Consider the following 72,089-nt stretch of genomic DNA (forward strand, 5'->3'; position numbering starts at 1 on the left):
ATTCATTAAGTCCATTTTTCCCTTTTGAAATCCATAATTTGTGATGGTTTCAAGCAAGCAGAAGCCCTGAATATTCGCCCAACCATGAATGGATACACCACCCCCAATATCATAAATTAAGCTGGAGTATTAAAACTCCTACAAGGATTGGATCAACACAAAGCATGTGGACCTGGAATATCTGTGTACATAATGAAAGAACATGAAGAACTAGTACCAGCACTTGCTGAACCACAAAATCTGTCACTAAAGGAAAGTGGGGGACAGGAGGAGGGTTACCAGATTGGTTAACTGCTAAATTCTGCCCTGTCTTTAAAGGAGCAATCCCATCACTCCCCACTAAGCATACACTGATCACACACACTTCAGTTTCCTGTCAAATACTAGAGCATATAGTTGCCCACCAAATCTTGGCACATGTAGACAAACATAACATCCTGAAAATGTATCAGCATGAGTTCTTGAAAGCACACTCTTGTGAGATGCAATTTTGTTAATATTGCAGATGAAATCATGTGTTACCTTGACCAAGAACTTGGAGCACAAATTAATATGCAGATACTAGACTTTAGTAAAGCATTTAATTCTGTAGCTCACCAAAAGCTCCAGCATAAAATCAACCCTTACAGAATAAGAGGTGAAACCTTATAGTGGATATAAATTTGGCTAACCAACAGGTGCCAACATGTTGCTGTCAATGGGGAAAGGTCAAATTTGTACCAGTTACATTAGGTGTTCCCTGATGTTCCTGCTGTACATAAGGGACCTAAGAGTCTTAGAATCAGCCCTGAACCAAAATCAAGCTCTTTGCAAACAACTGCCTCAAGAACTGATCCATTCATAAGCAGGAAGACCAAGTACAATTGCAGAAGGACTTAGATGCACTGTCAACGGCCCCATAGATGGAAAATGACTTTCAAGCCATTAAAATGCTACATCTTGCATGCAAAAGATGCAGACTGCCATGGACCTTCACATTTAGATTGATGGAAGTCAACCGTACATCTTTCAACAGCTTGTATCTTGGTGTTTTCTCACCACATAAACTATGCTGCAAATGGCACAAACAAAATCCTAGGATTTGTAAGGAGAAATCTAACCAAATGTGACAAACAGTAAAGATTGTTGCACACAAGGCTTTGATATATCTAAACTGGAGTATGCAGAAATGACCTGGGACCCCTACTAAGCCTACCTTGTAAACAAACGGCAATTTTTTTTCTAGTATGGTCTTTAACGACTATGCGACAACATCCAACGTTACGTTTACGCTGAACTCCCTGGATTGGCCTATATTCAAACAGCGAAAACAGCTGAATAGGCTTATGCCGTTCTACAAAGCAGTAACGCCATGTACCTGCTAATCCCACCGTATATTAAACGAGCAGTCCGCTGCAGACCAACCGGTCTCAGCCTCTCCAATATCGCACACAAGCACGTGTGAACGGCTTCATACGAAATACCATAAGAAACTGGAATAACCTCCCTACAGAAATAACTAACCAAAACCACTGGGCTCTGAAAGAGCCATTCGACCTGAAATGTTAACCCTGCTTCTCTCTCCACAGATGCTACCAGACCTGCTGAATCTTTCCAGCTCTTTTCTGTTTTTAACCAAATCGTTTCACGGCCATTTAGAGTGTGAACGGGAAAAGGGGAAACAAGAGCAGATTGTGTGGGGGGGGGGGGGCACACAGAGAGAGAGACCACCTCGGGTGCAGCAATGGCCAGATAAAATCTGAGATTCTCCCGTCCCTCTCTCTATCCCTCCCCCTTTCCCTCCATCTCCATCCCCCTCTCCTCCACCTCCGCTTCCCTTTGATTTTCTGATCTTGTTATTATTCTGTGGAACCGGAAGTTATCCCGGCGGAAGTGCGGACCGGAAATGCCGTCACTATCGGTGTTACACTGATATTCTTCCCTGGGTGTAGGTCCGTTTTCCCTTCCACCCCCCACCCCCCTCCGGAGGCCGTCGCCGAAGCGACCCGTTAAGCAGCCGCTCGCAGAGAGAGAGTGAGAGACCGCCCGAACGCAATAAAACATGTCGGAAGCTGACCTCAAAGTAATCTGGGCCATCAAGAACGGAGATGTGGAGGAAGTGAAGAACTTCGTGGAACAGGTGCGAGTTTGAGGCTGAGGGCGGCGGCGGGACCGAGAGGCCTGGGTGGCGGGAGGAGGGAAACTAACGGCTCTGGCCCGGGCCGACTGGATCAGACTGAGGGTCAGTGGCGGAGGGGAAAGAAACACCGGCTAATTCCTTCATAAAGACTGTTCATAACAGCCCTTCGATAAGTAGATGTAACTGAGGTGCTCGTTGATGTTTAACTGACAATATTTGTACATCACGATGGCTGTAATCTCAGCTAGTTGTACATTGGGTATTAAATCTCAACTATAAATTTATGCATTGGTTATTAAAATAATTAGCCTATTTTCTGTGAGATTAAACACAATATAGTTCATCTCGTCAAGCTGGTGGATTAATGACCTGAAATTGGTATTGAGCAAGCTTTTGGCTTTTGCCTTATTGAGTGAGTGACACAGGTTTGCATATGTCACATTGTCATATGTAAAGCTTCAATCCACGCACTCATTGATTAATTTTAGTAGCATGCACAGTCACTTTTGAGTATTTGCCCTGTTATGCAGGAACTGAGATGGTAGGGATGTGGAAATAAATTTGGAACTGCAAGAATGGTTGGTTGTTTACAGAGGTATGGGGGAAGAACAGGAGTGGGATTAATTGGATAACTTGACCAATGAATACAGATGTGATGACAACATTCCTTCTATTCCATCATGTTCATGTTTTACAATTGAGCATTTGTACAATCTGTATAATGCTGGGATATTTGTGTATGCACTTTTTTTGTTCATTCTTGGGATGTGGGCATCACTGGCCAGTATTTATTGCCCATCCCTAATTCAGAGGGCATTTAAGAGCTGACCACATGGCTGTGGATCTGGAGTCACATGTAGGTAAGGACAGATTTCCTTTAGTGAACCAGATGGGGTCATCCAGATTCCACCATCTGCCATGGTGGGATTCGAAAGCATTACCCTGGGTCTCTGGATTACCAGTCCAGTGACAATACTACTATGCCACTGCCTCCCCTCATATCACAGGAAATGGAAAGATGACCGTGACCCTGATAGTGCAAGAAGCCTGATGCACTGGGCTAGAATTTCCACTTGGGTGTAAACATCAATAGAATAACAGTGAGTGTTATTGCATCTACCCAGAGTTACTCCTCTACAGTTTTTGGAGTCAGTCAAATTTTAGTAACTGATGAACTCCTGATTATGTCTTACTGGAAGCTTGTGGGGATTTGTGTGCTACTGCAAAATTATAGGCCTGCAGCACCTTAAAGGGGGGTCAACACAGGAGGAATTAGAAAGTGAGCAGTGAGTGCCAGATCTGCGTGAAGTGTTTCAAACTGAAGTCCTGTTCACCCATCAACTCTGTGCTCACTGACCGACATTGGCCCCCCCAGTCAAGCAGTGTCTTGATTTTAAAATTCTCTATCTCGGTTTCAAATCCCTCCCAGTAGCCTTCCCAATCTCTGTAACCTCCTCCAGCCCCATAACCCTCTGAGATACCTAAGGCCATTTAATTCTGGACTCGTGAGTATCTCCAATTCATCACTGGCGGTGGTGACTTCAGTTGTCTAGGTCCTAGGCTCTGGAATTTCCTCTTAGCTTTCCTTCTTTACGAGACTCCTTAAAACATACCTCTTTGAATGTGCTTTTGGCCATCTGACTTGATATCTCCTTATGAGGCTTGGTGCCATATTTTGTTTTATAATACTCCTGTAAGTGTTTAAGGATGTTTTATTATGTTAAAAGTGCTTCGTAAATATAAGTTTTTAGATTAAAGGGGGGTGCTTTGTTTGGTTGAGTGGTGTAGCCATTAAAAGAAAGCAGTGAGAAGAGCTTGCCAGGCCAGAGTGTGCTCATGGAACAATGCCATGCATAACAACTTGCTTCTAGAATTATTTTGATTTTTACCAAGGCAGGGAATGTAAGAGGAGTCAGCAGCATCTTTTAAAATGCACTGCATTATTTCAGCAGCATATAGTCATCACCTCTCACACTCAAAGACCTTGAATTGCTTGCCTTCAATAACCAGGAAGCCACATGTTATTCACACCCAGTCTTCAGCTGGCTGTTTTTAATTCGCAGTCTTGCCTGCATTCATGCTGACCCACCTGCAAGCCTTACATCACATATAATCATTGATTGCATGCACCTGACATCACTTCTGTTATGTTCACTTTGCTGACACCTGTGTTTTGCTGTGTCACAAGGTGCATAAACAGTATTTGCCACTTTTTTTCAAGCAGAATATTGCCCACAATAAGAGAGAGCAATTAGACTACCAAACTAAATCTCATCTTCCAGATAATAAGAATGCTCTTCAGATCCTGATGGGAGGCCATAGAGAAAGTGAAGACAGACAAGTAGGAAAGCATGTGGGAGCTGCAGGTTTCAGTGGCAATGTGGGGAGATGGATGATATTTCAATGGTGGAAGTCAACAGTCTTGCTGATGGATGGGTTATGAGGCTTGAAGCCTAGTGTAGGATAATTACTGTTGTGTTGAGCTGAAACGGGCATCTGGGAAGGAGATGGAATAAGGAACCTAGAGGCTGGATTTCTGATGGGTGTGAATATAGTCGCTTTTATTTTGTCATTAAGTGCAACTAATCCAGGCTCATCAACAATTTTGTCAGACAGGCATCCTAACAGCATGCCAACAATCAGAGGAACAGAAGTAGGCTAGCTATTCAGCCCCTTGAGCCTATTCCACCAATTTGATAATGGGAATCTCTACCATATACACTGCTTTGTTCCATTTCCCTCATGCCCTTCCTAACCAAAAATATGTCAATCTTGGCCTTAAAATGTAATTGACCCAGCATTCATACCTTTTCGGAACTGGGAATTCCAAATTTGGACCATTTTTTTTAAAAAAGAAAGTGCTTCCTGATTTGCGATTACCTCTGTTCTGCAAGATGATCCTGGAGTAATAAGATATTTCTAATTATATTCTTTCAATTGTCATGCCAGATATGATGGTGGTCAATTGGGCTAGGGCCTAAGGTAATACTTATAATAAAAAAGGTTCCTGTGTTTGTTTTACATGTTTGCATAGAAAATGTTAGGTTTAAAATGTACATAACTTGCACAAAAGCCCTTATTTTTTTTATTAGGGTAATAAAAGCAACCTTGGCCCATTGGTAATACTGAAAGGATGGTGTTGCTTGCCAGCATTATTGTGGTAGCAGGTTAAGAAAGTGGTAGGTTTTGGGATGACATGCAGAAATTGTTGGGGAATAAACAGCAAGTCAGGTGGGATTAATTTTGTACAATGGCTAATATATTTGTAAAATAATTGGTCACTGCAGTGCAATTCCTTAACAAATGTAAATGGGTTGAAATAGCAATTACAGCCCTGAAAGGGGAAAGGGTTCGAATATGGTTTAGGTCAAATTGAAATATCTCAGAAAAAGCGAGCTTGATTGGCCTGATCTTTGCTATTTAAAGTTCTCAAATGTAGATTTAGGAGTGATTACTTAACATTATTGAGGTGTTAACTCCAAAGTGCACATTATTACCATGTTATTTTTATTCCCCTGTTTATTTGTTTGAATAGCATGAAGGGAATGAAGGAAGCAGAGACAGTTGCCATGAGTGTTTTGCCTTAATTAATAAATAATGAAATACAAATTGGATTGAGTTTCATACTTCTTACAGACGCAAAGAGGCCTAATTTCTGGCACCAAAGTACTGCAACCCAAAGACACCTGATAGACCAAGTTAGATATTGGACCATTTCTTCAGGTGATAGCTGAAGGCTGCTTTAAATGGGTGTTGGGCTTTTTACATGTGTAAACAAGGGGTTTTAGGCTCCTTGCTGCTGCCAAAATTGCTCCAAGATGTGTGGGCCAGGCTCTGGCTGCCGTTAAGTGTGCAATCAAAGTCATATTTTTCAGTTGGAAAAGCTGCATCTGGAAGCACAATTATTTATAGCAGTATCAGTTTCTCAGATCATTTAGTTTCCTGCTTCAAACAGATTGTTTCCTGCTCCTACTTGATGCCTAAACAAATTTCTAAACCAATGACTCTAGGTATGCAGCATAATTGCTGTCCAGGTTTCGAATGATGTAATATTCACATGGTGTGACAGCAGTTTCCAGGTTGAATATTGGATCCATACAGATTTCATTTGAATTGCTGCATTGAAATTGATTATATTCCATTTTCTTGTTGCATTTAGGTTTTGGGGCCTGGTTAATCAGCATTGCAGATTGTTGTAGGTGATTCTTGGCACAAATTGTTTCCCCTGGTTGGGGAATCTAAAACAAAGGGTCACAGTTTCAGGATAAAAGGGTCAGTCATTTAGGAATGAGATGCAGAGAAATTTCTTTACTCAAAGGGTTATGAATCTTTGGATCCTCTATTCCAGAGGGTTGTGGATGCACTATCATTGAATATCTTTAAGGCTGAGATAGACAGATTTTTGATCTCACAAGAAATTAAGGGATAGGTCAAGCAGATGGGAAAGTGGAGTCAAAGCCCAAGATTAGCCATGATCATATTGAATGGTGGAAAGTGCTCGCATGGCCTTCTCCTATTTCTTATGTTCTTATGTTGGTGCTTGGGTGAAGGAGAGGTTTGGTTGACTGTAGATGAAGCTCTCTTTAGCCTTATACAAAGTAGCCGAATATTGGTGGGTTGGTTTTTGGATGATTAAACCTTCCTAACGATTCCACAATTTAAAAGACTAGTTAACTAACTGGTGGTGTATTCTAGTTACTGCTATTCTGTCCCATTGCTAGGGAGGTAAGCAAAAGTACTGAAGATCAACTTTGCACCCTTGCCCACCAGATGGTTCAAGTCTGGCAATGTCAGATTGAACGTTACTTATTATTCCAATGTGGAAGTGGCTTTGATACAGCTACTTGAATGAGAGTGAAAAATAAGATTCAGTGTCGTATCTATATATGTTTTCTCTACTGCATGATGGCGCTTCTTCATTGGGTTATAGTTTATTGGAGACTTATTATACCCTGCAGACATGTCAGTACTTTTTTCTATTGGGCTTTTATCCAGCACAAATATAACTCAAAAGATTTTGAAAATAAGCAGAATGTAAAGAGAGGTATATTTAAAAGCCTGTCACTAATCCTGCTGCTCTTTCATGTTTTATGTTGAAAGCAGTAGCAACAGTTTCTCCAGTCATTTTACATTGTGAAAAGAGAATTTTTTTAAAAATTCCTTGTTAGATTAAAGTTCAAGATTTAAAACAAAACAGAATCCACACAGTCACATAAGAGGCTCTTCTGTTACTGACTCACTAAGCGATATGCTCCTAGCTCCATTAGAACCTTGATATCTGTCTGTCTAGGAGCAGGGCCGTTATCATCAAGCCAAATAATGGAAGGGACCCCTCAAGTTCAAAGTTATAGCAAATGAGAACAGTCAGCACTCCAGTTCCGTCTTTGTTGAGAAGGCCCTGTTACTGTTCCCAGTGTTACATGAATGACACCCAGATCAAGTGGAGAAAACGTAGAGAAACCTGGACCCTAAAGAGGCAAGCAGGATCTTCCAAAGAGAGCTTGACATGCTAAGCACTGGTGGGAAAAGAAATTCAGCACAGGCAAATGCGGAGTGTTGTATATAAGTAAATAGGAGTCTCATGTTTGGAGTGGAATAATTTATCAGGAGAATAGTTAGTTTATTTGGTGCTTGCCTATGTCCAAACAGTTAAATAGGCAATAAAAACAATCAGAATATTATGCTACAATGCCAGAGTTCAAATTTGCAGACATCATGTTGTTTTGAGTAGACTGAACCTAGAGTACTGCAAACAGCTGTGGCTGCTGCATCATAAGGGACCATCCAAACCCTAAAGGTATTGCAGAGGAAAGAATTTATTTGATCCCTGTTATGGGGATCATTTGAGGAAAAAGATAATAGTTTTCCAAAAGATAAGTTGAAAGTATAACTTAACGTCATACAAAATACAAAGCAATACTTCCAGATATGCCACAACAATAGTTTAGAAGGACATAACTTCAGAATTGAGGCTAAAGTTTAGGATAGATGCCAGAACCAACAACTGGAACCGAATGCAAGGAAGGATGTTGAAGCCAGAACTTTGGCTTCATTTAAACAGAGATACAGTTATGGTTAGGTAGTCAGGATAGTATTCTGGGAACAAAGTGAAATGGGCTGACCCTGTCTTATGAACTACCCCTAAGCCAACTTCTTTAATGTATTGTTTGGTGCTGGTGGGTGCTACTGGGTATTGTACAGCAACTTTTGGAAACTGTACAGGGTATTTTCTAATGAGAATCATTCACTGGCTTATTGTCCAGACTTGTGACCAATCAACCACCCTTGTCATTTTTTGTTGATGGTAAACTTTTGGGGCAGTTATTGATCAAGATTTGAAACAGCTGATCCATGTTCATATGCTTAGTATGGCATTGCAGGAGCTTCCATGTCTCGCCTTCACTAAGACCTGTCTGAAAACAGTCCCTTTTTCATTATGCTGAATTTCCTAATTAGCATCATTTAAATTATGCTAAATTTAATGAAGTCTGTAACCAGTCAGAATAGTACACTTGCATTCTTATCGTTTTTGCTTTTCCCAGTGTAGCTTAACACTCTTTATTCAATACCTGTGTCATGAAGGCTACTGAGAGTTCAGGTATATTAACGATGTCTCTGTCTCAGTATTCAGTCTAATAATTTATCTGCATTTTTTGTTCCTTTCTTCATTACTCATTTCAAATCATTTATCAGCATTTGTGTTTTCTTCCTGTACATTACTGCCTGCACTTCCACAGGATTTAAAAAGGATTTACAATAGTAATGGAGTCTTTATTTTTGTATTGTATTGAATTCTCCATTGGATCTGTTAAAACATCACTCGGGATGGTGGCTAACCTTGTGATCACATTCATAGTACAGCTGTTTGACAGCTCTACAGACTCATTTTACACACCTCAGCCACATCACAAGACATTGAGTTAGTAACCTACTGGGATCCAAATTGTCCTTTTGTAGGATTAGAAAGCCTTGCATTTAAACTCCACTGCCAAGGTTTTGTTTTTGAATATTGTACTTCCCCCCACAGTTGCACAATACAACTTATCCCTCTCAAGCCAAAATGTTTAGCTATTATGTTTAATACAGCCCACAATGAAACTCCCCTAATCCACGGGCCCCTATCTCCACCCACAAGGAATTGAAAGAGAATGGTGATATTCAAAAGAAAAGGTTTTTTTTTGCATATGAGTGCAACAGTCACAAAAACAGAGTGCTAGCCTCAAAGAGGGACCACAGCGGTGACAGGCTTGCAACATCGTAGAGCAATCAATCAATCAATCTCTAACACAGCTCAGTCTGGAAGCTATAGTTCGGGATAAGATCAATAGTCACTTAGACAAATGCAGGATAATTAAGATGATACAAAGATTGGAAATGTTGTCAACTGTAATAGGGATAGTCTTGAACTTCAGAAGGGCATAGACATGTTGGTGGGCTGGGCAGACAAGTGGCAGATAAGTTTAATGCAGAGAAGTGAGGTGATTCATTTTGGCAGGAAAGATATGGTGGGCAGTATAAAATAAAGGGAGAGCCTCTAAAAGAGGTGCAGGAACAGAGGGTCCTCGGTGTATACGTAAATAGGTCATTGAAGATGGTAGGGCATTTGAAAGCGCAGTTAATAAAGCATATAGCATCTTAGCTTTATTAATAGGGGCATTGAATACAAGAGTAAGGAGGTCATGTTGAACTTGTATAAGACACTAGTTAGGCCTCATCTGGAATACTTGTCCATTTCTGGGCATCTTATTTGAGGAAGGTTGTGAGGGCATTGAAGAGAGTACAGAGGGGATTCACAAGAATGATTCCAGGGATAAAGAACTGTAGCTATGAAGAATAATTGGAGAGATTGGGACTCTTTTCCTTGGAGAAAAGGCAGCTGAGAGGAGACTTGATAGAAATAAGGCCCTGAGGGGTATGGACAGGGTAAATAGTGAAAAACTGTTTCCACTCAAGACAGCATCAAGAACTAGAGGACACACATTCAAAATAATTGGCAAAAGGAATAAATGTGGTGTGAGGAAAAATCTTTTCACCCCGAGTCTGGAACAAACTCCCTGAAAGGCTGGTAGAGGCAGGTTCGATTGAGGTATACAAAAGGGAATTGGATTGTTACCTGAAAAGAAATAATGTGCAAGGTTACGGGTATAAGACAGGGGACTGGGACCGAGTGGATGCTTTTTCAGAGCCAGTGTAGATTCGATGGGCCGAATGGCCACCTTCCGAACTGTAAAGTTTCTGTGATGTCCATGTTTTTGTGATTGCAGATAGGGTAGTTCTTATTTTTTTGATTTTATTCAGTTCTTTGTGGGTGGCAGTAACGGCCTATGAGGAGTGCTGTGTTTTGGAGTCAGTATCAATTCTAGTAGATAAACTTTGGTTCATGATGTTGATTAGATAGTTTATATTATGGAACTGTGGAGAGCAATACAACTGGATATTTTAAAAACAAGCCCCTGACAGTGAAATGCTGTAGCAAGGCTGTATAATCGTGGCAAAAAAGTATTTTTTTTTCTTTTTGGGATATAAATTCACTGTTTTGTGGATAAGCAACCAGCACAGTTATGTGGTATTGGGGATGTTATTGCAAGATTAGGCATTAGGCCCAGTGGTTTTTGAAGAGGTACAATGGAGAATACACTGTTTTGAGCTAGTAATAGTTTACTCATTGTATTTTCATTCTTCAGAGGAGAGATACTTGTATATACAAATTCCTTCTAAATTTGAAACTAGGAAAAACAATGACCAAGATCCTAAAACAGTTGTCCTTCTCCCGTGTAGCCATAAACTCTAGCATAGCACACAATATTAAACATAAGAATTGTATGTGGCTAGTCTAAATGGTGCAGATAGGTGGTTTTGACCAAAATCTGTTTGACTGTAGGCTACCATATCCTTGTCCATTTTCTTTTCCTTAATTTCCTGCTCTGAGTGCTCTCAAAAACAACCTTTGTTTTCCTCCTCCTAACTAATGCACATTGTTTGGCTGTAAAGTACATATTGTTTAATGAGTTAATTGGGGTTCAACTCAACTACATCCCACCTGTTCACTTCACTGAATATCCGTTCCTTTTTCATCAGTTTAATGCATTTGATTTAATACTCATTAACTTTCAGTAGAATCGATTTCTCAACTGTTTGATGTAATGTTCTCGAGGCTTTCTCTTCAGCCTATATGCACACATTACTGTTGAATGTTTGAGATGACGACGCCTGCTGTTCTAGAATATTGGTCTTGCAGTTCATTTCATATTAAATATGATTTGAGATTTGTTTTTATTGCTTAAAATACATAAGTCCTATTTCCTTTTCTCTGAATATATTACAGTTCTGTTATATTTGTCATGTGTTGGCTGCATTGTTAAAACTGCCCTCTACCCAAGGACAGAAGAAGTGTACATTTCTGAAGTTACCTGATCCCATCTTAAGGTGCGGTTGGAATATCTGAATCCATTCATTGAAGTTGCCTCCCCAGGTTTGAGTTTGACACATTGACGTCAGGAAAGGTTTAGCTGTTCCCTCTAATCACTTTGGCTATGCACTCATCAAGCAGCACAGCCCCAGGTAGCAGACTTCCAGGCTTCTATCAATATCCCTCTGCACCTGAATCGTAAAAGGTGTACAGATACAGCAAAGTTCCATTGATCTTTAGCCTCCCATTTGGAGAGTCATGCCCAAGAGTCAATAGCACTGAGTGCACCCTGCACTCCAAATATGTAATGTTACAAGTTAGCGACACAACCAGCAAAGTGGAAATGGTTTAGCATTGGGCTCTTGAAGGAACATGATTAGGTTTTAAGTGCTATTAAGTACTACTTTTTTGTCCATCCCTGGGTGCAATGAAAAGGTGGTGATGGGTCACTTTCCTGAACCATAGCAGCAGTTGTACACCTGTGTGACAAGTAGAATGCTTTATGGAGAAGAGGGCAGTTCAGAATCACCCATTTTGGTGAGGGACTGGAGTCCCATATAGGCCATGTTGGATGAGGACAGCAGGTTTCCTTCCCTTTCAGACGTAATGAAGCGGTTCAAGTTTTGCGACAACCTGCCAACATTTCATTTCCAGTTTTTTTAAATTAAACTAAATTCAAATCCTCAAACTTTCATGGTGGGATTTGAACTTGCATTCTCTGAGTTATTTGTCCAGGCCTCTGGCTTAATAGTCCAGTGAACTATACTACTGTACCTGATATAATAATTCTGTGTATGTGGATGGTCTCCAGTCTGTCATCAGCAAGGTCATTATGAAATAATAGCAAAACTTACATTGGTTGTGAAATGAGGATGTGATGGATTTGGCTTTTTCCATTAATGGCACTAAAGGTTAGTCTTGATATTCAAACTGAAATTTAATCTGTTCTGAACTCATTGAATACCAATACAGGAGGCACCTTAGTGAAAGATAGCGCCATTAGGATTATCAAGGAGATTGAGGAAACCACAGCAAGTATTTTTGCAGAAAATCCTACATTTTCAATCCAAATTATTAAAGACAGGAACAGTAGTGATCGTCAGGGAACTATGTTGATTATTGCTGAAAAAAGATACTTTTTTTGTCAAAGATTTTCATCTTGCACTCAGGACAATTCACAAGAATACCAAATGTAAAGAGAACCATTTATACTGTATGAGAAAAGACTGCTGATTGGTTGGCAAGTGTACTGCAATTGGTAGAGGTTCTGGAATGCCAATCAGCACGGTCTTCTCCATACAGTATATATTGTTGTTCCCTTTACATTTGGTACTCTTGCGGATTGTCCTGATGCGTGAAAGACTAAAAGTTTTGACAAAAAAAATTCTCTCTTTCAGCAATACCCAAGTTTTGTACCACAAAATGACTGATAATGTTGATCTTGTGCCTGCATTGTTATCAGTGATTGTCAGGGAAGCTATGTTGATCTTGTGCTTGCATTGTCATCTTCAATTAAAAATACCAAGTGTCTTTTTAAAATTTATTCTGCAGGCTCAGCAGCTGGTAATCAATAAAAGAGGGACTACACTCTTTATATAATGGTACAGTAAAAGCATTCTGACTTGATAGATTTCTAGCCCAACACCTAGAATTTCTGAGGTTTGGTGGTCTTCCTCAGCCTGCTCCTCATCAAGAAATTATTATGGAGGGAGGAGGGCATTTGTAAAAATAGTGAGTCTACAAGGGTTGCACATTGCTCAGAAGCTAAACTGTTAATTTTAGAACCCTTTATTTCCCCATGTCCAAACAGTTATGCTGTGGTGACCTTGCACTTTTGCCAATGTACCATCCGTCAGCATTAATATAAGGCGTTGAATAGCAATGCTGATATTGTAGCAAACTGATGGGATGTTTTAGATGATGTAGCAGTTTACACTTTGGGGGAGCCTTTCTAGAAAGAAGAGCTTTGTTATTGTCAAGTGAACAACTGTTCTTTTTCATTTTTTTTTATTTGGTTCTATTGTATCTTTTTTTTGTACAATTCATTGGAAGGATTAAACCTTTCCCTTTTTCCTTACTAATTTTAAGTTGTATAAGGTAAGGTCTATGTTCGATGTCAGGAAATGGTTCTTTTTCTAGGGACTCATTGACTTCTGAAATAAGCTGTTGGCTCTTGTGGTGGATGCTAAATCGCAGAATTTTTTGAAGTAAGAGCTGAACCTTGTTTCTGGGACTGAGATTACCTTGTATAAAAGATAAAGCCCAACATAAAATTATCAGGGTCAGAGTGATCTCCTGGTTTCAGTTGCATGAAAGGTTAAAGAAAAATCTCCATGGTTTATTCTCCCCACCTCCCCCCAATCCAAATTAGCCTATTGCTTCTCTCAGAAATATCTGGTAGCATAGTGGTCATGTTACTGGAATAGTAATCCAGAGGCCTGTACAACTGACCAGAGACAGGAGCTCAACTTCCACGTGGCTAGTCAGGGAGTTTAAATTCAATTAATTAAATAATCCTGAAATCAAAAAGAAATAACTAGTATCGGAAATACATATGAACATATGAATTAGGAGCAGGAGTAGGCCACTCGGCCCTTTTGAACCTGCTCCACCATTCAATAAGTTCATGGCTGATCTGATTGTAACTTCAACCTCACATTCCTGCCTAGATCCGATAACCTTTCGCCGCCTTGTTAAACAAGAATCTATCTAGCTCTGCCTTAAAAATATTCAAAGACTGCTTTCACTGCCTTTTGAGGAAGAGAGTTTCAAAGACTCTCAACCCTCTGAAAGAAAAAAATTCTCCTCATCTCTGCCTTAAGGGAGCAACCTCTTATTTTTAAACAATGACCCCTATTTCTAGATTCTCTCTCAAGATAAAATATCCTCTCCGCATCCACCCCTGTCAAGACCCTCAGAATCTTAAAGGTTCCAATCAAGTATCAGTAATGCAACCTTGTAGCTACTGGATTGTCTTAAAATCTCACTTGGTTCACTAATCTTTGGGAAAGGAAACCTGCCATTCTTACCCAACCTGGCCTTTGTGAGTACAGACCCACTGCAATGTGATTGACTCTTAACTGCCCTCTGGCTTGCTAGGCCATTGCATTCAGTTTATCAAACTGATAGGGAAAAATCTTAAGAATAAAACCAGATTGGCCACCCGGCATCAACCAAGACATTGGACACGAGAAAGGGTTTATGCAGCTCAGTCGACCTCACTAACACCTGGCGACTTATGCGAAAATTGGGAAAGTTGGTCCACAGACTAGTCCAACAATTTTCTGGCAGTCTCAAATCATATCTATCAAGCAACTTCCTAGACGTCTCTAGGGAGATCACCACCACCTTCTCCAGCAATTAAGATGATAGTTACTGCTGGCCTTGCCAGCATGCCCACATCCCATAAAGGAACAAAAAAGAAGGGACAGTTTCTAGTGGAAGGGGAATCTATATATTGTAATTTTTTTATATATATGCAAGGGGTAGCAAACTGATGGGAATTGTATATAGATAATGGTATTAATGTAGGGCATGGTATAAATCAGGGAATTAGAGGTGCATGTAACAAGATTAATACAGTAATCATGGGGGACTTCATTCTACATATAGACTGGGTAAACCTTATTGGCACTAATGCTGAGCACGATGAATTCCTGGAATGTATACACGATGGTTTTTTTAGAACAGTTTGAAGTTTGAAAGTTTTTTGTTTGTTGATGGGATGTGGGCGTCGCTGGCTAGGCCAGCATTTATTGCCCATCTCTTGAGAAGGTGGTGGTGAGCCGCCACCTTGAATTGCTGTAGTTCCTGTGGTGTAGGCCAGCATTTATTGCCCACCACTAACTGCCCTTGAGAAGGTGGTGGTGAGCTGCCACCTTGAACCGCTGCAGCCTTGAACCATTGCAGCCCAGGTGTTGTAAGTACACCCACAATGCTGTTAGGGAGGGAGTTCCAGGATATTGACCCAGCAACAGTGAAGGAATGGTGATATATTTCCAAGCTGGGATGGTGAGTGGCTTTGAGGGGAACTACCAGGTTGTGGTTTTCCCATATATCTGCTGCCCTTGTCCTTCTCGATGGTCGTGGGTTTCGAAAGTGTTGTCTAAGGAGTTTCTGAAGTGCACCTTGTAGATAGTACACATTGCTGCCACTATTCCTCGGTGGTAGAGAGACTGAATGTTTGTGGATGGGGTGCCAGTCAAGTGGGCTGCTTTGTCCTGGATGGTGTCAAGCTTCTTGAGTGTTGTTGGAGCTGCACTCGTCCAGGCAAGTGGACAGTATTCCACCACACTCCTGACTGGTGCTTTGTGGATGGTGGACAGGCTTTAGGGAGTCAGGAGGTGAGTTACTCACTGCAGGATTCCTAGCCTCTGACCTGCTCTTGTAGACGCAGTATTTATATGGCTAGTCCAGTACAGTTTCTGGTCAATGGTAACCCCCAGGATGTTGATAGTGGGGGATTCAGTGATAATAATGCCATTGAATGTCAAGGGTGATGGTTAGATTCTGTTGTTTGAGATGGTCATTGCCTGGCACTTGTGTGGCGTGAATGTTACTTGCCACTTGTCAGTCCAAGCCTAGATTTTTCCCAGGTCTTGCTGCATTTGGACATGGATTGCTTCAGTATCTGAGGAGTTGACAAATGGTACTGAACATTGTGCAATCATCAGTGAACATCCCCACTCCTGACTTAATGATGGAGAAAGGTCATCGATGAAACAGCTGATAATGGTTGGGCTTAGCAGACTACCCAGAAGAATTCTTGCAGTGATGTCCTGGAACTGAGATAATTGACCTCCAACAACCACAACCATCTTCCTTTGTGCTAGGTATGACTCCAACCAATGAAGAGTTTTCCCCCACTTTCCATTCACTCCAGCTTTGCTAGGGCTCCTTGATGCCACACTTGGTCAAATGCTGCCTTGATGTCAAGGGCAGTCACTCTGACCTCACCTCTGGAGTTCAGCTCTTTTGTCCATGTTTGAACCAAGGCTGTAATGAGGTCAGAAGCCAAGTGGCCCTGGCGGTTCCCAAACTGAGTGCCCGTGAGCAGGTTATTACTAACCAAGTGCTGCTTGATAGCACTGTTGATGACCCCTTCTATCACTTCACTGATGATCGAGAGTAGACTGATGGGATGGTAGTTAGCTGGGTTGGATTTATCCTGCTTTTTATGTAGGACATACTTAAGCAATTTTCCACCTTGCCAGGTAGATGCTTGGGTTATAGCTGACCTGAAATAGCTTGGCTAGGAGTGTGGCAAGCTCTGGAACACAAGTCTTCAGTACTATTGCTGGAATATTGTCAGGGCCCGTAGCCTTTGCAGTATCCAATGCCTTGAGCATTTCTTGATATCTCATGGAGTGAATCGAATTGGCTGAAAACTGGCATCTGTGACACTGGGGAGCTCTGGAGGTTGCTGAGATGAATCATCGACTGGGCACTTCTGGCTGAAGATTGCAGCAAATGTTTCAGCCTCATCTTTTGCACTCGTGCTGGGCTCCCCTGTCATTGAGGACGGGGATATTTGTGAAGCCCCCTCCTTCAGTGAGTTGTGTAATTGTCCATCACCATTTGTGACTGGATGTGGCAGGACTGCAGAGCTTAGATCTGATCCGTTGGTTGTGGAATCACTTCACTTTGTCCCTCACTTGCTGCTTATGCTGTTTGACATGCAAGTGATCTTCTGTTGTAGCTGTTGTTGACACCTCATTAGGTATTTAGATGCTGCTCCTAGCATGCCCTCCTGCACTCATCATTGAACCAGGGTTGATCATCTGGCTTGGTGGTAATGGTAAAGTGGGGGATATGCCAGACCATGCATTTACAGATTGTGATCGAGTACAATTCAGCTGATGCTGATGGCCCACAGCGCTTCATGGGTGCTTGTGTTGCTAGATCTGTTCATAATCTATCCCATTCAGCAGGGTGCTAAGTGTCTCACAACATGGTTTTGGGGGGGAGGTGGTGTGTATCCTCAATGTGAAGGTGGGATTTTGTCTCCGCAAGGACTGTCCAATTGTCACTTTTACTGATACATAGACAGATGCATCTGTGGCAGGCAAGTTGGTGAGGATGAGATCTAGTATGTTTTTCCCTCTTGGTTCCCTCACCAAATACCGCACACCCAGTCTAGCAGCTATGTCCTTTGGGACTTGGCCAGCTTGGTCTGTTAGTGCTACAGAGCCACTCTTAGTGATGGACATTGAAGTCCCCCACCTAGAGTACATTCTGCACCCTTGCCGCCCTCAGTTTTTCCTCCAAGTGGTGGCCAACATGGAGGAGTACTGATTCGTCAACTTGGGTGGTGGTGGTGGTGGGTGGGTGGGTTTGTTGGCAGGGGGGGAGGGGGGGTGGGGTAGAGTTGCAGTACATGGTAATTAGCAGGAGGTTTCAATGCCCATGTTTGACCTGATGCCATGAGACTTTATAAGATCTGAAGTCTATGTTGAGGAATCCCAGGGCAACTCCCTCCCGAATGTATACCACTGTGCCACCACCTTTGCTGGGTCTGTCCTGCCAGTGGGACAGGACATACCCAGGGATGGTGATGATGGAGTCTGGGACATTATCTGTAAAATATGATTCTGTGAGTATGACTAAGACTGCTGCTTGACTAGTTTGTGAGACAGCTCTCTCAATTTTGGCACAAGCCCCCAGTTGTTAGTAAGGAGGACCTTGCAGGGTCGACAGGGCTGGGTTTGCTTTTGTCATTTCCAGTGCCTAGGTTGATGTCAGGTGGTCTATCCAATTTGATTCCTTTTTATAGACTTTTTAGCAGTTTAATGCAACTGAGTGGCTTGTTAGGCCATTTCAGAGGGTATTTAAAAGTCACCCACATTACTGCGAATTTGGAGTCATATGTAGGCCAGCTGAAGTATGGATGGCAGATTTCCTTCCCTAAAGGACATTAGTGAACGAGATGGGTTTTTACAACAATCGACAATGTTCATGGTCATCATTAGACTTTTAGTTCCAGATTTTCATTGAATTCAAATTCTGCCATCTGCCATGGTGGGATTCAAACCTGGGTCCCTAGAGCATTACCCTGGGTCTCTGGATTCATCAGCGGCAGTCCCTCCAAATTGACGATGACCTCCATTGGGCTTGGTGAGACTTCAGCTCTTCAGGTGACTGAGGTGCCCAATTCTGGATCCACATGTTCTTCCACAGTGGGGGCACATTGTGCATGGGATTGGCAATCTCAGCCCAGGTTGGCTTCCTTCTTCCTCAGACACTGCCGTTCTGCCTCGCTGTCAAGTCGCTGAGCCTCAGAGTGGCTTGCGCATTGATGGACCAAGTGGTGCCATGCCAAGTGATCGGCAGCATTCTCCTCCCAGTATGTGGTGTTAATGCCTCTGTGCTTTAGAGCGACCTTGAGCATATCTGTATGCCTCTAACTTTGGCTGCCCTTTGAGCGTTGGCCAACGGAAAGCTGTGAGAAGAGAATCTGCTGAGGTTTTGAGGCATCCAGACACAATGGCCCATCCATCGGAATTGGTTCCGCAGGAGCAGGGCTTCAGTGCTGGTAGACGCAGCTTCATGGGGTCAGCTTGCGTTAATCCAGTGGTCCTCCCATTTGATACCCAGAATTCAATGCGAGCACCACTGATAGGAGCTCTTAAGGATCTTTATGTGGTGTCAGTAGACAGCCCATGTTTCACTGCAAGAGGAGGGTGGTCAACACAACGGCCTTATAAACCAGAACCTTTGTTGACTTGCAAAGGACTCTATTGTCAAAGGCTCGTTGGTGCAGCTTGAAGAAGGTAGCACTGGCACAGTTGACTCAGTGTTGGAGTCCCTCATCGATGTAGTCCCTTGGGAGAGGTGACTGCTGAGGTAAGGGAATGCTGCACGTGCTCCAGAGCAACCCATCTATGTGGATGGCGTGGGGGATGCGCAACTGGCCCAAGGAAGGTTGGTGAAGGACCTCCGTCTTGATGATGTTTAAGGACAGGCCAAGCCCCTTATACAAGGTGTTGAAGAGGTCAAGCGTCCTTTACATGTCCGTACAAACTGAGCCATCACGCAGCAGTCATCCGCAAACTGAAGTTTGTGGATGTTATGGTGGTGAGTTTTGTTTTTGCACGGAAGCGACCAAGGTTGAAGAGCTTCTTGTCCAGACAATACTGAATGCTGACACCAGATGGTAGGTCATCTCAAATGAGGTGCACAATGACAGTCAGGTAAATGGTGAACAAGGTGGGGGTGATCACACAACCTTGTTTGTCCCTGGTCTGGCTGTGAAAGGTGTTAGTGTCAGATCCTCCACTCAGGACAGTAGTGGTCATGTTGTCATGCAGGAATCTCAGGATGGTGACAAACTTCAATGGGCAACCAAAGCGTTGAAGGACAATCCATGGAGCTTCACAATTTAAAGAATAAAACACCTTGATCAGGACGATGAAGGTGATGAACAATTCTTGATTTTGCTCCTGACGTTTTTCCTGGATCTGTCTCACCACAAACACCATGTCCCCAGGATGGTCAGAAGCCACACTGGTTTTCTGGAAGGATGATCTCAGCAACCGAACAAAGGTGGTTCAGAAGGGCTAGGATCTTACCTGTGACAGACAGGAGGAAAATCTCTCTGTAGCTTTCACAATCAGATTTGTCTCCCATCTTGTGGATAATAATGATGGTCGCCTTCTTGAGATCCTGTGGAATGTACTCTTTGTCCCAGAGGCAGAGGATGAACTGGTGGAGTCATGACACAAGCTGATAGCTGCCAACATGGTAGATTTTTGCAGGGATATACTGTCTGGCCTAAAGCTTTGGTTTTCATCTGTTGGATGGCCCGCTTAAGCTCATCGATGGTTGGTGAATCACCAAGGGAATCCTCCACAGGGTATTGTGGGACGGCTTGGAGGGTCTCCTACGATACAGTGGAGTCCCAATTGAGCAGTTCAAAGTGCCCCTTCCAATGCCGATGGACGGCGTCGTCGTCCTTGAGGAGCCGGGAGCTGTCCTGTGATCTGAGAGGGTCAAGCGGCATCTTAGTAGCCTAGAAGAAGTTGCGCATGTCGAACTGGTTGGTGTAGGCTTAAGTCTCCTGCGCTTTCTCCACCCACCAGTTGTTCTTCATGTCTCAAGTGCATCACTGGACCTTGGCCTTCACTTGGTGGCACACTGCGGTCATTCACCGGGCACATGGGAGACTTTGCCAGGTGCTGAAGGCTGCCTGCTTCCCCTAGAAATTGCGGATCGCTATGTCATTGGCATCAAATCAATCCTGGCTCCATCGTGGTGCATACCAGATAGTCTGCGCAGGTGTCTAGGACAGTGGAGTTGAGTTGCTCCCAGTAGGCCTAGATGGAAATAGCATCAGTGGCAGGCACTTGCTCCAGTGAACTGTGCAACTGGAACTCTTCCTGCAGTCCTGGGTCCTTTTAAATGCTGCAATATTCAGCTTTCTCCAGGCGGCTTTTTGGGTCTTGGCGCCAGGCAGATGTTTATTATTAAGCACAAAAGTCGGTGGTCCGTCCAGCAATATTCAGAATCCTTCATGGCCCTTATGACAAGCACTCCCCTCAGGTCTCTGCCTCGGACAATGATATACTCCAGGAGGTGCCAATGCCCCAACCCAGGGTGCCTCCACGTGGTCCTGAGCTGGCAGACGATCGTGTTGGTCAGGATCGGACCATATTGGCACACTTGATCAAGAGTAGGATGCCATTGGCGTTGGCCTGCCCCATGCCATTCTTGCTGATAGTTCCACTCCAGATTTCGTGGTCATGTCCAATTTGGGCATTAAAGTCACCTAGGAGGATGACCATGTCACTCCTGAGGATGGAAGAAAGGATGCCATCGAGATCAGAGTAGAACCTCTCCTTAATGGTTGGAATCTAAAGTATGCGCTAATGACATTGGTGCATTGGTTACAACTAAGATGCAGGCGTAGGGTCATCAGCCTCTTATTGACCCCCAGTGGGAGTTCGGAGAGCGCGGCAACTATCCTGTTCCTCATGGCAAAACCGACTCCATAGATGTGAGGGTCAAGGTCTGACTCCCCTTTCCAGAAGAAGGTGTACCCTCCACTGGCCTCCCTCAGCTGCCCTTCCCCAGCGAGCTAGGTTTCGCTAAGAACAGCGATGTCAATGTTGTGCCTCGCTAGCCCCCAAGCCATGGCAGTTCGTCTTTCCAGGCAGTCACTCTCTTTGGGTTGTCAACAAGTGTTCTTACGTTCCAGCTTCCAATGTTTAGTTTTTTCTTTCAAACAAAGAGATGGTGATCCTGTTGGGTGTGGTTTCCCAGGCAGGAAAAATGGGACAGCCCATTTTTGAGGCACCTTTTCTAGCCCACTCCCCGTTCGGAGTGAGCAGAGGGCACCCTGAAGAGGACTGATCAGTCACAAATGCAGCTGCCAAAAGGCACCACTGTCCCAACACAGGTGCCTGACAACTGTCACACATCCCCCGCCTGTGGTGGAATCTTGGCTGGAGGCCTCCGGGTATCACAGCCTTTCCAATGTCACCAACCCCCCATCACCTCAAGGCTTTTCGCCTGACAGGTCTGTGCATGGCATGGTTTAGCTTGGGGACTCCAGTACGTAGCCAGGTTCGACACGGCCTTGGAGGTTGGTGGCTGGATTCAGTGCCATGACAGACCATGATGACTGGGGCCACTTCCCCGTTGCTGCCTTCTTCCACCTTCACCGGCGTTGGGGCTGCAGCCCTGCTCTGCCGCTGAAGCCTCCTTGGTTCGTTCTTTGTCTGGAATTTCCCCCTTGACCTTGCCACCATCGAAGACCCTACTAGGAAGGTAAGCTTTGGATGGCATCACTCTCTGGTTCATTAGGACATGCAAGCTTCTCCGCCATGGCAAGATGATGAACCTCTGAAAGGATTATCAGTCCAGTGACAATACCACTACACCACAAAAGGTTGGCTGAGGTAGATCGGGAAACTACATTAAAAGACATGATGGTAGACAGGCAATGGCTAGATTTTAAAGGATTAATATGTGGTTTGCAACAAATTTACATTCCTTTAAGGTACAAAAAGCCAGTAGGAGAAGTGATCCAACCATGCCTAAGCAGAGAAGTTCAGGATTCTGTCAGATCAAAGGAAGAAGTATATAAAGTTGCCAAAAGAGTAGTAAACCTAAGGAATGAGGGCATTTTAAAGTTCAACAGAAGAGAACCAAGAATTTGACAGAGAAAATAGAATATGAAATTAAACTAGCAAGGAAGATAAAAACAGACTGTAAAAGCTTCTATAAGTATGTAAAAAGGAAAAGGTTAGTAAACACAAATGTGGGCCCTTTACTGGCAAAGAATGGAGAATTTACATGGGTAATAAGGAAATGACAGACACAAAGTATTTGTTTAGTTTATCTATCTTCATGAAGAAAGATACAAGGAACCTCCCTGAAATATTGGAGAACCAAGGGTCTAGTGAAGTTCTAAAAAAAAGTAGTGCTTGAGAAATTTAAGGGGCTGAAAGTTGATAAATCCCCTGGACCTGATGATCTACGTCCCAGAGTGTTGAAAGAAGTAGCTGTGGAGATAGCGGATGCATTGGTGATCATCTTTCAATATCCTGTAGATTCTGGAACAGTGCCTGTAGATTGGAAGGTAGCAAATGTGACCCCACTATTTAATAAAAGAAGGGAGAGAGAAAACAGGGAACTACAGACCTGTTAGCCTGATATCAGTAGTAGGGAAAATGCTAGAATTTATTCTGAAGTATGTGATAACTGGGCATTTAGAAAATAATGGTGAGACTGGGAAGAATCAGCATGGATTTATGAAAGGGATATCATGTTTGACAAACTTGTTGGAGTTTTTGAGGATACTACTAGCAGAATAGAAAAGGGAGAATCAGTGGATGTGGTGTATTTGGATTTTCAGAAGGCTTTCGATAAAGCCTTTTTATAAAGCCTCCTTTTTGACAAAGGAGATCAGTAAGCAAAATTAGAGTTCATGGATTGGACGAAATATACTGGCATGGATTGAGGATTCAGTAACAGAAAACAGGAGGGATAAACGGTTCATTCTCAGTTTGGCAGGCTGTGATTAGTAGGGTACCGCAAGGATCAAGGCTTGGGCCCCATCTATTCACAATTTATACCAATGATTTGGATGATTTCCAAGTTTGCTGACAAAACTTGGTGGGAATGGGAGTTGTGAGGATAATGCAAAGAGGCTTCAAGGGAGATTAGATAGACGGAGTGAGTGGGCAAGAACATGTCAAATGGAATATAATGTGGAAAAATATGAAGATATCTGCTTTGGAAGGGAAAACAGAAATGCAGTGTATTTCTTAAATGGGGAGAGATTGGGAAATGTTGGTGTCCAAAGTGACCTGGGTATTCTTGTTCATAAGTCACTGAAAACTAACATGCAGGTCCAACAAGCAACTTGGAAGGCAAATGGAATGTTAGCCTTTATTGCAAGGGGATTTGAGAACAGGAATAAGAAATCTTGCTGAAGTTGTATAGAGTCTTGGTGAGACCACACCTTGAGTATTGTATGCAGTTTTAGTCTCTTTACATAAGGAAGGATATGCTGGCCGTAGAGGGAGTGTAATGAAGGTTCAACAGACTAACCCTGGGAGGTAGTGAGATTGTCCTGTAAGGAGATATTGAGAAGATTGGGCCTTATTCTCTAGATTTTAGAAAATGAGAGGTGATCTTATTGAAGTGTACAAAATTCTTACAGGGCTCAGCAGGGTAGATGCAGGAAGGATGTTTCCCCTAGCTGGGTTGGGGGGAGTGGGGTGGTCTAGAACTAGGGGACACAGGCTCAGAATAAGAGGTGGGCCATTTAGGACTGAGATAAGGAGGAATTTCTTCACTCGGAAGGTGATAAATCTTAGGAATTTACTACCGCAGAGGACTGTGGACGCTGTCATTGAGTATGTTCAAAGCAGAGGTTGATAGGTTTCTAGATACCAATGACATTGAGGGATATGGGCGGGAAGATGGCGTTGAGATAGAAAATCAGCCATGATCTAGTTAAATGGCAGAGCAAGCTCGAGGGGCCGTAAGGCCTACTCCTATGTTTCTGTACATGATGCACAATGTATCAATTGTAGGACAGCGAGGAAGAATCAGGGAATCATTTCTTATAAAAAAATAAAAGCAAAAAACTGCGGATGCTAGAAATCCAAAACAAAAATAAAAATACCTGGAAAAACTCAGCAGGTCTGACAGCATCTGCAGAGAGGAATACAGTTAACGTTTCGAGTCCGTATGACTCTTCACCAAAACTAAGGAAAAATAGAAGAGGTGAAATATAAGCTGGTTTTTGGGGGGTGGGACAAGTAGAGCTGGATAGAGGGCCAGTGATAGGTGGAGATTGCCAAAAGATGTCATAGACAAAAGAACAAAGAGGTGTTGACAGTATATTATCTAAGAAATGTGCTAATAGGTGACATTAAGGGTAGAAAGCAGGACGCGCAAGGTACAGATAGCCCTAGTGGGGGAAGAGATCGAAATAGGCTAAAAGGTAGAGATAAAACAATGGATGGAAATACATTTAAAAATAATGGAACTAGGTGGGAAAAGAAAAATCTGTATAAATTATTGGAAAAGGTGGGGGGGATCGGAAAGGAGGTGGGGATGGAGGAGAGAGTTCATGATCTAAAGTTGTTGAACTCAATATTCAATCCGGGAGGCTGTAAAGTGCCTAGTCGGAAGATGCGGTGCTGTTCCTTCATTTCTTACACATTGTTCATAATTGATCTACCTTGGTATAGCAATATGGTTTTGCGCATTGACAGTTATAGATTTGTTCAAGTATGTTGCTTGATTCATAATTTTTTTTCATTTTCGTAAACGTCATCTGAACAAGCATTTGTTTAGCTCTTGTTCCACAAGCTGAGTGTCCATTAACTGGCTTCACCAGTTTTTGTTGGTCTTCAATTTTACAACTGAGATAAAACAGCTGGATTTAGAAATGTGAAGAGGGAGCTAATTTACAGATACAGTTCCCCTGTAATATGCACTGCCAATGCAAAAAACCACTTTGTCTAATTCAGTACAATCAAGGATCTTTTTTGAATGATGAGAAGCATGTTGCAGCTCTGAATAATGTGGAGGAATTGGAAAACTTGCAGAGAAGTCTCAAATCCAAGATTGGATGCCAAATGTTAAGCTCTGATGTTAGAAGTTTTAAATGCTATCCTTTTATAAAATGATTTTTGGAAGGGTTGGTTGATCCAATAGTATAAAGGCTCTGGTTCTCAAATCTTATAGTTGCCTCATCTATTTCAGTTTACTCTGTCAATCAGAATCAAAGTTAGACCTGATTATAGACCAGAAATGCAAATCATGTCATTGCTTATGGAAAATACTGAACAAAATCATCTCTGATCACAGTAACTTACTTTCAGTTTGACTTTGGAACAAATTGATTTATTTCTTTGTGCTGAATCTCACGGTTCTAAAATTGAGCTTTCTTTCTTATTATATTGTACAGCACAAAGTTTCACCATTTTTGGATCCACTAATAGGTATGGCATTATTATGAGCAGGATTTTCAAACCTGCCAGTAGGGGAATGCAAAATTCAGTCTTCCCCATAAGCCCTTAATCTAATTATGCCCGGGGCAGTGATAGGTGTTGCAATAAGATGCCCATTTAAGAAGAGTTTCTCAGAGGAGTATATTTGATCTGTTATTTTTCATCATGTTTGATGACCTGAAACTTATTGGCAAAACAAGTCTATTTTGTACTGATGAAAATGTCCTGGGTGAGAAGGTCATTCCCTCTTTGAAAGATAAATTTGTGTCAAAACAAGTGGAGGTATAATGGACTGCGTTGGTAGTGGATGAACAAAGTGCTAATGTTTGAGAAGAATAGTTGACTGCAAATGTTGCCCTGTCCCTTCTCATCCACAATTTTGGCACATATTCATTAATTATAAACATTCCGCCATTTGGCTCGCTGGTATCTAGTCTACATTGGGACAAAGACGTGATGAAGATAGTTGGAAACGCTAATGGAATTGGATTATTCAAAAAAGCTCAGCCCATCTTGCTAATGGTGAATTCACTCTTGTACAGAAAATCTCAGATTCTTTTTTCTTCCTTCACTTGAATGGCTTCCTGTAGCACATGATCATGATCAGTTAGCTCGGTTAGGGGTGAATTTGAACTATGTCGGGGTAAAGTAAGGCAGTTCTTGTTTTGGAGCAGATACGAAGTTGGATGCTCGCCCTTCTGTCGAATAGGACGCTGAGATTCCAACCAGTTCAGTTCAGCCAGAGACAGTGACTTGCGAGGGTATGGATTCATTAACAAGGGTTTGGAATTTGTGCCTGCAATCAAGGATGATGATTTCAGTCATTTCAGGAAACTGTGGCATATCTGAGACTAATGGTTTGTTGGCAGAGCTAAATAAGGTGTGAAGACAGGTGCTGAGGTAGAACTGGTTCCATTAGCATACGTGAGAGCCAACCCCATAATGCACAGTCAAGTGACAGCAAATTCAGTCATGAGGATGGGGACAGTGCCAAACTATTGACAATACTTTGTCATCTTGTTTCTCAGTAGCAAAATGATTATTCTTCCTGGCCCCTCTATTGAAACATGCATGCTGCAGTGAAGAAATAAGATTAAGCAGACCAAAAAAGTATTTAAATTCCAAAACAAAAACAGAATTACCTGGAAAAACTCAGCAGGTCTGGCAGCATCAGCGGAGAAGAAAAGAGTTGACGTTTCGAGTCCTCATGACCCTTCGACAGAACTTGAGTTCGAGTCCAAGAAAGAGTTGAAATATAAGCTGGTTTAAGGTGTGTGTGTGGGGGGGCGGAGAGAGAGAAGTGGTGTGGTGGTGTGGTTGTAGGGACAAACAAGCAGTGATAGAAGCAGATCATCAAAAGATGTCAACAACAATAGTACAAAAGAACACATAGGTGTTAAAGTTAAAGTTGGTGATATTATCCAAACAGATGTGCTAATTAAGAATGGATGGTAGGGCACTCAAGGTATAGCTCTAGTGGGGGTGGGGAGAGCATAAAAGATTTAAAAAAAAAAAAATTTTTTTTAAAATAATGGAAATAGGTGGGAAAAGGAAAATCTTTATAATTTATTGGAAAAAAAAAAGGAAGGGGGAAACAGAAAGGGGGTGGGGATGGGGGAGGGAGCTCACGACCTAAAGTTGTTGAATTCAATATTCAGTCCGGAAGGCTGTAAAGTGCCTAGTCGGAAGATGAGGTGTTGTTCCTCCAGTTTGCGTTGGGTTTCACTGGAACAATGCAGCAAGCCAAGGACAGACATGTGGGCAAGAGAGCAGGGTGGAGTGTTAAAATGGCAAGCGACAGGGAGGTTTGGGTCATTCTTGCGGACAGACCGCAGGTGTTCTGCAAAGCGGTCGCCCAGTTTACGTTTGGTCTCTCCAATGTAGAGGAGACCAAATTGGGAGCAACGAATACAGTAGACTAAGTTGGAGGAAATGCAAGTGAAATGCTGCTTCACTTGAAAGCAGTGTTTGGGTCCTTGGACAGTGAGGAGAGAGGAAGTGAAGGGGCAGGTGTTACATCTTTTGCGTGGGCATGGGGTGGTGCCATAGGAGGGGGTTGAGGAGTAGGGGGTGATGGAGGAGTGGACCAGGATGTCCCGGAGGGAGCGATCCCTACGGAATGCCAATAGGGGGGCTGAAGGGAAGATGTGTTTGGTGGTGGCATCATGCTGGAGTTGGCAGAAATGGCGGAGGATGATCCTTTGAATGCGGAAGCTGGTGGGGTGATAAGTGAGGACAAGGGAGACCCTATCATGTTTCTTGGGAGGGAGGAGAAGGCGTGAGGGCGGATGCGCGGGAGATGGGCCGGACACGGGTCCTGTGAGGGTCCTGTCAACGACCGTGGGTGGAAAGCTTCGGTTAAGGAAGAAGGAGGACATGTCAGAGGAACTGTTTTTGAAGGTAGCATCATCGGAACAGATGCGACGGAGGCGAAGGAACTGAGAGAATGGGATGGAGTCCTTACAGGAAGCGGGGTGTGAGGAGCTGTAGTCGAGATAGCTGTGGGAGTCGGTGGGTTTGTAATGGATATTGGTGGACAGTCTGTCACCAGAGATTGAGACAGAGAGGTCAAGGAAGGGAAGGGAAGTGTCAGAGATGGACCACGTGAAAATGATGGAGGGGTGGAGATTGGAAGCAAAATTAATAAATTTTTCCAAGTCCCGACAAGAGCATGAAGCGGCACCAAAGTAATCATCGATGTACCGGAGAACGATTTGTGGAAGGGGGCCAGAGTAGGACTGGAACAAGGAATGTTCCACATACCCCATAAAGAGACAGGCATAGCTGGGGCCCATGCGGGTACCCATAGCCACACCTTTTATTTGGAGGAAGTGAGAGGAGTTGGAGGAGAAATTGTTCAGTGTGAGAACAAGTTCAGCCAGACGGAGGAGAGTAGTGGTGGATGGGGATTGTTCGGGCCTCTGTTCGAGGAAGAAGCTAAGGGCCCTCAGACCATCCTGGTGGGGGATGGAGGTGTATTCCAAAATCAACTTGTCTGATATGAAGGGGGCTAAACAGGAAAAACCAACAAGGATAATCTCTGAAAATTTCTGGGTGCTTGGGGAATGGAACATTTGAACTCCATCTAGTAGAATGTCCAGCTACAGGCATGACCAAACAGTATGACAAAACCAGCTTCTCTCTTATGGGAAATGCTAATCAAGTGCCACCTAGTGGTACGACAGAATGACAATGCTGTTTTGTATTCATTGTGAGTAGTTTGTTATATATTCTAAGCTTTGTTCAATTGTTTCTGGGTTTCTTTCTGTTTTAGTGAATGAAGGGAAGTCTGTCTTCATCTTTATTAAATACAGTAAAGCCTGCATGAAAAAAATTACTCTTTCTGCTTCTCAGTTCTTATGACCATGTATAATTTGTATTCATATGGCTGATCCTTCTGGAAAATGGTGACAGCCCTCCACTGCCAACCCACCCGCCCCCAGGATGTCGTTGGGTGATTCGGTGATGGTAATGCTGTTGAATGTCAAGGGGAAATTATTAGGTTCTCTTCAGCTGGAGATTGTTATCATTGCCTGGCACTTGTGTGGCATGAATGTTACTTGCCGCTTATCAACCTAAGCTTGTTATCTGGGTCTTGCTGCATGCAGGCACAGACTGCTTCATTAACTGATGAGTTCTGAATGGAACCGATCACTGTAGTCATCAGAAACCCTCACTTGTGACCTAATGATGGTTGAGCCTAGGACAGTGCACTGAGTAATTCCTGCTAAGATGGTTGGCCTACAACAGCCACAATCATCTTTCTTTGTGTTAAGTCTAATTCTAGACACAGTTTGCCCCTTGATTCCTATTGTCTTCAGTTTTGCTAGTTCTTTAATGCCACACTCAGTCAAATGCTGCCTTGAGTTCTGGAATTTAACTCTTTCATCCTTGGTTGGACCAAGGCTATGCTGAAGTCTGAAGCCAAGTGGCCCTGGCAGAACCCAAACTGAGCATCGATGAGCAGGTTATTGTTTTGTAAGTGTCACTTGAAAGCACTGTCGATGACACTGTCCATCACTTTGCTGTTTGAGGATGGGCTGACAGGTGGTAGTTGGCTAGATTGGATTTGTCCTAGTTTTTGTGGATGGGACAAACCTGGGCAATTTTCCACATTGCTGAGTCGATGCAAGTGTTGTAGTTTTACAGGAACAGCTTGGTTTGGCGCTCGGGTCTCCAGCAATATAGCTGCGATGTTACTGGGGCTCATAACCTTTGCTGGTTATATCCAGTGTTCTCAGCTGTTTCTTGATATCACATGCAGTGAATCAAATTGATTGAAGACTGCCTCTATGATGGTTGCGACCTCAGGAGGAGGCGAAAATGGTTCATCTACTCAGCACTTCTTGCTGAAGAAGGTTGCAAACACTTCATCTTGTGCTCACTTTCTGTGCTCCAGCATCATTGAAGATAGGAATATTGGTGAAACCTCCCACGAGTGGTTTAATTTTCCACCAGCGTTTGTAACTGGATGTGGCAGGAAAACAGAGCTTTGATCTAGTCCATTAGTTGCTTAGCTCTGTCTGTAGTTGCTTCCACTGTTTAGCATGCATGTAATTCTCTGTGGTAGCTTCATGAAGTTGGAGCATAATTTTGATATGTCTGGTTCTGCTCCTTGCCTGCTTTTTTGCACTTTGAACCATGGGTAATCCCCTGGCTTGATGGTAACAGTGGCATGAGGGGATATTCTGGTCCATGAAGTTTTGATTGTGGTTGAAATACAGTTCTACTATTGATGGTCCACAGTGCATCATGGATGCCCAGTTTTGAGCTGCTGGATCTGTTCCCATTTAGTACTGTAGTAATGCCACACAACACGATGGAGGATATCTTTACTGTGAAGGTTGGACTTCGTCTCCACAAGGACTGTGTGTTGGTCACCACTGATGCTTCATGGACAGAGGGATCTACAACAGATAGATTTGCAAGGATGAGGTCAAGAAGGGCTTTTCCTCTTCTTGGTTCCCGCGCCACCTGCTTCATGCCCAGTCTGGCAGCTATGTCCTTCAGAACTGGGCCACCTTGGTCAGTAGTAGTGCTACTGAGCCATTCTTGGTAATAGGTGTTGAAGTCCCCGCCCAGAGTACATTCTGTGCCCTTGCTACCCTCAGTGCATCTTCCAAATGGTTTTCAACATGGAGGGGCAGTGAGGGATGCTCATGTTTGACCTGAAACCACAAGACTTCATGGGGTCTGGAGTCCATGTTGAGTCCACTCCCTCCTAATGTATGCCATTGTGCTGCCCACCTTTTGATGGGTTTGTCCTGCTGGTGGGACAGGACATGGCCAGGGATGGTGCTGGGTGGCATCTGGGACATTGTCTACAAGGTTGTAAAGATATGCCTTGCAATTACAGACCAGTCAGATTAACTTCGGTGGTGGGGAAACTTCTAGAAACAGTTATTTGGGATAGAATTAATAGTCACATGGAAAAATGTGAATTGATTCAGAAGAGGCAGCATGAATTTGTTAAAGGAAAATCGTGTCCTTGTCTAACTTGCTGGAGTTTTTTTGAAGAGGTAACAGAGATGGTTGATGAGGGCAAGGCTGTTTATGTGGTGTATATGGACTTCCAAAAGGTGTTCGATACAGTGCCACACAACACACTTGAGGAAAGTTTTAAGTCATGGAATAAAAGTGATAGTAGCAACATGGATACAAAATTGGCTGAGGAATAGGAAACACAGAGTAATGGTTAATGGATATTTTCAGGCTGGAAGAAGTTTTGTAGTGGAGTTCCCTAGGAGTCGGTATTGGGACCCTTGCTTTTTGTGACACATATATAAATGATCTTGATCTTGGTGTGCAGGGGACAATTTCAAAGCTTGCAGACAACACAAGACAGGTAGAGAGCTGTTTCTAAAGCATATAGTATTCTAGGCTTTATTAATAGGGGCAGAGGAGTTATGATGAACTTATATAAGACACTGGTTAGACCTCAGCTGGAGTATTGTGTACAGTTCTGAGCACCACACTATAGGAAGGATGTGAACGCATTGTAGAGAGTGCAGAAGTGGTTTATGAGAATGGTTCCAGGGATGAGACACTTCAGTTAGGAGGAAAGATTGGAGAAATTGGGACTGTTTTCCTTGGAGAGGAGAAGGAAACTTGATAGAAATTTTCAAAATCATGAGGGCTGTGGACAGAGTAGATAGGGAGAAACTGTTCTCAATTGTAAATGGATCGAGAACCAGAGAGCACAGTTTTAAAGTGTTTTGCAAAAGAAGCAAATATGAGCTGAGAGAATTTTTTCACACAGTGAGTAGTTAGGATTTAGAATGCACTGCCTGGAAGTGTGGTGGAGGCAGGTTCAATTGAGACATTCAGGAGGGCATTGTTTATATTTAAATAATCATCCAACGTGCAGGGTTACAGGGAAAAGGCAGGAGATGGCACTTAGTTAAAATGCTCAGAGAGCCGATGCAGACACAATGGGCCGAATGGCCTCCTACACCATAACAATCCTGTGATTCGGTGAAGTATGATTTGGTGAGTATAACAGTGTCAGACTGTTGCTTGACTAGTCTGCGACACAGCTCTCCCAATTTTGGTACAAGCCCCCAGATGTTTGGAAGGAGGATTTTGGAGGGTCATCGAGGGTTTACCTTTGTCATATATGATGCCTCAGTCAGTGCTGTGTGGTCCATCCGGTTTTATTCCTATTAGACTTTTTAATACAACTGGTGACTTGCAAGGCCGTTTCACCAGGCAGCTAAGAGCCAACCACATTGCTGTGGGTCTAGAATATCATGTAGGTCAAGTTGGGTAAGGATAGCAGATTTCCTTGCCCAAAGACCATTGGTGAGCAGATGGGTTTTTACAACAATCCAGCAGTTTCATGGTCATCATTACTGGGAGCAGCTTTTTATTTTAGATTTATTTAATTAACCTCATTTAAATTTCCCAGTTGCTGTGGTGGGGTTTGAGCTCATATCCCCAGAGCATTAGTCGGGGGGTGGAGAGGGTTGGGCCCAGCCTGGCCTGGGGAAGGGGTTCGTGGTCAGAAAGTTTGAACTTCCCAGGCAATTGTCATGCAGCCCTTAGCTGGGATCTCCTTAGCTAGGGGTGTCCCCCAGCGCATCTTTGGAGCCCCGGAGCTCTGACGTTACAGCCCAATGCCTTGCTATAATCAAAAAACTTGTTGTGCTGATTTGTCCAATAGAACATTTCTCAAGGGCAAAATATTGTTTCCCATCTATTGGTTGAATTTTATCAGTTCAATATCTGAAGTTTTGAAAATAGCTGATTAGAAAATCTGGAATGTGGCTTTCTTTGGAAATTCCAATCTAGGAACATTTTTTTTGGTTGGGGAGGTGGAATCTATTTTCAGAAAGTGTATGTTTTGTTCTGCCTTTTAACCATGTCATGAGTATGAAAAAAACAAGAAAAAGCAGTAATGTTAGTAAATGGGAAGGAATGGTTCCACATCTCATTCTGTAGTTAACCATTAAAATGATACTGTCAAACAATAGAAAACTATTCCTTTCCTATATATTCCTTTCCATTGTTTCTGAACATGGTGTGGGCTGGTGTCTGTCAATCTGCAAAAGAGTATGAAGTGTGCAAAACTGTTGGGTTTGTACAGGAAGTTGAGCTATTTAAAGTAAAATGGAGAGCCCGCTTCCCTTTTATTCAAAGCAGCAGTTCTACCTATAATTCAATAGCAAAAGAGAGGTGCTGCAAATACTTCAGTCATGTTCGTGGTTGTATCATACACAAACGTATATCAAAGTGGTGAATCTTTTGTCAGCACAAAAAGTCTGACAGAAGAGTTATAGGCATGAAGTGTTAGACAAGCCCAACAACTACAGGCCAGTCAGTTTAACTTTGGGGGTGGGGAACTTCTAGAAACAATAATTTGGGACAAAGTTAATAGTCACATGGAAAAATGCGGGTTAATTAAGGAAAGCCAGTCTGGATTTGCTGAGGGGAAAATCATGTTTAACTAACTTGCTGGAGTTTTTTGAAGAGATAACGGGGGTTGATGATGACAATGTGGTATAAATGAGCTTCCAAAAGAAGTAGGTTATGTCCAACTTGTATAAGACACTAGTTTGGCCTCAGCTAGAGTATTATGTCCAGTTCAGGGTGCCGCATTTTGGGAAGGATGTGGAGGCATTGGAGAGTGTGCAGAAAAGATTCCCAAGAATGGCTCCAGGGATGAGGAACTTCATCTATGAAGATAAATTGGAGAAGTTAGGACAATTTTCCTTGGAAAAAAGGTGGCAAAGAGGAGATTTGAAAGAGGTATTCAAAATCATGAGGCATTTGGACAGTGCAGATAAGGAGAAATTGTTCCCACTCATGAAAGGATCAAGAACAAGAGGGCACGGATTTAAAGTAATTGGTAAAAGAACAAAAACAACATGAGAGAGAACTTTTTCACACAGTGAGTGGCTAAGGCCTGGAATGTACTGCCTGAGCGTGTGGTGGAGGCAGGTTCAATTGAAGCATTCAACAGAGAATTAAACTGTTACCTAAAGAATGTGCAAGGCTGCGGGGAGAAATTGGGTGGGGGGTTGGTAAGTGGCACGAAGTGAATTGCTCATTCAGAGAGCCGGTGCAGACATGATGGACGGAATGGTCTCCTCCTGCTCAGTAACCATTCTGAGATTCAGTGATGCTGTAGTGATACCTGTGGTTAGTCAGCATTTTCTAATGGATAACAGTGGCCTCGCGTCCTAACGAGACACTAAAAAGCAATTAAAAAGGAAGATCGGATTTTCCTGTTGTTTTCAAAATGTGAGTAATTAACCATGGCCCACAAAGGACCATAGATAACTTACCCAGCAATTGACCCCATGATGTGAAATAAACTGTCTTCTAATTTACCTCATTGCACCTGTTTATATCATTGAGACCGTACAATCTTAAAGGTACAGGCTGGATAAGGCAAAATACAGTTTTTTTTTGTCTGGCAGAATGCTTTTGCCCTTATAAAACAGTACAACATCTGACCTGCAATGGGCAACAACACACAAGATCAAATGTGATTCAGTGCCTGTAGATCATTTCGCTTCAAATCAAGTTCAAATCTGAAAAGGTTTTAAGGATTTTGTGTGTCACTTAGAACGTGGAGGAAGTGGGGAAATTACACCATCTATTGCTTTTGGAAGGAGTGGAGAGATTCTGTACGACTTCCTGTTTTCAGATGTGATATGGAATTTCTGTTTCAGTGGTCATAAAGTTCAAGGGCTCAAATGTGTTGAAAATTGTCTAGACTTTAGCCTCTATCACATAGACCACCTTTTTCCACAACTGTACTGTAGTCTGCCTCTGTACCAACCTCGAGCCATCCATCACTGAAACAGTCATTATGCCTTTTTTTTTGCCCCCCCAACTTTATTTACTCCAGTGCTGTCTCGAACTACCTCCCATCTGCTACCATCCATAAATTTCAGCTTATCCAAACCTTTGCCCCTATCATATCCCACACCACATCCCAATTTCCCGCCAGAACTGCTCTCCCTGATCCATGTAAATTTTGATGGAACAGCCAATATAGATAGCATAGCTCCTACTAAGGCAATACTATGTATTTATATAGCATCTTAAAAATACTGAGAACAGGATTGAGAAGAACTTGGAGAGGTCTTGGGGGAGATAGAGAAACCAGGAATAAGGTTTAGGGCTAGTGTGGGAGCAGGTTTGGGGTAAGGTTTAGTCTGTTCGACAAAGGGAGAAGTAAAGCAGAAGTGACAGCTGAACAAATGTTCTCAATGTTGGTGATATATCCAACAGCATCTTATGCTTGTTGAAAGTGGGGATGGGAAGGGAGGGGAGAGAGATTTAAGGAAGTGGTTGATAGGAGAGAAAATGAATCTGGAGATATCTTGGCCTCCAGATGATCCAAGAATAGTTTTAGCAGAAATGGTCATGTTTGCACAACTTGGACTTGAGGAATCAAAAATGACCATAAACAGGGGAATGACCAGGGTGAGAGACAGTGAAGTTTTCACTGGGCTAGACATTGACAGTGGTTAGTGTGCATCAGCTGTTGGAGGATATTGTGCTGAATGCTATGCATATGGTTAGGCATTTTGGTGTTTAAAAGTACAGCTTCTGAGATTTTTTTTGTGAAGTAGGTACAGAAGGAAGTTAATTGAAAGGAGGAGGAGGAATATGTGTGGTGAGGGTGTGAGAAAGTGGATAGAGGAGCATCCATGATCAAAATTTTAGGAGTAGAAAGGCCCTGGGAAGTGGTGAGTTTGAGAGGGTGACCATGAACATGGGTAGGGAATTCAAATGTATATTTAAGAAGGATCACGCAAGATTGAGGAGCTGTTCAGTACTGAGGTAGAGGGAGGATAAAAGGGAAGGATAGCTTGGGATGGGGCATCTATAAATTGTATTTATGAAATCAGGAGATATTATTTAAGTTACAGCTATTATGCATGACTTCTTGAGCAGCAGCTATTCTGTCAATGGTCATAAGGTAATCTGAGGCTTTTTATTCATAGAGATTTTCCAGCTTTCCAGAAGAGCAGCTTTATTTTAACAGCTGTTATTTTGAAATTTATTTTTGAAGATATACCTTGCAAATGATCTGTAATGTGCAATATTTGCTTCCTCCTGCCTGGATGCTTCGTCCAATGTTTTTTAATGCACATTCAGGCATTTAAGTCAATTTGATTTCGCTGATCAACTGAAATGTAATAAATTTTACTGGGGTTTTTTTGCATGTTCTTGTGTTACATTGTTGAATGGCATTCATGAATTCTGAGCATTTTGCTTCTGTTCATATTAATACCATTTTGTTTACATCTTTTCAGGGTGTAGATGTGACCAAGGTAGAAGTAGCTGGTCGGAAGGCCATTCACTTTGCAGCAGATTGTGGTCAGCTTGAGGTTCTGGAGTTCCTAATTCACATGGGAGCAGAGATTAATGTAAGTAAGAAATATAGCATGATTTTGAATGTCGGTGAAGAATCATGACCGCTGTGGTTGGTCTGACCATCCTTCTTTGTAGTTGCTAATCTTTGAGTACCTTTTTTTCTGATTAAGTTTCTAAATGTTTCTCTGGTTTTTCTAATGATTTGCAGTTTTCACTGGATTCTGCACTTATTAAAATTTATTTTCTAATTTATTTAAAACAGATCCCTTGTGAAAATATTTGCATAATTAAATGTTTTACATATATGTGCATTTGCATGGTTGGGATTTCCTCTCGTACCTCACTACACACATTCCTGACTACTTTCTCCTCACAGACTTTTGGATAGAACCCTGGATGTGGTTCAATAAAATCCCCAAGGGCAACTAGGGATGGGCAATAAATGCTGGCCCAGCCAGTGAAGCCCACAACCCATGGATGAATTAAAAAAAGATGCCTCATGAGGTTACACATGATTAGGACTCATGGCATTAGGGGTAATATATTAGTAGGCGTTGAAGATAGGTTAACAGAAAGAAAACAATAGGAATAGATATCTTTTTCAGTTTGCAGATTGTAACTAATGCTTCACTGGAGCATTATAAAACAAAATACAATGCCAAACCACATAGATCAGATGACCAAAAGCTTTGTCAAAGCGATAGGTTTTAAGGAGCGCCTTAAAGGTGGAAGGCAAGGTAGAGAAACAGAGAGGATTAGGGAGCAAATTTTGGAGCTTGGGGCTTAGACAACTGAAGGCACGGCCACCGAAAGTGGAGTGATTAAAATCGGTGATGATCAAAAGGTCAAAATCAGATGAGCGCAGACATCTCGGAGAGTTGTGGGGCTAATGGAGATTATAGTTATAGGGAGGGGCAAGGCCACGAAGGGATTTGAAAACGGATGAGAATTTTGAAATCAAGATATTGCTTGGCTGGAAGCCAATATAGGTCAGCAAGCACAGGGTTGATAGGGGAATCGGGCTTGGTGAAAGTTAAGAGGGCTGCAGGGTTTTGGATGACCTCCGGTTTGCCGAAGGTAGAATGTATGAGACCATCCAAGAGTGCATTGGATAATCAAATCTAGAGATATCAAAAACATGAATGAAGGTTTCAGCAACAGATGAGCTGAGATGGGTGCAATTATGGATGGGGAATATGTGGTTTATTATTGATCATGCAAATGTAGTCAGAAGCTCATCTTGGGATCAAATCTGATACCGAGGTTGCGAACAGATTTACAATCTATATTAATGATTTAGATGAGAGGACTGAGTTGAATGTACCCAGTCTCCTTAGGAGGGAATGTAAGCTGAGTGGAGGATGCAAGGAGGGTGCAAAGGAATATAGACAAGTTAAGTGAGTGGGCAGGGTTGTGACAAATGGAGTATAATACGGTGAAATATAAAATTATCCTGGTAGGAAGAAGAAAGGCAAAATTATTTTTAAATGGTGAGAGACTAATTAAATGTTGGCATGCATGTACATGAATCACAACATTAGCATGCAGTAACATTCATGCCACACAAATGCCAGGCAGTGATCATCTCCCACAAGAGAGAATCTAATCATCTCCCCTTGACATTCAATAGCATTACCATCACTGAGTTTCCCCTCTATCAACATCCTGGGGGTTACCATTGATCAGAAACTTGACTGGACCAGTCATTTAAATGCTGTGGCTATAAGAGCAGGTCAGAGGCTGAGAATTCTGTGGCAAGTAACTCATCACCTGATTTCCCCAAAGCCTTTCCCCATTCCACAAGGTACATGAGAATAAGGTGGAAAAAGTCAATGTAGAAGATCAGCCATGATATTAAATGGTTGAGCAGCCTCAAGGGGCCATATAGCATACTTCTAATTCTTATATTCTTAAATTGAATGCCAAGCCCAAACTCTTTGAAGGTAGGTTTCATGCTTCCCCAGCAGTGAAATGTACTACCAAGAAGGGGGTAAATATGAATGATTTTTTTTATTCTTTCATGAGTTGTGGGTGTTGCTGGCTAGGCCAGTATTTATTACCCATCCCTAATTGCCTTTGAGAAGGTGATGGTGAGCTGCCATCTTGAACTGCAGCAGCCCATGTAGTGTAGGAGCACCAAAGTGCTGTTAGGAAATGAGTTCCAGGACTTTGACCCAGTGACAGTGAAGGAATGGCAATATAGGTCCAAGTCAAGATGGTGTGAGGCTTGACAGGGAACTTGCATATGGTGGTGTTCCTGTGCATCTGCAGCTCTCATCCGAGGTGGTGGAATTCCTGGCTTTGGAAGGTTCTGATGAAGCAGCCATGGTGAGTTGCTGTAGTGCACCTTGTAGATGGTACACACTGCTGTCACTGTGTGTTGGTGGTGGAGAGAGTGAATGTTCGTGGATGGGGTGCCAGTCAAGCGAGCTGCTTTGTCCTGGATTGTGTCAAGCTTCTTGCTGCTGTTGGAGCTACACTCATCCAGACAAGTGGAGAGTATTTAAGTGCCCACGTGACTCGTGCCTTTGGGAGTAAGGAGGTGAGTTACTCTCTGCAGAACTCCTGGCTGCTGACTGCTCTTGTTACCACAGTATTTGTATGCCTGGTCCAGTTCCATTTCTGGTCAATGGTAACCCCCAGGATGTTGTTGTGGGGGATTCGGCGATGGAAATGCCATTGAATGATAAAGAGCAACGGTTAGATTCTCTCTTGCTGGAGATGGTCATTGCCTGGCACTGTGTCCTGAATGTTACTTGTCACTTATCAGCCCAGGCTTGTGTATTGTTTTGGTCTTGGACATGGACTGCTTCTGTAACTGAGGAGTCACAAATAGTGCTGAACATTTTGCAATGGTCTGCAAACATCCCTACTTCTGACCTTATGATGAAGGGAAAGTCATTAATGAAATAGCTGAAGATGATTGGGCCTAAGACTCTGAGGAACTCCTGCAGTGATGTCCTGAAACTGAGATGATTGACCTCCAGCTGCAACCGTATTCTTTTGTGCTGGGTCTGACTCCGACCAGTGGAGAGTTTTCCCCCTGAGTCTCATTGACTCCAGTTTTGCTATAACTCCTTGATGCCACAGTCAGTTAAAGGCTGCCTTGATGTCCAGGGCAGTCATTCTCATCTCACCTCTGGAGTTCAGCTCTTTTGCCCATGTTTGGACAAAGGCTGTAATGAGGTCAGGAGCTGAGTGACCCTGGCGGAACCCAAACTGAGTGTCAGTGAGCAAGTTATTGCTGAGTAAGTAAGGCTTGATAGCACTGTGTACGACACCTTCCTTCACTTTGCTGATGATCGTGAGTAGACTGATGGGGCAGTACTTGCCTGGGCTGGATTTGTCCTACTTTTTGTGTACAGGACACACCTGGGCAATTGTCCACCTTGCTGGATACAAGCTGTACTGGAACAGCTTGGCTAGAGGTGCAGCTAGTTCTGGAGCACATGCCTTCAGTACTATTGTCGGAATGTTACCAAGGCCATAGCCTTTGTAGTATCCAGTGCCTTCAACCATTTCTTAATATCACGTAGATTTCATCGAATTAGCTGAAGACAGGCATCTGATGGTGGGGACCTCAGGAGCAGGCTAAGATGGATCATACACCTGGCACTTCTGGCTGAAGATTGTTGCAAGTGCATCAGTCCTGTGTTTTGTTCTGATGCGCTTGGCTCTCCCATCATTGATGGGGATATTCGTGGAGCCACTGCCTCCTCCAGTGAGTGGTTTAATTATCCTCCACCATTCATGACTGGACGTGACAGGACTGCAGAGCTTAGATCTGATCCGTTGGCTGAGAGATCACTTAACTCTGTCTCTTGTATGCTGCTTCCACAGTTTGGTGCTCAAGCAGCCCTGTGTTGTAGCTTTACCAGGTTGGCACCTCATTTTTTTGGTATGCCTGGTGCTGCTCCTGGCACGCACTCCTGCACTCTTTATTGAACAGGGTTAATTGCCCCACTTGATGTTAGTGGTAGAATGGGGGATATGCCAGGCCATGAAGTTACAGATTGTGGTTGTGTACAATTCTGCTACTGCTGATGGCCCACAGTGCCTCATGGCTGCCCAGTTTTGAGCTGCTAGAGCTGCTCAAAATCTATTACATCTAGCACGGTGGTAGTGCAATGCAATACAATTGTATCCTCAATGTGAAGGACTGTGTGGTGGGCATGCCTACCAACACTGTCATGGGCAGATGCATCTATGACAGGAGATTGGTGAGGATGAGGTCAAGTTTTCCATCTTGGTTCCCTCACCACCTGCCACAGACCTAGCACTCATGTGCTTTAAGACTCAGCCATTTCAGTCAGTAATGGTGCTACTGAGCCAGTCTTGGTGATGGACATTGAAGTCTGCGCCTAGAATATATTCCGTGCCCTTGCCACCCTCAGTGCTTCTTCCAATTGGTGTTCGACATGGAGTGCTGATTCATCAGCTGAGGGGACACGTTAGGTGGTAATCAGCAGGAGGATTCCTTTCCCATGTTTGACCTGATGCCATGAGATTTAATGGAGCCTGGAGTCAATGTTGTGGACCCCCCATGGCAACTCCCTCCTGACGGTACAACCACTGTGCTGCCACCTCTGGTGGGTCTGTCCTGCCAGTGAGATGGTGATGGTGGCATCTGGGACATAGCCATACTCACGGAATCATATCTTAGAGTCAGGCTGCTGCTTGACTAGTCTGTAGGATAGCTGTCCCGGTATTGGCACAAGCCCCCAAATAGGGCTGGGTTTGCCGTTCTCATTTCTGATACCTGAGTCAATGCCAGATGTCCGTCCGTTTTATTTCTTTTAGACTTCGTAGCGGTTTGATACAATTAAGTGGCTTGCTGGTCTATTTCAGAGTCAACCACATTGCTGTGGTCTGGAGTCACATGTAGACAGGATAGCAGGTTTTCTTTAGTATATTAGTGAACCAGGTGGGTTTTGTGGTCACTATTAGACTAGATTTTAATTCCAGATTTATTAATTGAATTGAAATCCGTGGTGGGATTTGAACCCATGTCCCCAGACCATTAGCCTGGAATACTAGTCCAGTGACATTGCCACTATTCCACCACCTTCCTTGATCATCCATTTGCTCTTTCCATAGCCCAACAATTTTTTTTACAATATTATTAATTTGCCCTACAATTTAGATATTTCAGATATTGTCAGTTAGTGTTTGATACCCCCTTTTTATCTAATTTTATTGATCTTCTAAGTGAAAGCATAAATCATGAGCTAGAATACATTTCATCTTATAATGACAAACAGTGACTGAATCTGAAGTTACCTTACTAATAATAGAGGCAAGATCAGGAGAAGGCAATTTCACCCCTCAATACAAGTAAAATACAGCAAGTGCTAGAAATCTGAAACAAAAGCAGAAAATGCTGCAAATATTCAGATCAGGCAACACCTGTAGAGAGATAAAAACGGCATTAACTTTTTGGGTCGACAACCTCATTCAATGAAAGATCATTGACCTGAAACACAATTTTCTGTCCGCAACGAGTATTTCCAGCATTTCCTGTCTTTATTTGCCCCTTGAGTTTGCCATTTAATTAGATTATAGGTAATCTGTACCTCAACTCCATTTACACGCCTTTCCTCCACGTCCTTTGATAACCTTTCCTAACAAGAATCCATCAGTCTCAGTCTTGAAAATTTCAATTGACCTACCATGTAGAGCCTTTTGATAGGAGTGAGTTCCTAATTCCTGCCCCTGATTTCACTCCGAAACTTAGGTATGCAATTCTCTCTTTTTAATGAAAAGTTGAGTACAGATCTCTGATGGAGACCAATTCGAAAACAAATCATTTCAAGAGCTGTATAAAAGAGATTCCCTTAGATTAATGCAGTCTTGTAAAATTCTGCTTACATTGGTAGCATTAACAAGTTATCAATTTTTTAAAGAAAATATTTTATCCCTCCTGTTTCTGTGATTCACAGGCTCCAGATAGACATGGTTACACAGCACTTCTGTCAGCAATCTACGAGGGGCATGTAGACTGTGTGAAATTGCTGGTATCCAAGGTAGGTATAGCATGTTGATCTCTTTGGGTGGGCCGAGGGCTGAAGAATGGTCTGGTACACTGATTACATCACTGATCCCCTTTATAAGAGGTCAGCAGGTGTAGTCAGTACGTAAGTAAATTAAGAATCTGATCTTATTACTGGTAGTGCGACTACACAAGTTTTTCAATTCTAGCAGCCCTTGAGTTTTGGCCATATGCTTTGGAGCTTATTTAGGATGTCTAACTCATTTTTCTAAGTGTATTTCTAGGTAAAGTTGAAGATTGAGATCTCCCTGCAATCATTTACTGCTCCAACTCCTTGAAAGACATCTAATGCATGTTTATTGTCTATTATCAACAAAGGAGGAAAAGTTAGTGACTCCATTGTCAGGCTATTTTATGAATGACTGAGATTGTATCACATAAGTTGGTGTTTTCTCCTATTAGGTTGTGGGAGAAAGTAGAAGATTAGTGATTTGTTTTTTGTAGTGGCACCTAATGTTAGAAAAATACAAACCTAAGCTCCCTCATGTTGCTATGCCAGTGGAAAATTGTCTGCAGCAGGGATTTGGTCATATATTCACAAAGTTCTTAATGCATGTAATGACTCAATTATTTACGATTGCAGTGGATCCTTTTATTTAGGATGTGATTCACAAAGGCACACCAAATAGCTTTAAATGGCATGCCAATTTCTTGAAATCATTCACCAAGCCTCCTCACCACCCTCTTTTTAAAAAAAAACTAACTGTAAAGAGGAAGTGCACTGGTCCATTTTTACATAGTACGCAAAATGAAATGCTCAGCAGAAAAAAAGCACTCCAGATTCTAGTCACAAGGTAAAGCCCTGGGACTTTCTCCATACAAGCACTGAACCCAGGCTGCATGCTCTTTTGGATAGAAACACCTCATGCACTTTGGTTGAATCTCTAAAGGCAAAGTATGTAATAGGAACTTCTCATTTCATCCTAGATCTTTTGGGATTTTCAGAAGGTTAAATACAAAATCTGCAACTTGGCTTTCATAGCACCTTGTGAGACTAGATTTAGATTACTCCCATTTTTCATCTAGCTGAAAACAGCTACAGCATGTCACATTAGTGACGAGCTTGGGGTCTCAGCATAGGGACTTGAAGCAAGTGCTATAAAGTCTTGTTAGCAGGATGACCTCAGGCATGCATATTTGTTACAGGCACTGAGACTTTTATTACAAACTAAGCATTGGTGAGTGGGACCTAATAGTACTGTCAACAATGCTTTCGATCACTCTGATGATGAACAGTAGGTAGATGGGATAGTAATTGGCCTGATTGGATTTGTCCTGTTTTTTGTGGGCAGGACATACCTTAGGCAATATTCCATTTTGTTGGTAGATGCCAGTATTGTAGGTGCACTGGAAAAGCTTGGCTTGAGGCACAGCTCAGTCTGAAGCATATCTTCAGTACTATGCCATTGTTGTTGTCAAGGCCCCTAGCCTTTGCTGTATCTGATGTGCTTAGCCATTTTTTGATGGGATGTGAAATTAATAAAATTGGCTGAAGGCAGGCTTTTGTGATGGTAGGGACTAGAGCAGAAGGCTGAAATGGATCAGCTACTTCTAACTGAAGAGATAAAAACAAAAAACTGCGGATGCTGGAAATCCAAAACAAAAACAGAATTACCTGGAAAAACTCAGCAGGTCTGGCAGCATCGGCAGAGAAGAAAAGAGTTGACGTTTCGAGTCCTCATGACCCTTCAGCAGAACTGAATGAATCTAAGGAGAGGGGTGAAATATAAGCTGGTTTAAGGTTGGGGGGTGGGGGTGGGGGTGGTGTTGGGTGGGGGGAGAGAAGTTGTGGGGGGTGGTGATGTGGTTGTAGGGACAAGCAAGCAGTGATAGATTTGGCTCCTATCACTGCTTGCTTGTCCCTACAACCACACCACCGCTCCCAGCACCACCACCCCGCCCCCCACCTTAAACCAGCTTATATTTCACCTTAGATTCACTCAGTTCTGTTGAAGGGTCATGAGGACTCGAAACGTCAACTCTTTTCTTCTCCGCCGATGCTGCCAGAACTTCTAACTGAAGATGGTTGAAAGTGTTTCAGTCTTGTCTCTTGCATTCACACACTGAACTCTACCATGAAAAAGATGGGAATATTCATGAATTCTCCTTCTCCCATTAATTGTCCACTGCCAACCACAACTGGATATGTTGGGAATGCAAAACTTTGATCTGATCCCAATGTTGTGGAGTCCCTTGGCTTTGTCTATAGCATGCTGTGTCTGCTATTTAGCATGTTTATGCTTCTGTGTTGTAACTTTACCAGGTTAGTGCCTCATTTTTAAGTTTGCTTAGTACTGTTCCTGGAATGTCCTCCTGGACATCTCATTTAAACCAGGGTTTTTCCCTTGGCTTGATAATGTAAGGGACATGCTGGGCCAAGAGGTTACAGATTGCGGTGACGTACAATTCTACTTATGATTCCCACCACGTGGATGCCCAGTTTTGCACTGGTGGATCTGATCCGAATATATCGTGGTACTGTCATAGTGGTACTGTCACAAAGCACAGCGGGGGTTTACTCAGTGTGAAGACGTGGCTTTGTCTTCACAAGAACTGAGGCGGTCAGACCTAACAATACTGTCCTGGACAGATGCATCTGTAATGGGTGCATCAGTGAGGACAAGGGGCATTTGTAGTAGACTCACTCTGACATATATGTTCTTCAGTTCTTGGTCTGCTCGACCAGTGGTGGTGCTCCCGAGCCATGCTTGGTAATAGACTTTGAAGCCCCTGACTCAGAGTACATTCTGTGTCCTTGCAACTCTCTGTCGTCTTCCAAATGTTGTTCAATGCAGAGGAGTACTGATTCATCAGTGAAGGGAGGGCAACGGATTGAAATCAGCAGGAGGTTTTCATGGCCATATCTGACCTGATGCCATGAGTCTTCATGATGCTTGGAGTGGAGAGCTCAGCAAAAGAGCAGAATTCCAGAAGCGAGGTGAGAATGACTGCCTTTGACATCAAGACAATATTTGACTAAATGTGGTATCAAGAAGCCAAAGCAAAATAAAAGTCAGTGGGAATTGGGGATTAGGTTGGGGAGTAGAGAGACTCGGCACTGGGTTGGAGTCATACCTTGCACAAAGGAAGGTGCTTATGGTTGTTGGAGGCTATCATCTCAGTCTGAAGTCATCGCTGCATGAGTTCCTCAGCCTTGTGTCTAAGGCCCAACCATCTTCAGCTATTTCAGTGACCTTCCCTCTGACATAAGGTTAGATGTTCACTGATGGTTACAGTGTTCAGTGGCATTCGTAACTTCTCAGATGCTGAAGCAGTCCGTGCCCATGTACTGCAAGACCTAGACAACCTTCAGGCCTGGGCTGTTAAATTGCAAGTAAGATTTGTGCCACACAAATGCCAGGCAATGGTTATCTCCAACAAGAGAAAATCTAACCATCTCCCCTTGACTGCCCCACCATTAACATCCTGGGGCATACCATCGACCAGAAGCTGAACTAGACCAACCATATGCATACAAATACAAGAACAGGTCAGAGCTTGGGAATTCTGAGGAGCAACTAATCACCTGATTCCCTGAAGCCTGTCCATTATCTGCAAGGCACAAGTCGTGAGTGTGATGGAATATTGTCTACCTGCCTGGAAGAGTGCAGCTCCAACAATACTCAAGAAACTCAGTGCCACCCAGGACACATCAGCCTCCTTGATTGGCACAAAAACAGAAAATGCTGGAAAAGCTCAGCTTTTGCTTTTATCTGCTTGATTGGCATCTCATCCACCACCTTAGTCCTCCCTCCACCACTGATGCACAGTGGCAGCAGTGTGCACCATCTACAAGATACACTGCAGCAACTTGCAAATGGCTCCTCAAGAGCACCTTTCAAACCCATGACCTCTGCCACCTTGAACAAGGGCAGCAGAAACATGGGAACACCACCACCTGCTCCCCTCCAAGTCACACTATCCTGCCTTGGAACTAGATCACTGTTCCTTCACTGTCACCAGATCAAAATGCTGGAACTCCCTTCCCAACAGCGCTGTGGGTATACCTACACCATATGAACTGCTGCAGCTCAGGAAGGTGGGTCAATGGGGTGGGTAATAAAGGCTGGTATTGCCAGCGATGTTTACATCCCAACAGTGAATAAAAAATAAATTCAATGTTAAGAACTTTCAGGCCATTCCTTTCTGACTGTTTATATCACTTGCTGTCACCTCTGGTTGGTCTGTATCGCTGGTGAGACAGGACATACCCAGGGATAGTGATGGGGTGGTCTGAGACATTGACATGATGTTGTAATTTTCAAGATAATGTTTGACTAATCTGTCTGACAGCTGTACCAATTTTGGCACATCCCCAGATGTTACCTAGGTGGACTTCACGGGGTCAACTGGGCCTGGTATACCTTGTCATACTGTTGCCCGACTGCAGAGTTTTGATCAGATCTCCTAGTTTTGGGATAATTTTTCTCTGTCTGTAGCATGCTGCTTCCACAGTTTAGCATGTTTGTAGTCCTGTCTTTTAGCTTCACCAGGTTGCTACCTCATTTTCCACTATGCCAGATGTTGCTCCTGACCTCCTGTTCTACGCTTTTTGTTGAACCAGAGTTGTTTGCGTGATGGTCATGGTAGAGTGAGGGATGCGCTGGACCATAAGGGTACAGATTGTGATGAAATATAATTCTGCTTCTGACGGTCCAGAGTGCTTTATGGCAGGGTGGATAGTAAATTAGCTAAAAAAAAAGCCTGAGAGTTTTCAGGCTGGAAGAAAATAGAAAGTGGCCTTCAACAAGGATCAATGCTGGGACCACTGTTCGTAATTTACAATAATGGCTCAGATTTTGTGATCATTGATGAAGTGAACACTCACACCAAACTCAAAGAAAGCTGCTCACAAAATATCTAGCAATCTGTGTGGTATGGATTCTCCTTTCCCAACAGTTTCATGCTGATGCCAAATCTAGGAGACCTCCAGGTATTCAGCATGTCATCAAGAATGTCATCAAGCAGGCTGAGCAGCCAATTGCATTGAAAAACTCTCAGGCAGCAAACTAGGAAGCAAATAAAAAGTCATATTCAGAAGAAGTCATATTTGACTTGAAACATTAACTGTTTTTCTCTCTCCACAGATGCTGTCAGACTTGCTGAGTTTTTGCAGCACTTTGTTTATATTTCAGATTTCCAGTATTCGCAAAATTCTGCCTTTAAATTAGGACATAAAATGCACTGGTTATCCTTCACTTTATATAGATTTTATAGGTCACAAAATAAAGATCGGAATATACATGGAAATAAGAGAGAAACAGAAATGTCATAATGTTAAATAATTTTTATTATATTAAAAGCCTATAGACTTTTTGTCATGTATAAAGTTAACATTCTATAAATACAAATTAACTTTTCATGGCCTAAGAGGTTTTCCTCAGTTTAAAATTCAGTTACATCTCATTCAACATGTCGTAGCTGTTTTGGGCAGTTTTACACTGATGTTACAGCATAAAAGTTTGCATTGGTTCAAGTGCCTGCTAAAGATAGCCCTCTGTGCGACTTCAACAGCGCACCTTAATGAACAGAAAATCACTGAGCGTCTTCTGGATTTCCTGATCTAACCAAGCAAGTGCAGATGCCAGAAATTGCTGTCAGTTTCATAGTTGTAATGATGGCAAACACTGACAACTTTGCTGTTGCAATTGCAAAATTCAGACTAATGATTTTGACTTGGAAACAAGGCTCTCAGTATCAAAATTTGCAGATGATGCCAAACTGAGGTGTAGCTAACACTGAGGAAGAATGCAACATTATACAACAAGATGTTAGAACATAGACTGGACAGTTAAGTGACAAATGAATTTTAACATGGGTAAATGTGAATTAATGCACTTGGGCAAGAAATATAGAAGTAAATTGAGGCCATGGTTTCAAGATGAACACTTAAATACATCAAATGGATCAAAAAAACTTTCCATATTTAATGTGGAATAGTTGGTCACAAATGGTAATCAATGCTAAATTAGTTATAACATTTATAAAAGTTACAGGATAATTTCAAGAATTCTGAAGGCTGTGGGAAGAAATCCGTACAATCACGCAATGTCACTTTGGCTTCCAAGAGGGGCCTAAATTCAGTGAAGACAACTGGTCAATTCCTGTGCTAAAACATTTCTGTTTCAATTTTAATAGTCTCTCCATGTCTAGCTACAATAATATTTATGAATCCCTTCACATTATTCTTAGTGTATTATTTAATTCTGAGAGACTCTGCTGCACAGTCAATCCTAATTATTATGTACAGCCTTCTTAACTGTTAAACCCAGCTTCCAAAGTGCATGTTCTTCTCGTACTCAGTTGTTACTGGGTGGCTATCTTTGGGTTCCCAATATCCACAGAGCTCATTAGTTATTCTGCTGTTGTATGCATCTGGAAGGTTTGAACCAGAATCCTCTTGGAGTCATTTGAATGGTTCCTGTCTGATAACAACAGGACAAAAACTGGTTACAAATAAGATGTGCTTTATCTGTATCGAGCACGTTTAACTTTTTTTTTCTTTTTTGTTTAGATCTAATGATTCTTTAAAATTTCTAATTTAGAATAAATAAATTTCTTTGATGTTTTCAACAGCAAAGTCTCTTGTGGATCAAGATTCTATCCTGAGGAGTGTTTGAATGTTAAATCTCAAACCATCAATTCACTTCTCCCCTAATTACGTTTTCCTCCTCAAAAGTTTTGGTTATTAGACCATCCCTAAAAGAGGAAGGTGTAATTCCTTGTTTATTTTGGAGGTTAAGAGTTGCTTTGTAGTTAAATTGCAGCTTTACAGTAATTGCTTTTTTCTGATAGTACTGTTGGGAATATGTACATCCTGAAGCAAATTGGTTGACTCAGAACTAAGCTAACAGCATTGCGCCAGTTTGCTTGAGGATGTTGATTCCAGTCCTTAACCTTTTCAACACTGCAGTACTATTTCTATAGAATATTTGTCTTTTAGTCGTGCTTTCTCCCTGTGGAACGCTTTGTAGATTTCTACACTTAATAGAATCACTCTCCCCATTAGAACTTTCATTTTATGCTGTTTGCAAATAGCCATATGCATTGCTATTCTATGACAAATAACCCTCATGTTTGAATGTGTTTTGGAGATTATTACTGCCTTGTTGAAATATATCCACAATCCATTGTCTAGCTAGCAGTATATTTCACTACCCTACATGTATGTATATACTACTGTACATATATCTTTTGTACATTTTATAGAGGGAATTCTTACATAACTGCTAACACTTGGCCTGTCGTGATTAGCTGACATGGCAAAAATGGGTCTCCAACCACTAATTGGCATGATTAAACCTTCATCTCCCACTTCTCCTGAACCACCTCGGACCTCAAGTTCTTTCCCTAGCATGCTTTTCTCTCAAATTTAAAAAGTTCAGAGAAACTAAATCTTCCTCTTTGAGCCTCAGGCTCCTTCCTATTTTACTGCCAGCTTTATCTGTTCCACACTCATGACACTACTCCCATTTACCCAACCCATGCTTCAAAAGCTTGTTGCTGGCCTTAACCAGGGAGTGTAATGAAGCACAGGTATGAGATTCCTTTAACACTGTTGTACTTCAAAAGCAGTTCCCAGGTAAAGCCTAGAATCGGCTTTTGAACTGGATGGAGAAAGACTTTCCCACAACTCTAGGAAAGAGCTCAAAACTTAAGTGATAGTGACTTCTCCTGGGTGTAGAATTGTAGGCTCCCATAACCTACCCTAAACCCCAGTTCCTTCTCAGCACCCTGCCATTCTCCCTCTCCTGCCTCTCTCCCGGCTAAATCCCTTCTTAACCAGCACCTGAATTTTGTCATCAGAAAGTGAAACTTATTGTCTCAATCCCTCTGACCATCTGGAATCTACAGGCCAAAGAGCACCCATAACCCATTGGCTTGCAGTGCTGGTAGGATCCCTCCCATGTTTGATTCTACACAGAGAAACGGAACAAAAATGAAAAACATGAGAGAAATGGAGAGAAGAAGAAGAATTGAGAAAAGGAGAAAGAAAGAAAGAAACACCAACATGTTGCATGTAAAAGAGCATATCCTCTGGCAGTATGAGATGTGCCAAGAAAGATAATTTTCTATCTCTCTCCTCACTCTCTATCTCTGCTTCTGTCTTTCACATCAGAGTTTCACCTATTTCCTCTCCATTTTCAGTTGTAATCTTAGCTTATCTTTTGACATGAACTACGCCATGGGCAATGTGTGGTAGATATATTTGGTCTTGCATATAGCGGCACCACCTCTGTCACACTTGGTTCCTAGCACCCTTCCTCCTTGCAGCTTATTGATAATGCACCAAAAAATACCATTTGCCCCAACTCACTGTGAGCAAGGGAAAGAGGTATGCAAGGTTTTTATTTTGGTGACTGCTGCATCGAATAATCATCTAATTCAGAATAAATGTTCGAGATGTCAGAAACAGTCAGTATTGCCTGATGTTTGTTTGAATTGGCAACCCAAGTAACACTGTAATTTTTGGAGGTGGGATGTGAAATGGAGCTTGAGATTAATGATATACTATGTCCTGTTGATGAATGCATTGTCCATTAATCTTGGGAGATTACAGAAACACTGAAACATAAGCTGGTCCATTGTCCCTGTTCTCATCAAATGCAACTGGTTGGAAGTGAAGTCCATTAGTGTTAGTCTTTGGAATCTCATATATTCACTCGTGTGCACATAAATATTTAGGTATTTATGATACGTAAGAGAAATGTTGGATAATTCTATACCTCTTTTGGATGAGATGTTAAACTGAGGTGCAGTCTGTCTGTTCAGGTGGATCCACCACATGGCAGTATTTTGAAGAGCAAGGGAGTTATCCCTGGTGTCGTGGACAATATTTACCCCTCAATCAACATCACAAAAAAATCTGGTTGTTATCACATTGCAAGAATTTGCTGTGCGCCCTACATTGGAACCATGACTACACCTCAAAAAATACTTAATTGGCTGTAAAGTGCTTTGAGATGTCCGGTGGTCACGGAAAGCACTACATAAATGCAAGCCTTTAATTTTTTACATGAATGTGCAAGAAACTATTTGGATATTGTCATTAGTATTCTAAGTGCACTTGTAGTAGTGACAGCTTTGATGGAAATCCCCCCTCATTGTATTGGCACAATTGTTTTCTTGTGGTAACTCTATTATTCCCAGTCTGGGCAGCAACCTCCAGCCTCATCCATCAGTGTCTGCCTGATAGAATGGAGTGTGTGTTACTAGTCACTCCTGATGACATTGGAGCAGTAGTTCATTAATTTGGTCTGAAATAAAAACAGAAAATGCTGGAAAAACTCAGCAGATCTGGCAGCACCTGTGGAGAGAGAAACAGTTAATGTTTAGAGTCCCTGTGACTTCTTTAGAGCTGCTGCTTCCATTAATTTGGTCTGCTTATTTTATCAGTTATTACGTGTATTGCTGGAGTTCAGCTTGGCTGGTATGTTGGGTACGCTTGTGGCCAGTTTGCATTATTGATGTCTGTAACATGTTCAACCGAAACAATAATTTAATGGCCTTTGAACATGCATGGTATTTTCATTGATTTAGTGTGAGTTTAAGGACCAGATTCTTAATTGGCAAATCCCCATTACTCAAATTTTGAGGACTGAAGGGTATAGGCTGAACTCTGGGTTATAACATTTATTTATACTTCAGTTTTCTAACTGATGAGGGGGATAAAATTAAAGTTTTGATATTTCTATAACATGACAAAACAAATCAAGATAATTAAAAAATTCCAAGAAAAGCTTCCCCTAGCCTCATTGATAATGTTATTGCTGACTTAGTCATCAGCCTGTGCTGATATTTATATTCCATGAGTTTCCTCCCATTCCATCTGCCTCATCTCAGACTTAAGTGATCTGTTTTGATGTTTGCACTTTCTACACCCAGATCCATTCTGCAATAGCTAGGATTGCCAGTTATGTTATGGTGCAACCCAGTAATGTCGTAAAAATGGGCGCTGTAGCTGATTTTATTTTGTAATGGCTTAGATTGATGTGCTCCAGGATTTGTTGCAAAGGGAACACTTTTTTTCAGTTTATCTGTTGATGTTTTCTCCTTTTTCCACCCTTTCCCAATCCTTATCTTTGAGGTCTAATTTGAAGATTGACATTCTATACCCAGAAACTAGTCAGTTGCCAGCTTTCTGTATCAAAATATGCTATTCTTTTGAGCCATTGAGTAGTTGTGCAGAAATTGATCCACAAGTCAGCTTTGTTTTGGCATAGCACCACCAAGTGATCTCTAGCCCATAATAAAACACTAATGAAAACAGAAAATACTGGAAATACACTAGGTTTGTTGCCATGTGAAGCGAACAGGTAAGTTATCATTTTTAGTATTCATCAGAAGTCAATGGGTTTAAAACTAGAAGTGAAATTTCCAGCTTTTACTGATTTTAATCTCTCAAAATACTTGTACAAAAGCGAAATATTGCAGATCTTGGAAATCTGAAATAAAAACAAAAAATTGAAAAGTCATTAATCTAAAGCATTAACAGTGTTTCTTTCTCTACAGATCAGCTGAGTTTCCAGCATTTTCTATTTTCAGTTCCATTAAAACTTTATGCATTTTAGCCCGGCAACTCAGTACAGAGCCACCCAATCGGACAAAGCTGGTAATAAGCTGTAGATCAACCTTATGCACTTCTAAGAAGGGTTTTTTCTTTCGGCTCAGTGTAATATTTGATCTGTTCACACCAGGCTTGGAACTTGAGTAATTTAATTGGTTTCCTATTTAAAAATTACAATTATAGATTAGTCAGGATTGTGAGCTGGTGTTTTCATGAAGTAATTAAAGTTGTTGGGTAATGAGATTGAGCTGGTTGTGCCCAATAAGTTGAGTTGATGGTGATCAGACAGAGTTGCTCACCAGTGGGTAGAGCAAACAAAAGTGGTTCAGAAAGAGACTGGCTATCAGCACATGAACAGTTCTGGAAAAGAGATATTAAAATAAGAAAAGTTTTATATTTATTTAGTGTCTTTCACAACCACCAAGAATCGCAAAACACCTTACAACCATGGTGTACTTTTTAAGTATAATTCTTGTTATATTGTAGAGAATGCAACAGCCAATTTACATACACCCAGCTCCCACAAACAGCAAGATAATGATCAGATAATCTGTTTTGTGATAATTGGCCTGAACACTGGAATAACTCCACTGCTCTTCTAAATAGTGCCATGGAATATTTTAGGTCCACCTGAGAGGGCAGAAGGGGCCTCTGTTTAACATCTCATCTAAATGATGGCACCTCTGGCATTACAACACTCTGTGTGTGCACTGGAGTTGTCCAACCTTGATTTTTGTGCTTGAATTCTTAAATGGGACATGAACCCCAGAACCTTTTGATCCAAAGGTGAAAGTGCTCCAACTGAGCACAGTTGCCAAGTAAAATATTGTCAGCTGGATTAGATAGAAGTCATGGATACTGAGCAGGCATCAGTGTTAGATGCAAGTTCTTCATAATTGAACAAATATCACATCACTGTAAAGGAAAGTAACACATGTCAGGAACAAGAATAAGCTAGTTAGCTCTTCAAGACTATTCCACTATTCAGTCTGACCGTTGCTGATTTGTGATCTAACTCCACATAACTGTCTTTGTCCCATAGCCTTTAGATTTTTGTTAACCAAATTTACTAACAATATCGGATTTAAATTAACTGATCTAGCATTGATTGCCATTTGTGGAAGAGTGTTCCAATTTTCTACCACCGTTTGTGTGTAGAAATGTTTCCCATTTTAGCTCTTGTAAGGTCTGGTTCTAATTTTTTTAAAGAGCATCCCCTTGTCCTAAAGGACCCCCTCAATCAATGAAAATGTCTCTTCCCCTTAATATCTTGAAAAATTCAACCAAATCACCTTTCAAGCTTCTAAATTCCAGAACATTGAACCACATTTGGGTAATCGCTTCTTGTAATTTACCCCTTGCAATTCAGTTATTATTCTAGTAAATGTATACTGCACCCCCTCCAATGCCAATATTTAATTCCAGAACTGCTCTCTGTACTCCAGGTGTAAACTAACCTGCGCTTTGTATAGCTATAGCATAATTTCTACCCAATTTTATTCTTGTCTTCTAGGTATAAAGGCAAGCATTCCTTTAAACTTTTAATTTTCTGTACCTGTTCATGATATTATAATGATCTTTGCACTTGGATCCCCAAGTCTCTTGAACATCCACTTTTAACTTTTCACTGTTTTAGAAAGTAATCTGTTCTATCCTTGACATCACACGTGCCTACAAAAATGCACTGTGTTCCAAATGTTAAGACAGGTAGTTGGGGCAAAACTGAATGTAACTCTCATCTGTTTTTTGCCAGGTGTTTGGGTCAGTTGCTGCTGATTTGTATAAAAAAAGCTGTTCTGTAAATTTAGATTAATTTCTGCAATGGTACATGAGTAAGTGTAGTACCTTTATGATTTAGGTATTGCAGCCAATAATATTTTATGAATAAAACATACCTTTCCAGTTGTCCGACTAATATTACTCTATGGGTTCATTGAAAACTAGCTGTTTGTAACCCAAACCGCTTAAATCGAATGACTTGTGCAGCATGTTAATAGGACAGATTGCATGGATGTGCAAAGCTGAGGCTCAAATCTGGCAAGGACTATGAATGCTACAGAGCAAAGTTCCAAATTCTGGTTTGGACTAGTTTCGACTGACTGAATAATAAAACTACGACACCATTGCGTGAATGGTATGCAATGACACAACTCCAGTTAATCAGAACATGTGGGACCTTGAGATCCACTTCAGGTAGTTTGTAAAATAATGATGGTCTGTTTATTTTGTATGTAGAGATTGAACAAATTACAAGATTACTTCTGAAAGGCTAACCTTGCTTGTTCCTTGAAAGAAGTTCAAACTTAAGTACAAATCTCCCTCCTAGCTAAGTCCTCAGTACAAATCTCCCTCCTAGTAGGCCCTCATCTTTTATTATGACCAGATATATTTTGGTGTTGTAGCTTACTGTTTGTCTCTGCAAGTTATTTATGCATCATTGCCTTTGTTGTATGTAAAATTTTATTCGTGTGTGCTAACATTTGACGATAGGGTTGAGCCCATGCTGTAATGCAGTGAAGATGTCAAGCCAGGGTTTTGGTTAAATAGGATACGTGTTGCTATAAGTGCAGTAATATTTGTATCCCTCTTCCTCTCGAGGAGGAAAGTCTAAATCTAGCAGAGAAATCCATCATGTCTTTTTTTTTGTAGTATCTAATGTAAAATCCTACTGAGAAATTATGGAAAAATGTCATAGCCACTGAGGGGGAGGAAAATGTCCAAAGTGCTGGCTGTTTGTATTGAGTGTAAATGTACATTCCTTGATACTTGGAAGGAACCTGGTGATTTTATAGAATTCAATGCAGGGTTCTCACTGATCTCTGGGAGAGGAGATGTTTTCTGCGTAGGAGGAGAAGTTGAGTATGCAAGATGTTTGTGATATATGCTGTAGTAGCTACTGTATGGCAGGATATATATGTGTGGTACATGGGAGAATAAGCTATAGAAGATCATTTTGGGTAAGCACATTTTAGAAAATGAACTTGCATTATTTACCTGTCTTAATGTTTCTTTTTAAAATCCTGTTTTGGTCCACCCTCTCCACCACCACCACTGCCCACTACATCAAATGACTGCAAACTGAGCAGTATTGACTGCTGTGACAGCTCACTGTCCTAGCTTCTGCCTGGTCTACCAAGTGCCCATTCACTTTCAGTTGATTTACCTGCAAGGCCCTCTGCTAAGAATTTCAGGCCTGTTAAATAAATAACTGCTTAATCAAGTCGATAATGTAAATCCCAACCACTTTACCACAATAGATAATATGATATGGTCTTTCAGAGAGTCACTGCCTTCGGAGAATGGAAGAAGCTAATTTGCATAAAAAGCATTGAATGTGCTAGCAGAGGGATAATGATTATGCCTGCACCCAATCTTCATTTCGAGTTTGAATTGCATATTATGTAGAGAGGCATTTTAAGGCCTTTTATTCTAAGTTTTTATATCATCAAGACTTGAACAGTTAACAGGCATTTCAGTTTTCACTCTTTATGGCTATATTCCTGACACAGGTGCATTATTCTAGTTTCACTAGTCTAATTTAGTGTATTATCACCAATATATTGAAGGAAAATTGCCCTTAAACCATTCCACTTTTTAATGTTGTACCAGTATATTTCATGTGCGATACTCATTGTACTTGCATTATTGAACTGCCCATTAGCATTTCAGTAAAGCATTATAGCAGAAGCATGAAATGTTTTTGCGGATAAAATTGACCTTTTTTAAAAAAAAAGCCAAAACATTAACGGTACACAGATACAGATTGTCAAAACAACACAGAGGAAAACGGAGACGCCACTCTGAATTAAAGCTTTAATTATTTAGTACATAATATGCAGTGGGGGAATATCTAAGATCCAGTAACTCAGTTATTAAAACTGAAATGAATATTTGCAGAGGAATTGAACTAATCTTCTAACAGACATATGCATGATCTCATTTGTCAATAATCATTTTACTAGTTCATCTTTCACTGTAGCAGAGGTCAAAACATCAAAACTTGAGTAACTGATTTTGTCCCTGAGCATTGAAGCTATATTGGAAAATTTCATTGGTCAGTATGGATATGCTTGGGAATGGTTCAACTGTTAAATTATTCATTTTAGAATGACTTTATTATTATATGTTATATTGGTTGAATCTTGAAAAATTTATCAAAGTGATTACTTTATTTCAGTTGTGTGAAGTTTGTTGGTTGCTTAGATGCAGCCTCACACTGATAGTGATAGACTTATTAATCTGTAGTCCATGCTCTCACTTTTCACCAGCTTGCTGCTATTAGATTAACAGACACATTTATTTTAAAGCCTGTCTCATTGCTTTGTTCCTCGTGGGTATCATTTTTTAAATGATGGTTCTATTCGCTTTTCATTTTGAACAGGAGCCAATATTTAGGTCTTTATTTATGTGAACATCATCTGTCTCCAGTTGGTTTCTAATTGTGTCTTGTTTCCATCTTTTCCCATCCCACAGGGTGCTAATAAAACAGGGAAATGCCCTGATGGAATGAGCTATTTGGAAGTTGCTGAAAGCCCTGAAATGAGAGAACTTCTCAAGTGACGGTTGTCTTGCTTTGCCGTGGCCTTGTGCTGCACCATCTCATTTTTTTTCTCTTCTCAATTCTTTCTGCTTCCGAGTGCATCTTTTAATTCTGACTAAACAGACAAGTTTGTAGCATGTTTTTGTACAGTTACAGACATCTTGATTAACATAAATATCAGAGCTCTTGCACAGCGTACAATGGACTGATTCCACGTCTCACTAGGGATAGTTCAACACAAAAATAAATTGCTGTGATTATTGAAGGCAGTTCGTATCACGATTATTCTACACGTGTCCATCTTCCTGAGTCACCCCTACTCGGACTTGTTTTCCTACGTTGTGGACAGAGTGAAGCAGATGTTCTTTAAATGATTGTGCTGAAAAGTTTTCCAGCAGAATTTTATTATTGTGTTCCCCTCATACAGTACTCAGTGTAGCAGGTCAATTCTGAAATTTGAAGATTTGGCAGTCGCAGCACCTCACTGATTTGAAGACACCTTCCAAATGTTTTGTTTCCCATTTTGACTTTTGGGTATTGATTATCATGTGAACCATATGTGAACGTTTTATTACAAAAAGCAATTCTAAGGATGATCGTGATAACAATTGGATTATTGAGTGAACTATCGCTATTCCTGTTGCATAATCAGTGACTTGAGAAATCTGTTTTAATAAAATAAAGATGTGTGTAATCTGCCTTGTTTCCATTGTTTTGTAGGCTTTCTATTGGTGTATGAATTATAAAACTTCCAATTCTTGTCATGCACTTAAACTTGCCATTTTGTTGCCTGTGGGAGATACAAAATATCCAGCCAGGTTTATAGAACCATCTGAACATATCCATTGAGAATTCTGCATGCTTTTTTCAAAATTGTCAAGTAACCCCAGCAGCCTCATTTTTTTTTTTATAAGCAATTGATTTTTATTCCTGGATTATATTCAATTTAAAGCCAAACTGCAAGAACGCAGCTATCATGAAGAGGAGATGTGAAATTTGATCAAGCAAGCTGGTTAATCAGAAAGAGTGAACTTGCCTTTATATCATACCCTTCGTAACTTCACAAATTGCCAATGCATATCGTATCCAGTGAAGTATTTTAATGTGTATTCGCTATTGTAGGGAAATGCAGCAGCCAACTTATGCGCAAAGTCCCACAAACACCAGTGAGATAAATGAACAGATGATGTGCTTTTGATGGTAGGTATCGAAGGATGAACATTAACCAAGACACCAGGAGGAAACTTACTTTGTTTGTATAGTGCCAAGGGATCTTTCACATGAACCTGAGACAGCAGATGGGACTAACAACACATGAAAGACAGCATTTCTGACACTGCATCACTCCCTCAGTATAATACAGAAGTCCCAGCCTTAATTTATGTGATTGAGTTTCTGGAGTGGGACTTGAACTTTCTGGCTCAGTCTTGGCTCAATGATAGTACTGTCATTTGACATTGAAAGCATAGGTGTAAGTTTAACTGCAACATCCTCTTATGTAGGCATGTGATTGATGAGTGTATCTGTGCACAAAGTTTTTTTTGTAGTGAGCTGGAATAAAGTATGGCTAAGTGTGTAGCTTTGACCAGACTGTTGAGCTACCAATGTGCTTTTACTTATTTGTCAAAACATGTCTGCGTACAAGGTAAGAACCTAAGGAGAAGTGATCAAAAGTCATTCAAAATCAGTCACATGCGCAAGGTATCAAATTGAACAATGATATTTGGGTGGCGGTGGAGAGGTGGTGAAGAGACAGAATTGGATAATGAGGCAATGCTTTCGACTTTGTAGGTCACTCCAAATTTCACAGGATGGTAATTTTCTTGACAGAATTTGCAGTCAACAGACTTAATGCATCACAGAAAACATTTGCTCATTGGGATAAGAAAAAGTCTTTCCACCAAATCAACACAAACTGTCCTTAATTTGGTCTCCTAAAGTAAAGCAGGAAAGATATATTAGCAGTTAACATTTAATAATGAGAAATTAAAATATTCCACTCTATCAAAAAATAACAGTTCAGAACATGAAGAATTCCTTATGTATACAGATCACTTGTCTGTTCAACTGTGCTATCTGATTCATCATATTGACTGAAGCAGTCCATGTCCAAATGCAGCAAGACTTGGAAGATATCCAGGCTTGGCCTGACAAGCGGCAAGTAACTTTCGCGCCACGCAAGTATCAGGCAATGACCATCTCCAACAAGAGAAAATCCAACCATTGCCCCTTGATGTTCAATGGCATTACCATCACAGAATCCCTCACTATCAACATCCAGGGGGTTACCATTGACCAGAAACTGAACTGGACTAGCCATATGAATACTGTGACTACATGAGTAGGTCAGAGGAATCATGCGACAAGTAACTCGCCTCCTGACTCACCAAAGCCTGTCCATGATCTACAAGGCATTTAATAATGAGAAACAAGTCAGGAGTGTGATGGAATACTCCCCACTTGCCTGGGTGAGTGCAGCTCCCACAACACTGAAGAAGCTGGACACTGTCCAGGACACAACAGCTTGCTTGATTGGCACCACATCCACGAACATTCATTCCCTCCACTACCGACGCACAGTGGCAGCAGTGTGCATCATCAACAAGATGCACTGCAGGAATTCACCAAGGCTCCTTAGCACCTTCCAAACCCACATCCACGGCCATTACCACCTAGAAGGACAAGGGCAGCAGATAGATGGGAACACCACCACCTGGAAGTTTCCCTCCAAGTCACTCAGCACCCTGACTTGGAAATATATCGCCATTCCTTCGCTGTCGCTAGGTCAAAATCCTGGAATTCCCTTCCTAACAGCACTGTGGGTGTATCTACACCACATGGACTGCAGCGGTTCAAGAAGGCAGCTCACCACCACCTTCTCAAGGGCAACTAGGAATGGGCAATAAATGCTGGCCCAGCCAGCGAAACCCACATTCCATGAATAAATTTTTAAATATATATATATATATATATTTAGTGCAAGCGTTTATTTGCCTGTCTGCAAAATCATTTCAGAGGCTCATTCCAGATGTAAGCAGTTCCTTCCTCCAAAGTCAGTCAAATAGAAGGAATTATGTAAAATAAATAAACATATTTGACAGGCACCACCTTTGTCCATGAGCTTGACAGGCCACATTCTGCTCAACAACGAGATGCCAAACGTTTTACTGCAGCACAATGACCTACTCTCAAAGTGCAATGAAGGATGTGATCTTCTGTTTAAAAATTGCTTCATTGCAGGCCAGTTGCCGAATTATATTAAATTATATTTTACCTGTTAGTGTTTTTATCATGTGCTGCGACACTGGGAGCTTATGACGGCCTGTGGTCTAACAGTTTCTAATGCCTGGCTTTTTTTGAATTCTCACATGTTGCAAGCCTTTTCTCTTCCTTCTCTCCAAAAATCATTCTTTTACAAATAAATCTGTTGCACCAGCAGGAAATCAGAGGGACTCTGAAGCACTGATAATTGAAATAAAAACAAAAAAACTGCGGATGCTGGAAATCCAAAACAAAAACAGAATTACCTGGAAATTATACTGCCAAGACCTGCTGAGTTTTTCCAGGTAATTCTGTTTTTGTCACTGATAATTGAACCTAGGCAACATTCCCTGTGAGTAAAGGCCTGCTTCTTAGGTAACCATCTTCAATGTTATTTTTTTTTGCTATTGGCACCCACCTACTTCCCTCTTAAAGTACAGTATTTTGCCCTTAAACTCCATATTACTTGTACTGCATTGCCATTGATAGTTGTGCTTCGTATCTCCCACTAAAGCCAAGTATATAATGTTGATACTGACTTTCGTGAAAAATATATATATATCTGCTACAAATATAATGTGACAACAAACTGCTATTGAACAAACACTTGAATACATATGAATTAGGAGCAGGAGTAGGCCATTCAGCCCCTCAAACCTGCTCTGTCATTTGATAAGATCATGGCTAATTTGATTATGGCCTCAACTCACTTTCCTGCTTACCTCCTATGCTATTTGACTCCTCTTAGTCAAGAATCTATCTACCTCTGCCTTAAAAATATTCAATGACCCTGCAGACTCATGTCCCTCTGAGAGAAAAAAAAATCCTCAGCTCCTTAAGTGGAGACCCCTTATTTTAAAACTCTGTCCCGTAGCTTTAGTCTCTCCCAAAAGGAGAAGCATCCTCTCAGCATTTACCCTGATCTTTTATGTTTCAATAAGATCATTTGTCATTCTTCTGCATTTCAATGGATCCAGGCCCCAACCTTTCCTCATAAAATAACCCCTTAACCCCAGGAATCAGTCAAATGAACCTCTGAATTGCTTCTAATGGAATTATATCCTTTCTTAAATAAGGAGAGCAAAACAGTACACAGCATTCTTGATATGGTCTCACCAAGGCCCTGTACAAATTTAGTAAAACTTCCCTACTTTTACATTGCATTCCACTTGCAATAAACAAGAACATTCCATTTGCTTTCCTAATCACTTGCTGTGCTTGCATACTACCTTTTTGTGACTCATGTACCAGGACACCCAGATCCCTCTATACCACACAGTTCTGCAATCTCTCTCCATCTAAATTATATGCTGCTTTTCAATTCTTCCTGCCAAAGTGGACAAGTTCATATTATCCCACATTATACTCCATCTACCAAATTTTTGCCCATTCACTTAACCTATCTCTATCCTTTTACAGACTCCTTATTCCTCTTGGCAACTTGCTCTCCTATCTCTGTGTCGTCAGCAAATTTAGCAACCATACATTTATCCTTTCATCCAAGTCGTTGATATAGATTGTAAATAATTGCAGCCCCAGCACTGATCCGTGTGGCAGTCCACTTGTTACATCTTGCTAATACAAAAATAACCCATTTATACGTACTCATTGCTTCCTGTTAGCTTACCAATCCTCTATCCATGTTAATATGTTACCCCTACACCATGAGCTCTCATTTGGTCTGATGGCCTGGTACCAAAGGCATAATACTAGGAAAGATGTTCTGTTCAGTGCTTATGAGCAGCTAGGGGCTAAATTAAAAAGCAGAACCTCAAAGGTAATAATCTCTAAATTATTACCTGAGCCTTGAGCAAATTGGCATAGGGTAAATAAGATTAGAGGGATGAATGTGTGTCTGAAACACTGGCATGGGAGAAATGAGTTTCGATTCATTGGGCACTGGCAGCAGTACTGGGGTAAGTGGGAGCTGTACTGTTGGGACAGTCTTCACCTGAACCATGCTGAGACCAGTGTTCAGGCGAGTCATATAACTAGGGTGGTGGAGAGGGCTTTAAACTTAATAGTGGGGGGAAGGGATCATGCAAGAATTGATATGGTAAATCAAAGGGAAACAACAAGATAATAGAGCAGAGTAGTGATTTGAGTAATGATCAGAGTTTGGCAGGAAGGGACATAGAGTACAAACTTAAGAGTGCACCAGCAGATAAGACCAAAAAGACAGAGTTGAAGGCTCTGTATCTGAATGAGCACACCATTTGTGACAATGAATGAATTGTTAGCACAGATAGAATTAAATAAGTGTGACCTGATAACCATTACAGAGACATGGTTTCAGGGTGACCAAGGCTGGGACCTACATATTGAAGGGCATTTGATATTTTGAAAAAATAGGAAGCTAGGAAAAGGTGGTGGGAGGGACCAATGCTGGGACCTCAACTATTTACGATCTACATCACTGATTAGGATGAAGGAACCAAATACATGGTAGCTAAATTTGCTGATGACACCAAGATAGGTTGAAAAATAAGTTGTCAAGAGGGGTTAGAGAGTCTGCAAAGAGATATAGATGGGTTAAGTGAGTGGGCAAAAATTTGGCAGTTGGAGTATAATGTAGGAAAATGTGAACTTGTCCACTTTGGCAAGAACAATAGAAAAGCAGTATACTGCTTAAGGAGAGAGAGATTGAAGAACTCTGTGGTCTAGAGGGATCCTGTGTCCTGATACATGTATCACAAAAAGTTAGTATGCAGGAATAGCACAAGATTAAGAAGGTAAATGGAATGGTGGTGTTTATTGCAAAGGGAATGGAATATAAAAGTAGGGAAGTTTTGCTGCAGCTGTACAGGGCCTTGGTGAGATCCCATCTGGAATGCAGTTTTGTGTACAGTTTTGGTTTCCTTATTTGAAAAAATATATAATTGCATTAGAAGCAGTACAGAGAAGGTTCCCTTGAGTGAACTGGGATGAGGACCTTATGGAGAAAGGTTGAACAGGTTGGGTCTATACCCATTGGGGTTTAGAAGAATGAGAGGTGATCTTATTGAAACACATGAGATCCTGAGGGGATTTGATAGGGTAGATGCCATGAGGATGTTTCCACCTGTGGGAGACACTAGACTCAAGGACACAGTTTAAGAATAAGATCTATCGTTTAAGATAGAAATGAGGTGAAATTTTCTCTGTCAAAGGGTTGTTTGTATGTGAAATTGTCTTCCCTAGAAAGTGGAGGCTGGGTCATTGAATTTATTCAAGGCAGAGTTAGATTTTTGATAGGCAAGGGAGTCCAGGGTTATGGGGGGCAGACGGCAAAGTTCTTTTGAGATCACAGCCAGGTAAGCCATGATCTTGCTGAATGGTGGAGTAGGCTCAAAGGGCTGAATGACCTACTCCTACGACCTAGTGAAGAGAACCAAAAATAGCTGTATGAGGCGCTGTCATAGGATACTGTAGGATTGTCTTCTGAGTTTTGATAAAGTCTGTGAAAGATAGGTATCTGTTAATTTTAACGTAGCATTTTTTTTGACAGGAGAATATTGAATATGATCTTCAGCTAAAGAATAATACCTGCACCAGAAGTGAATTAATTATCCTTTGAACCTAACTGAAATTGGGTAAACTCACCAGGTGTTGGTGAATCATTGACAATGATTCAAAGACTACACTGGCTTGTTCACTAAAATGATATTAATTGTAAAATGAAGGTTGACATGGAAGGGGCATATTAAAATTATTTTCAAATGTGAGATATTGGAGCAAAAACCTGTATGTTCAGGGGGAAGGGTAGGTGGTGCCTTGATCCTGAGAAATGGTCAGAAGGAATATGTTGCCATAAGAATAAAGACTAATTTGTAAATCTTTACTCTTTGACACAAATGACTCCGACTCTTAACTCCTACAGATAGCATTCATCAAGGAATTACCAGCTGTCAGAACCAACTGCTACAAAATCACAGTTACTATAGGTCTGGGATTCCCATCCAATTGCCTCCCACTGGCTTCCACTCTCTGCCTTTTGATTCTTTCCTGCCTAATCATTCTGTAAGCACCTATGCTTATGATCAAAGGAAATTAATGGGAATGGAGATATTCAACCTGCCTCATAATGTGAAACCAGCCTTTACTTCTCAAAGGGAATCTGGGATAATTCAACTTCCACCTCCTTCCTAACTGAATAAACATACTGCTGGTACATTCTGTAACTCTAAGAACAGGAGACAGTGGCTGTATGAAGATATGTGGGTTTAGAAGAAAAGAATGCAACGGTGTGATGGTTGGGCTGTTACTGAGTAGAGGAAAATATTTGATAAATCGGTGATGGGAGGTGAACGTAGGATCTGAGGAAAATGTCATAGGTAAGGAGAAATAAGGCTTGAAGATTTTTAAAGTCAGTACATTAAAGGACAGGGAGTCAGTGAAGATCGATGAGGATTTGAAGATCAGTTCAGCGTGAAAATGTTACATACTTTCGGGTTTAGTCTGAGTGAGCAACTGGGATTAATGCTGCAGAAATCAATGCCTGAAGCCACAATTTGTGATGGGAATTAAAAACATTAAACCATTGACAATGTTAATTCAAAGATTTACCCATCCTTTGTAGTTCTCCACCAGAATCATCACTGTCTCCCCCAGATCATTATATCTGCCCTAACTCCATCCGTGTATCTTATGTTATTTTTCCTGTGTCTCCAGTATTGGCCCCTGTGTTAGATCTACACCTTGCTACTTATCACTATCAAGCAATCTCCAGTGGAACTGTGTGTATGACAGATAACATCAGATTGGGCCCAGGAATGCTATTCTGAGATTGAATATTCTGCAGACATTGGCTGTTGAGGCTCATACAGAACTAATGGACCTCTTGAGTGAGGTATCAAAACAGGACTGGCACCTGCTAAACCGTATTCCATAAAAGGAGTCAATGCTTTAGAAGGAAATTAAATTGTTCGAATCATAGAACCATTCGGTCAGTTGAGTCCATGCTGATTATCTGCAAGAGCAACTCACTCCCCTGCCTTTTTCCCATAGCTCTCCAATTTTTTTTCCTCTTTGGATAATTATTCAATTCTCTTGAAACCCACAATTGATTCTGCCTCCATCACATTCTCAGGCAGTGCTTTCTAGATCCTAACCACTCGCTGTGTATAGAAGTATTTCCTCATGTCACTGCTGTTTCTTTTGCCAATCACCTTAAATCGGTGTCTTCTAGTTCTGGATCCTTCTGCTAATGGGAACAGTTTCTTTCCATTTACTCTGTCCAGGCCCTGCATGATTTTAAACACTTCCATCAAATCTCCTCTTAATTTTCTCCATGGAGAACAGCCCCAGCTTCTCCAATCTAATCACTTAACTGAAGTTCCTCATCCCTGGAACCATTCTTGTGAATCTTTTCTGCACCCTCACTAATGCCTTCACATCCTTCTTAAAATGTGGTTCCCAGAACTGGATATAATACTCTAGTTGAGGTCGGAGCAGTGTTTCATACAGGTTTATCATAACGTCCTTGTTTTTGTACTCTATGCCCCTATTTATAAAGCCCAGGATCCCATATGCTTTATTAACTGCTTTCTCAACCTGCGCTGGCAATTTCAATGATTTATGCATATATACCCCTAGGTCCCTCTATTTCTGGACCCCCTTTAGAATTAGACCTATAATTTATAATGCCTCCCCTCGTTCTTCCGACCAAAATGAATCACTTCACATTCTCTGTATTAAATTTCATCTGCCATTTGTCCGCCCATTTGTCCATCCTGCCTATGTCCTCTGCAAGTCTGTCACTATCCTCCTAACAGTTCACAGTACTTCCAAGTTTTGTGTCATTTGCAAATTTTGAAATTGTTGAGGAGATAAAAGAACTTAGAATAAGTTCCTGTCACAAGTAGAGAATCATCCTACTGCTGCTTCATTTGATAGGAAGCAGTATAGATGTGGAAGGAAGTGTAACAACAATTTGGACTAATATAGCACTTTATTATAGAAAAATGTCTCCAGGCACTTAGGATTTTTAAATAATGGAAGTTGAGCTAAAGGAGATATTAAGTGGGTTGAACAAGCATTGATCCTTTGAGTAATGGTATTGAGGACAGGAATAAAAACTGGAGATATTGGCTACAGTCCTACTGAGATAGGCAGCAGAGGCGGCAATGGAGGACAATGGTATGGTTGTTAGTGTTAGGCTGCAGAGGAATTGAGCAGGACAGGGAGCAATTTTGCAGCATGGTTTAAGTAACAGAGCTGAATTTGGCTACTGCTGCCTTAGTGCTTAATGCTGTGGGAGGCAATATTTTCAAGGAATGGAAGATTGGAGAGGCAGCAGTAATTTGCAAGAACAGAATGCTTGAGTCTAGGATTTTTGGAGAATGGGAGCGATAAGAACACTTTTGAAAGGGAGAACTATATCTGAAGAGTGGAATCACTTTGTCATTTTCTCGTCAGCATATTTACAGCTACTTGAGATGATGGGCATGCAGAAAATCCATTGGTGATGTGGTAGTTTCACTTTTGCTGATGGTTGAAGAGACTAGCACATGAGAGGCAGGTTTGCCACAGTACCACATATGAGGTAGGTATTGTTGTAGGTGCTGTTTTTGGCATTGGCGCCTGTTGTCAAGCTGCTGTAGCCACCAATCATGGTGGCACACATCAACCCACAGGTAATGTCGCTATTTCCTTCTGTTGTCGGCTAGTGTCTCCCACAGATGAAAAATCAATATTAATGCCCTCAGTGGAAACCATTTACGGTGTCACTAATTTAGTAGAACTGTTGTTAGTGAAGCAGAAGATGGGTCTGATGGACAACCTGAGTTTGGAGAAGGGATGAGGTGAGATAGGAGAGAAACTAGAGAGATAGGGGTTCAGAGCTAGATACAGGGGAGAACCTGGGGGAGGTTTGGTTTCGTGGGAATGTGGAAGAGAGAAATTGCAGGCACAACTCAATGGTTGACTTCGACCAAACTAACAAAGTAGTCTATAAATTCCTTACGTTTATTTGTGGTGACAATGAAAAAGATGAGGTTTTAACTAGTACCAATTCTTTTTTGGAGTTGCGGTTACAATCAGATCCGCCAAGGTCTTATTGAATGGCCTGCTCTTTATTCATATGTAGGTTCATATGTATGTTTATTCTCAAGGATTATCATGGAGTAGTGAATGGCTTTGTCAGAGGAGTGAGACCCAATAGCATGGTCCAGACAGATTGGTGATGGATGGCTAAACTGTGGGTCGCCCCCTTTGACTCAGCAAGTGAAGATAGTGGCCATGCTGAAAGTCACCTTATATCTCAAGTAAGGAGTCTACACCAGTTTTGGTGATGGAAAATTGCTCAACATGTGTAGTCTAAAACAAAGACCAAATTTAAAGAAGCCATGACTCAATATCTTGATAACACCTGTGCTTTGTGGTCTACACGTTAGAAGACCTGTACCTGGTCTTTAGCACACAGCTTTATCAATATTATTTGTAGCTGAGTTCAATCCAGTTGTTTGCCTACCTGGGAGATACCCTATCAATAAATTGAATGCTTACCCTTTATTATTTTCAAAATCTGGTATGAAATACTTCTGAAATAACAAATACTATCTCCTCAAAATTAGTTCCACAGGTAGGAAAATGAAAAGTAAATTAGAAACAATCCTTACCAATGAAAGAAGCCTACCAATGGAGATTGCTTTCTCAATTTGCCTATCCCAACTGCAGCATCTCCTGCCAAGACAGTGTTCTCTGTATTGTAAAGAAATATCTTTTTATTTCTGTTGGAATGTTGTAAAGAACATATCTTACTTATTTCTGTTGGACTGTGGATTAAAATTACATTGGTTGCAGTTTGAAAGACATGTCTACTGCAACAGTATGAGGGATATATACAACGTTGCTGTCCTGGAACAGAGTGTGCCATGAAAGACAAGATGGTGCCAAGGAAGAGTCCGGTCTAATGGGGCATTGCCTGGCAACAATATTTTAATTGGCTCCTAACCAGGTGACCAGGGTTTGTGAGAGGGCGGTGCAGCAGAATAGCTCCTAGCCTAAAAGGAAAAAGACGTATAGCCTCTGTCTCCTGTGTGTATAAGATTCCAGTAATTCTACAATAATAACTAGCTGACTTTTCCTCCTCATATCTCTATAACCAGCTCTCTTGCTGAAAACCCCTGTCAAGAGGCAAAGGGGAAAATCACTGTTAGAGACATTGAAAGGCAAGTGCTCAACCAGTGAAACAAAGAACTGAAAGGAATTTGGGAGACATCGGTCAAAATCAACCCATCGAATCCTGTACTCCGGAATTGGTGCTATTTAACTGTTCTATCCCACCCTTAAAATCCATGGGAAGAATTTTCCCCCTGTCGAGGGGGGGAAATGCAGAAGCAGGCACGCCTCTGATCGGCGCCCCCAGTCGGGGTCGCACTGCCATTTTACGTGGGTGGGTCAGTTAAGGCCCATCCAACTTGATGTCCACCAGGAAGCGCTATGCGCTCCCTATACGGGCGGTGGGGGGGGGGGGGGGGGGGGGGTGCGGGGAATCACTCAGCCGAGAGTGCGCTCTTTTGCACATGCACATGAAAGAGCACACTCATCTCCCTGAGGCTAAGTGCTGCCTCAGGGAGATCGGCGCCAAATTTAAAAATGGTGACAATGCAAAAGTAAAATTTCCCTGATGTGTCCCCTCATGTGACACTGTCACATGAGTTGGGACATGTCCATCGCTTTAAAGCATACATTTATTAAAATTTTGAAAACCATCGTGAAACCTTATCCCGCCCATGGATGAGGATTTCTGCTTTTTCTAATGCCCGCCAGGGTTCCTGGCCTGTCCACCAACCTTAAGGTTGGATGGGCAGGTCCATTAATTATCTCAATTACTTTTTAAATGGCCTCAATAGGCCGTTGACAGGTCGGCGGGTGCACAGCTGATTCGGCTGCACCCCCGCCGACCTGGAAATGTAAATGACGCAGGGTGATGTTGGGAGTTCCACCCGACGTCATTCCGCATCATTTTATGCCTCGGCGAGCTGGCCCTGCCACCTGCTCGCCAACCTAAACATCCTGGCCCATGTTTTTGCTTGTCTTATATGTGTGTGCCTAGGGATTTAAGAAGGGGTAGAGTTTAGAAGTTAGAAGGGATAGGGAGTTAGAAGGGAGTTTAGAAGGGATAGAGTTAGAAGTTAGCAGTTCATATTTCTTTCTTTTGTCACTGGTTAAAGACAATTTGTTCAATAAACAGTTAATTACTTATTAAGTTTACAAACCTGGTTCTCGTATTCTGTTAACCTAAATTAAACAATTAGGTGAGTTGATCAAACTTTTTCACAGTTGTCATGGCTTGGGGAGCAGTGGGGCTTGATATTGCAGTGCACTATTCCCAGGGAGTTGTGACAGCATCATCAAACAAATGATTAGCATAGAGCCCCTTGATGTGCATATCCCTATGCTGCTGATAACCTTCGACAATACACTCACCATTTGCACGCAAACCACAGCAAAATGCAATGTAGCATTTAATATCTGCACTTTGTGTGTTAAGTAACCAGATTGCTAACAATAAGCTAATTCAAGAGAATCTAGGGGCAATGCTGACGTAGTCCAGTTGGTCTGAAAATATATAATAAATATATCAAACTGGACCCTGTAGGTATCGTTCGAATGAAATATAAATCTGTGTGTGCCTAATGGGAAAGCACTGACTTACTTAAGTCCATCGTTGTTTTCATCCATCATTGTCATTTCTTTCAATTATGAGAAATATAGTTTTATATGAGGAAAATATCAATAATTTACTCACATGGTGTAAATATTAATAATATAATTTACTCTGTGCAATATCACTGAGTGTGATACTTTGTAGTTCCACCATTCCTGTTGTTTTTGCTGGGATGTTTCGGCCTTAAGGGCAGATTCATACCGGAATGGCGCTAAGTGTGCTAGCGGGCAGGAGAAAGGACTTATTACCCGCCAGCACAATGGCAGCCTTTTGTGCCTTCTCATCCCATTCCCATCTCATTAATTATGAAGCTACAGGAAACACACCATCTCACTGGCTGACGGCCTTCAATTTTCCCGGCATGCCATTATCTTGCCACTTCCTTACGCAGGGCGCCATATTTAAACTGCAGCTGCACACACACTTCTCAAGGCTTGCAGCCCAGGGCTGCTCTGGTGAGGACATGGCCCCAAAAACCGAGACAGGTGCAGCCGCCCGATTCAGTGACGCGTCCCTGGGACGCCTTCTTGACGCCATGGAGGCCTGCTGCAGTGTCCACTGCCCCTGCTCTGGCTGCAGGAGGCCCATCAGTCTCACCACTCCAGCTGGAGCCGGTGGCAGAGGCAGTCAATGCAAATGCTGCACACAAGACGTTGGCCATCCAATGCAGAAAATAGATGAAGGATCTCATCCATGCTGCCAGGGTAAGGCAACCATCTCATTCACTCTAAACTCACAGACTCACAAGGCCATCACACATTTACTGGCATCTCACTCACTGCCAGCTCAAGAGACATCACCACTCACTCTCTCACACGCACCCTCACATCTCCATTTAGCCTCATCTCCTCTGGAGACTGCCTCCTCAGCCCTCACCATCTTGAGGCCACCTGCACTGATCAACATATGCCCCACCAGCAGCACCCGCACCCCCCCCCCCACCCCCACACACACACACACACACACACACACACACACACACACAGCCTGGGATACCACCCTTCCCCAGTACTGTCCTAGCCCTGCTGCCTCTTCCCCGGCCCGCGGTCACTTCTCCCTCTTCCCCAAGCCCTAGCCCTGCAGCCATTGAAAATCCACACCCGCCTTCCGGCTGGTCTGGTAGGTAGAGACCTGCCCGTCAGCCCCTCTAAAAGTGATGTGTTGCTGTCTGCGAAGCCTGGCACCGATGAC

At 41.9% G+C, this 72,089-nt stretch overlaps 1 protein-coding gene across 1 annotated transcript; it reads left to right on the forward strand.

The window, feature by feature from the left end:
* Positions 1 to 1,913: 1,913 nt before the first annotated feature.
* Positions 1,914 to 58,679, forward strand: mtpn (myotrophin). The gene is made up of 4 exons (XM_041216512.1): positions 1,914 to 2,119; positions 36,769 to 36,882; positions 42,769 to 42,852; positions 57,919 to 58,679. Exons 1-4 carry the CDS (start codon positions 2,042 to 2,044, stop codon positions 58,003 to 58,005), a joined length of 363 nt encoding a protein of 120 aa, XP_041072446.1. The 5' UTR covers positions 1,914 to 2,041; the 3' UTR covers positions 58,006 to 58,679.
* Positions 58,680 to 72,089: the final 13,410 nt, after the last annotated feature.

The sequence above is a fragment of the Carcharodon carcharias genome, chromosome 21 (assembly GCF_017639515.1).
Source record: "Carcharodon carcharias isolate sCarCar2 chromosome 21, sCarCar2.pri, whole genome shotgun sequence".
In the NCBI taxonomy this organism is placed as follows: Eukaryota; Metazoa; Chordata; class Chondrichthyes; order Lamniformes; family Lamnidae; genus Carcharodon; species Carcharodon carcharias.

What these genes read in the sequence shown, in the direction of transcription:
- mtpn (XM_041216512.1), top strand. Translation starts at nt 2,042, where the DNA reads ATGTCGGAAGCTGACCTCAAAGTAATCTGGGCCATCAAGAACGGAGAT. An exon ending in TGAAGAACTTCGTGGAACAG is followed by an intron (nt 2,120 to 36,768) that starts GTGCGAGTTTGA and finishes ACATCTTTTCAG; the next exon opens with GGTGTAGATGTGACCAAGGT. An exon ending in ACATGGGAGCAGAGATTAAT is followed by an intron (nt 36,883 to 42,768) that starts GTAAGTAAGAAA and finishes TGTGATTCACAG; the next exon opens with GCTCCAGATAGACATGGTTA.